We start from the raw sequence: 72089 nt of genomic DNA, 5'->3' as shown, positions 1-72089 counted from the left end.
GCCCACCCCTCGGCGCTTTCAATTTTTTTATAAGCCCAAGATCCAAGATTCTTGGTTCTCCTTCGTTCCTCGCAGTCAGAAGGTGAAGTGCTCCACTGTTTCATTCAAGAGCCTTCATGACTGGTCTGAGAGGTTCTTTTACATAAGGGCTGGTGTGATCCCCATCCGCATGACCATGCGCGCGATTTCTTCTGCGCCTGCGGATGTGGGTGTCCTCAAGAACCCAACTGGCGCCTGGGTTAATAAGCTGACCGCTGAACCATCCCCCGCCAAGAACATTTGTGAGGAGGCGCTGGTGGGGGTTGGTATGAGCAAGAGGTGGGCGGACAGCGCGCTTGAGCCCGTTATCCAAGTCGACGGGTTATGTAAGTTTTATCTCGTTGCTTTACTTCTGCGCGAATATAATTCTTTTTGCTGAACTCATTTGACTTGTTTTGTGCAGTCACCAAGGAGTATATCAATGCTGCCTATGATGAGCACATGGAGGGTGGCTCCGTCGCGCTTGGCGCTGGGGAGGTTGGTTTCCCTGGTCGCTTTGATGACATGTTCATCCCTGTTGATCTGGGATTTGTCTTCGATAGCGATGCGCCTGGTAAGCCTTTGTACGTATGCTTTTTCCTTTATAATACCAAATTTTGCTAACACTTTTGTTGCATGTATTGTAGATGCGCTCGAAAACTACGAGCTGGAGCTCGCGGAAGAGGAGGAGGAGGAGGAGCCGCCCCAACTAAAGCGTAAAGCTAAGGGGAAAACTGGCGCAGGGGCCAGTAAGAAGCAGAAGAAGGATGATGCCCCTGTTGTTCAGGATCCTCCTACTAAGGCGGGGGGATTTGGGAAAACCCAGGAGTTTACCACCAGGGTTTCCTTGGCTTCCCTGCCTCACAAAGTGGGCAGACCTCCTGTCCACTTGAGATATGGTGGCGCTACCTCCTCCCTTCTCGCGGCGGAAAAGGGAAGTGGTGTTGCGCCTTCAACAAGTATATTTTGGTTATCCTTTGCTTATCTTTTATGATTCTGTGAGCGCGATTCTGATAGAATTACTAATGAATCTTTGCTCACTCAAATGTTTGTAAAGCCGGCGACAGCGCAACAAGATGCCGAGGCTGCGCCAGAGGTCGCTTCGAAGTCCCCCGTTTTACCCTCAAAGAAGGGTAGAATGGACTTCATGGCGATGTTTGCTGCGCGAACGGAGTTGCGCCAAGGTACGTATTGCGCTCTTATTTTCTGACTTTCTTTTAGATCAAGTCATTAACCATTTCTTGTTGTTGATTTTTTCATAGAAGCCGTAGCTGGCGTACAAGCTTCTGGCGGCACTCCTGGCGCCGGCGCCAGCGCCGCTGGCTCTACTCCTGCTCCTGCAAGCGATGAATCTCCCCTCATCGGCATTACTAAGGAGCAGGAGGCCGTTTTGCGCGCCGACTTGGCGGCGTCGAGACCTCCCTCACATCCTCCTGCGCACAGCCCTCCCTGCGAGACCGATTTTGATTCTAGGTCTCAGGAGAAGAGGCCTATTTCAGAGGAGGGTGAGGAGTTTGAAGTTGAAGACTCCGCAGGCGCCCGCGCCAGCCCTGCAGCGCCACGAGGTTTCGCGGCGGAGCCTTCTCGTGGGGCTGGCGCTGACTTTTCTGCTTCATCCCCGCAGGTATAGGTTCTTTTTTGCTCCGCTGCGCGGACTTCCATCTTAATGTTTTGATGACTTAGATAATTTCTTTGTTTTTTGCAGGAATCCGATCACACTTACCGCCCGAGATGGAATATTACTGAAGACAGTACCTTTCAGTCCATGGGTGTGTGTGCGGAATTCTGGGCTCATGCTGTGCCTCCATCTGAAAGGAGGTTCCAGGAGGACCGCGCTCGCAACGACCTGCTCAACGATCATATGTTTGCTGGGTCGGCCTTCATTGCTGCCTCCCAAGAGCTTCGCTCTGATTACGTTAAAGTACGTGATGCTCTTGCGGAAGCCAAGCAAGAGGCTAAGGTGTCTGCTTGGCATCTTTCTGATGCTCGCGAAAGAGCTGAGAAGCTCCAAGCAGAGCTCAGTGAGAACCGAGCCAGTGCCAACAGCGCCTTCGTGAAGCGCGGGCATGAGCTTCAGGCGGCGCGGGAGAAGCTGCAGGCGGCGGAGGCGGACGCGGCCAAGTACGCGCGCAGAGCGCGCGACTTGGAGCTGGAGGCGGAGGCGCGTGACCAAGCTCTTGTCCAGTCTATCACTGAAAAATCATCACTGGAGAGTGAGGTTGCGCGCCTGAAGAGGGATCTGGCGGCCGCGCAGGCCGATAAAGATGAAGCCTTGGCGACGGCAGCGTCTAGCCAGGAAGCACTTGATGCTGCGCGGGCTGAAAAAGAAGAAATCTTGGCGGCAGCAGCGTCCGACAAAGAGGAGCTAAAAAAGACTAAAGAAACTGTTGAGTTATTAAACTCTCAGGTTCCTGCCCTCGAGACGTCTGTTGCTGGCCTCGCGCAGGATCGCCAATGGCTGATCTCACAGGGCATGACTCGTTGCGCTTACGCGATGAAATACTCAGGCGAGTTTCAGGCCCTGGTGATGGATTGCAACGCTGCCGCGCGCTTGGTGGGCCGAGCTGAAGGGTTCACGGATGGTTATGAGTATGGCATGTTGAAGAAGAACCCATCCGAGTACCCTTATCAGAGCGACGCGGCCTGCGCGGAAATGGCCACGATGGGGGAGAAATATATGAATACTCCCATTCCCATCCTTGCGCAGGTATTTTAATCTTAATGAGATTACCTTGACTTATTTTCTAAGTCTTTTTGTACTCATATTTTTGCTTATGATTTGCAGATATCCGCGCTTGCTGACCAGCCCGATCTCGTCGCGCTAAAGAAATTACTTGACGAGTGCGAAGGGGCTGGCGGCGGCGATGATGGCGCGGCGAATGCTGGCGTTGCTAGCGGCTCTGGCGTGGCCAAAGGATCCGCTCCTGACACTGTCGTGCTCGAAGACTCCATTCAAGATGAACAACTTGACTATGGTCAGTTTGTAGTTGATGAGGAGCAGGCTGCGCCAGATGCTGAGGGCGATGATGAGGATGATGAAGAGGCTGATGTCAATGTGGAGACTTGAGAAGCCCTTCATGTTTTTTTTTTTTTTTTAATTTTTATTTGTAGTTTGTATCTCATCTTGTAAACTTGTAAATTTCAATGCTTTTGAATGAAATTCTGTTTTTCCCTTCTTCGCATCTTGCGCATTCCCATCCATCTCTTTATATAAGATATGCTTGCACGTTGGAATAAGAACAAGGTTGTAATGAATTTATTATACTTAACCCTTGTCATATTGTAAGTGATTTTGCCATATCTTGATTATGTTGACACGTGTCTTGGCGCTTTCATTATTCCTCTTTTGCGCGACGTTATCGCGCGTTTATGGAATTATGAGTTTTTTAGCCTTTACGCGTCAATGCGTTACTCAGATATCCATTACAATTTCATGCGCGACCCCAACCTGAGACCTTAACAACTATGTTTTGGCGTTTGCTTTGCCTTAGTTGTGTTTAGGTGTTTTATGGTCAGGCTGCGCAGCATGTAAGATGGATGTTGTGAGTGATTTGAGCTAAGGCTCACATTATTGGGCTAAGGCCCTGGCGTTTTAGAGTTAAGACTCATTAACGCGTTTGAGCTTGAAGCTCGCGCATGTATGTTTTACTTCGTTTTATTTCGTTTTGATGTCAATACCATGTTGTCATATTGCTCAAAACTAATAAAGGGAAGTGTGAAACATGTATGCAAAATAGAATCCACATTAAGAGAAGATAGCGCGTATCATTATTCATAATGGCTTAAAAAGCCTTGATTACAAACTTGATATTTTTACATGAAACATTTTCTAAGCTGTGCCGCGTTCCATGCGCGCGGGATCTTCTTTCCATTCAAATCTTTTAAGGCGTATGCGCCTTTTCCCAATTCTTCCAAGACTTGATATGGTCCCTCCCAATTGGGGGACATTTTTCCCGGGGGTATCGCGCGGCTTGCTTCATTGTTTCGAAGGACAAAATCATTTTTCTTGAAGTGGCATTCTTTCACGCGCTGGTTGTAATATTTTTCCAGCTTTTTCTTGTACTTGGCTTCACTGATGATAGCCGCCTCTCTGCGCCCTTCAAGTAAGTTGAGATCCAACCTTCTTTCGCGCTCGTTATCAATCTTGCTCATCATGAGCACTCTATGGGATGGGCATCCAACTTCTGCTGGAATCATTGCCTCTGTTCCATAGGTTAGGCTGAACGGGGATTCGCCATTGCTGGTTTTGCTTAATGTCCTGTGTGCCCACAGGACATTAGGTAGCTCTTCGACCCAAGAATGGGATTCTCCCTCCAACCTTTTCTTCAGCCCATTTAACAAGCTTTGGTTCGCGCGTTCCACTTGTCCATTCCCCTGAGGGTGATAAACTGAAGTGAAAATTTGGTTGATGCGCAATTCCTTGAGCCAGCTGGATATCTTCTTGTCAGTGAATTGCTTGCCATTATCGCTCACAATTTCCATGGGCAAGCCAAAACGGCATATGATGTGGCTCCAGATAAACTGCTTCATCACTTCGGCTGTGATTTTTGCTAGTGGCTTGGTTTCAACCCATTTTGTGAAATAGTCTACTGCCACTACCAAAAATTTTACTCGCCCAGGCGCTTGCGGTAGGGGACCCACAATGTCGATTGCCCATTTGTGGAAAGGCCATGCGGAGGTCACTGGAATCAAATTGTTCTTTGGCCGCATGGTGTTTGGTGCATAGCTCTGACATGCTTTGCATTTTTGGATCTCTTTTAAAGCGTCCAAGTACATGCCTGGCCAATAGTAGCCTGCGCTCATTGCCTTGGCAACCACCATGCGCGGGCCAGCATGAATTCCACAGATTCCTTCGTGTATCTCTCTGATCACATAGCTTGCTTCCCCAGCATCTAGGCATTTCATGAGCGGCCCAAGATAAGAGCGTCGATATAATGTACCGTCAAGCAGTTCATAGTTCTGCGCCTTGTGTCTTATCTTCCTCGCTTGCGCGCGATCATCTGGTACCTTTCCCTCCTTCAAGAATTCCATTATTGGAGTTATCCATGATGAAGGGGTTGTGTGAGTTACCAGGACAGACTTCGCTACCACCGACGGGTTGCTCATTACTTCTACCCTGACATCTTTGCCAAAGTGATCAAAACTGGTTGATGCCATCTTCCTCAGCGCGTCTGCAGATTTGTTTTCACTGCGCGGAATATGAATGATTTTGAAGCAGTCAAATTACTCGATGAGCTTTTTCGCCTGCTCTAGATATAGAGGCATGGTGTTCTCCTTGGCATCATAAAGGCCATTGACCTGTGCTGCTACCAAGTATGAATCAACATGGGCCTCTAGCTTTTTAACCCCGAATTTGTGCGCGATGCGCAGGCCAGCCAGCAGGGCTTCATACTCAGCCTCATTGTTGGTGCTCTTGAAGTCCAACCTGATGGCGTAAGTATATTCATGATTCTCTGGATCCACCAGTTTCAGACCTGCGCCGGAACCTTCATTGTTTGAAGCTCCGTCAGTGAACAATCTCCAAACATTTTCCTCATCCTTGGCTCGCGGAGGGTCTACCTCGCGCTGAGCCTCTTCAATTTTTCCTTCGGGGACTTCTGCAATGAAATCAGCCAAGGCTTGTCCCTTTATTGCTGGACGGGGCTTATAGGAGATCGTGTGCTCTCCTAATTCCAGCGCCCACTTTGTCAGCCTTCCTGAGAGCGCGGGGCGCCGCAAGACTTGCTGGATGTTGTAACCAGTCAGAACTTCAATGGGATGACCATTGAAATATCTATGAAGCTTGCGCGACGCGTGTGTTAGTGATAAAACTAACTTTTCCATGATGGAGTAGCGCGTCTCAGGATCTGTCAGCACCCGACTCACATAGTATATTGGCGTTTGGATTCCCTTGTGATCCACCAATAATACTGCGCCGATGGCGCGCTCTCCTGCTGATAGGTATAATGTCAAAGTTTCACCAGGAAGAGGAGCTGTGAGCGCGGGCAGATTTATCAAACATTCTTTAATCTCACTGAAAGCCTGCTCGGCCTCAGGAGTCCATTTGAACTGACTTTTCTTTAAGCAGTTTCTCAATGTATTGACAAATGGGGTAGATTTGGTTGCATGGTTCGCTAGGAACCTGTTGATTGATACCAATCTACCATTCAGCTTCTGAACTTCTTTCATGGTGGATGGCGAGGGCATGTCAAGGATGGCCTCCACCTTCTCAGGGTTCACCTTGAAGCCATCCTTGGTGACCATTACACCTAGAAATTTTCCTTCTAGTACGCCGAAAGTACATTTGCTCGGATTGAGCTTCATGTTAACTTCCTTTAGGCGCCCAAGGGTTTCTTCGATGTCTTTGAGCATTTTCTTTTCCTCCCTGCTCTTGATCACCAAATCATCCACATAGACTTCTAGGTTTCTTCCGATTTGCTCGCTGAAAACGGCATCCATAAGTCTTTGGTAGGTGGCGCCCGCATTCTTCAAACCAAAGGGCATTTTTGTGTAGCAAAAAACACCCTTGTCGGTTCTAAATGCGGTCTTATCCTCATCTTGTGGTGCCATTTGAATCTGGTGATAGCCTTTGTAGGCATCCAGGAAACATTTTAGCTTGAATGGCGCCACGGAGTCCACCTTTGCATCGATGTTTGGTAGGGGGTAACAATCCTTTGGGCACGCTTTGTTGAGGTCCTTGAAGTCAATGCACATCCTCCATGACCCGTTACTTTTCTTTACCATCACAGGATTGGCTACCCATGTCTGGTATCGTATCGGGCGGATGATGTTTGCGCGCAATAGGTCCTCAACCTGTTCATTCATGGCCCTCGCCTTTTCATCCCCCATGATTCTCTTCTTTTGAGCAATTGGCTCTACAGACTTGAAGGTGTTTAGAGAATGCTGCGCCAGGTCTCGCGGAACCCCAGTCATATCAGAGTGTTGCCACGCGAAGACCGACATATATGCTGTGAGCAACCTTTTCATTCTCAACCTCGTGTCGTCTGATATCGTAGCGCCAATTGTGATTTTTTGCTCCGGGAATTTGGGGTTGAGAATCCATTCCTCTGGCGCGTTTTCAGCCATTGGAATTTTCATTCTCCCCTCCCGCGGAGTACTTGTCACTGCGCACAAATGATCTCGGTATACAAAAGTTACACCTGTTGGTGTTGGGAACCCCAACGCACCGTGCGCTGGCGACGGTATGGCGTTAAATTGGGCAATCGTTCCCCTACCCAAGATCATATTGTGGCAAGAAGTGGTGGGCAAGACCAAGAAGTTAACAACTTCGGCTCGCTTGTGTTTCTCATCCCCCATAGTTAGCTCAAATTGTATTTGACCTAGGGGATGAATGATTTCATTTGAAACACCAAAGATTGGTGCATTCACAATCTCAAGCCTTGCTTGGTCTGCCGGATCAAGTTTTCTGAAACATTGCTCATACATGATGTCTGATTCGCTGCCAGTGTCCACCAGGACTTTTGACACCTCGTAATGAGCAATGTGTGTAGTGATAACAAGAGGACTGCTGATGGAAGGGCCTCCCCTGATTCTTGGGAAGATTACTTGTTGCTCGCGCCAATCTCCTTGTATTTGCGCGCTTCTCTTTCTTGATGTTTGCCCTTGCCTTCCTCCCTCGGCTACACAGATTCGTTTGTACTTTTTGCTGGCAGAGGCTACTTCTGGTTGTTCATTTTCTGGTCTTGAGTTTTTTACCAGGTGAGCTAGCTTGCCTGATTTCACGTCCTTTTCAATTGCATCCTTCAAGTGGTGGCATGCATCAGTGTTGTGTCCTGTGGACTTGTGAAACTCACAGTACTTGCCACTGTCTGATGGTCCCTTGTAGTGTAGTGGCTTGGGGCTTTTGAATTGGACATTCTCAGTGTTTAACACCTGTGAAGGCGTTTTAGTGAGCGGAGTCCATATTCTTGGCAGAGGTCTGTTAGAATCTCTGCCGCCCTCCCTCCTGTCACCCTCCCCGCGATTACGAACATCTTTTTGGGGCTGGGGTGAGCTTGGTTGCGCCTGCTTTTCTGCGGAAGAAAAACTGGTTGGTTGCAACCTGGACCATACAGAGTTCTGCTTGCCCCTCTTTTCTTTGCTGCGCGGTGACTCAGCTTGATGCGCTCTTTCTCTTGCCCTATATTGGGCAATTTGTTTTTCGTTCCTAGCGAAAACTCGCGATGCTTCCATTAACTTGGCCCACGTGGTGGGCATGCCATCTCTGCTTACGAGAGCCCGGCGGAGTTGATCACTGCGCGCGCCTTGTATGAAGGCCACGCGCAGGAGTTGCTCAGTTATACCTCCGATTGCCAGAGACTCCTGATTGAAACGAGTGATGTAGTCTTCAATCGTTTCATCATTCCTGCGCACGCAGTGCATGATGTCATCAGGGTCGCGCGTGTGTCTGCGCTGCTGTACGAAGTGGGCTTGGAACTTTTCCAATAGTTCCTCGAACCCATCAATTTGCCCAGTCGGCAAGCTCTCGAATCAAACACGCGCCGCGCCCGTGAGGCAGCGAGCAAACATGTGACACCATGTTGGCATCGTCCAGCTCTCTAGGTTTCCCGTGTTGTAAAAACCTTGCAAGAAATCGTCTGGATCTGTTGTGCCGTTATATTTGCCCAAACCACTTGGCATCTTGGTTTTGTGCTGGATGGGAGCCTTAGCGATGCGCTCAGTGAACTTTGAATGTTTCACCAAGATGGCCGGTCTGTACGGTGTGGTTACGTCCACTTGCCCTCTAACTGGTGGGCTGTACGGCATGTGCAGATCCAGATCGGCTCTGGCTCCAGGCGCCATGTTCACAGGCGCGCGGAGCTGTGAGCCTCCTGCATGAGTATCTCGCGTCTTCCTCATGCTGTGCACTTCTTCATCACTGAACTCAGTGTGTGCAGTGTGAACAGAATGTCCTTCTTCCGGCGCGCGCGGCCTTTTTGTTCCATGAACAGTTTGCTTATCAAACGCTTGCCTTTGTGTTAAGTCGGCTAGCTTTTTCTGTTTGACCATCTCATTGTACTTGTCCATTAGACGCCGCTGCTCGTTTATGAGCCATTCTTTAGGATCATTTGTTTCGTCTTCTGGACCCATTTGTCCTTTTTGTTTCGCGCCGGCAAGATTTTGTAACGCAAGATCGTCTGGAGGAGTTTCAGTCTGGCCGTGAGGAGTTGTGATGAAGGGACGGTTACTGGTGGTGCGCGTAGAATCACGCGGCCCCCTCAGAAAATGCTGTCCCTCATTAACATCCTCACGTTCAATATCCTCCAGAACTTGATCAACGTTATGAACGCCAGAAACCATGGTGATTTTTTTTTATATATAGATCTGATGAGATCTGATTGCCGTTGTAACAGTGGTGGCGCCAATGAAGAAGCGTGGATCGACTCACTGGTAGACGATCTACTTTCCTCGGGTGTGATTATACTTTTTCACCGATGGTTTTCTTGGATCTGGGTTCTTCCACCTACAAAATGAACAGCACCGTTAACTTACCCCTCAGAAAGGGACAGATGGGTCCTCTTTGGGGTAACCCTCCGGTGTGAGAATAAGTATTTGTGGGAGAAGATAATAATATCGGAGTAAGGAAATCTGGTGAGTATTGCTTAATAGCTGAATACTCTGTAATTTGCTGTGATTGTGTGTTACTGACTGTAACTCCCTGTGAGTGAATGTGATTGAATATGATTAAATATGTTACTGGCTGTAACTGTGTGTTGTTGGATGATCTTTTCCTTGTGGAGTTGATGCTGTATTTATAGTGCTAGGGTTTCCACTGATTGGGCTCAGCCTTGTTGGCCTCCTCCAATTGCTCTGCGCCACGTGTCCTCTGGGACACCTGGTGCTTTCTCATTGGTTGTAATCACGTGGTAGCACATGTGTTATGCTGAGTTGTCCACCTTTCATTTGGCAGCTGTCAACATCAGCATATTCTTATTCCTTAAAAAGATACCTTCTGGAAGGTTGTCTGACGTGCACAATCAAGGTTGCCCTAATCCTGATTTGGATAAGGACGAGGTTGATTATGTGCATGTGTGATATGCGCCAATCCTGAGGATGCGCGAGGTCTTCTCTTTATTCTCACGCGCAGATGTTTCATGCGCAGATGTGATATGCACGAGCATGTGATATGCGCCGCGCGCTGATGCGCCGCGCGCATTGTGATATGCGTGAGCATATGTGATGCGCGAGCATATGTGTGCCTGGGCATATGATGCCTGAGTATGTGTGGTGCCTGGGCATATGATGCCTGAGCATGTGATGCATGAGCATATGTGATATGCGCCATGCGCATAGGTTTTGGCTTTGTGACTTCTTAATGTCTTGATTTCAAGCCTCTTGTCTATATCTTGTGGGTTGACCCGCCTTGCTCGGTGTTGAGGCGGGTACATACCTCTTCATATACATTATTATATAATATGTATGTATAATATGTAAAATAAAAATAAGACAATAACATAACAAAAGCACTTAAATAAAGATTAATTGAATTAGATCAATCAATCAATCATACCCAGTTAAGTCTCACCAACAACAAAGCTATAAGTAGGGTCTGAGGAGGGTGGGATGTAGGCACACCGTACCTCTATCCAACGGGATAAAGAGGTGGCTTCCAGAGAAACACTCAGCTCTGAAATACATATGTATGAGGCAATATAAAGTAAATGAAATAGCAATAATAATAATAATATTAATAATACAAATTAATAATAACAAGGTTTCGGACCCGCGCTTCGCCGCAGAGGCGTGTACTTGAGAGAAAACAACCAACACTGATGAAACATTAACTCCTTTGCGTTGAAAGGTTAAAGACGTCGAAAACTAACACAAGGATAAAAACGACGAAAATAAACGAATCCTTAAAGCTTTTGTTTAAACTTTTGTAATTTGTGAAATTAAACAACTTTATACCATATTTAATATCTTGTGAAAATAAAATTTTGTAATATGCGGATATGTAACATATTTAGCACATATTTAGCAATCATGCACGCAAATTTAAGATTATAACCAACACAATCTCAATGAAACTGTCCTATAGAATATATATATATAAAAAAAACTAATATTGCTACACTCAATAAAGCCACCACGGCTCACCCGCCATCACCGGTTCTAAACTGTAAAACCGGAAACGATAGGCAATAGGCTCAGATACATAATCATCATAGCCGCATTCAACTAAACCGACAAAGATCACGACTCGTAATCAGCAACCATAACTGGTCGTTGTCAACAATAATCCACCACCACCAAGAGTTTCGAATCTAAACCCGACAACATTGGACCGATTATCATTATCATGTACATGATCATCATAGTCGTAGTCAATCTAAACGACAAAAACACGGACTAACAATTGGCAGCCGATGAACTATAGACCACAATAGGCAACCACAAACATCCACTACCACTATGAATCGACCGCTACCAAGGGTTTCATATCAAAACCCGGCAACTATAGACGATGGCTTCCCTACGGGTGCACCGCCGCCGCTTAGAGTTTTGTAACAGAAACCCGCAACAGTAGATGAGGTCGTACCCCACCCATCCACGGATAAACGGCCGACAACAAAACCGGCATTAAAAGATCAGTAAGAGGCCACAAACACCGCTACCACACCAAGGTAGCATAATCAAACGACCACCGGCAACGGAACAACCCCGCTACCATAGGCGTCGTCGAACAACCAGTGAAGAGATCTGTAGTCTACGGCGGTGTCGTACCGGAGAAGGGCGGTGCACGAAGGGTTCTGAATCGGAACCCGGCAACGGAAACATGTGATTATTTATATAACAAAGACGAAGTCGGACACGGTGACGACCAGTTAGCCACCACACCACCGCCATAGACCGTTCACAACCACCACGTCGTTGCCACCAAGGGTTCCGAGTCGGACCCCGACAACAACCGACGATGTCGCAGACATATGAATATGATTATACCGGCGATATGGAAGTAAGAGTGTTGCATTCATGGAGGAAAGAAACTGAGGAGAGAAGCAGATGACATGAGAAGATGAAGATGAGTAAATGTGTCTGGTGAATGGTTAAAACAATTTTTTTTTGAATGTTTAAGCTTGCCTCCTACTATTTACAATAAACCGCCATTACCAGGGATCGAACCCTGGACCTCTCACCCAAAGGCCTAAGCCTTTACCATCCCACCAAAGTGGAGATGGCGGTTAAAACAATTGTGTGGTAGAAATGAAAGTTCATATACACGTGTATGGTCATAATCTGAAGTTTTTATAAATAGTTCTTTTAGTGAGAGGGTAAAAAGTTGGTTTTTGATATATATATATATAATATTAATAAAAACAATAATAGTAATAATAAAATAATAATAATACTGTACGATGTGTGATCAAAGTAAGGTAAATAGAAGCCTTAAGGTGCTTCTTTGTCCCTAAAAATCTTTAACTTTAATCCTACTTTTTCAAGAACTCCTATCTCCAACCATGTCCTCGGTGAGGTTTAGGTTTATCAAATCACGCCTAATCTTCTCTTCACAAGTCAATTTAGGTCGTCCTCTACCCCTCCTCCCCTTTATAGTCATGTTTTCTACGGATCTAACAGGATTCGTCGAATGTCTTCTCTTCACATGTCCAAACCATCTCAATCCGCACTCTCTTATCTTGTCTGATATGTTCGCTACCCCAAATCTCTCCCGAAACACAACGTTTCTTAATCGGTGTAACCTTGTGTGGCCACACATCCAACGTAGCATTCTCATTTCTGCTACCTCCATCTTCCGCACATGTGCCTTCTTGATTGCCCAGCAATCTGTTCCATAGAGCATTACAGGTCTAACTGCGACCCTATAAAATTTTCCCTTTAGTTTAGTTGGGAAACTCTTGTAACATAATATACCTGTGGCTGCTTTCCATCTACACCATCCTACCTGGACTCGATGGGTCACATCACTGTCTAATTCCCCATCGCTCTGAACAAAAGATCCTAGATACTTGAACTTCGTTACCTGCGGGACCACCTGCCCTTCAATGGTGATTTGTGCGTCCTCATTGTCATTTACCCCCCTAAAATCACAGTGGAGGTACTCCGCCTTAGAGCGACTAATCCTTAAACCTTTTGTCTCTAAGGTTGATCGCCACTCCTCTAACCTCGTGTTTAGATCTTGTTTTCTCTCAGCAAGTAACACAATATCGTATGCGAACATCATGCACCATGGTAGCGTCCTTTGAATCGATTTTGACAACTCATCCAAGAATACTGCAAAAAGAAACAGACTCAGCACTGACCCCTGATGGAGTCCTACCTCTACGGGGAAGGAATCAGTATCCCCCACGGGCGCACGGACACTCATTGTGGTCCTGGTATACATATCCATAATTATCTCTATATATTTCCTCGTTACTCCTTTACCCTCCAAGCACTCCCAAAGCACCTGCCTTGGCACACTATCGTAGGACTTTTAACCGTGGTTTAAAAAGTTTAGTAATAAAATACGAGTTGAATTGAAAAAGACATGGAAATTGTGTAGAGAAGAAGGACTATTGGTTTTAATAATCCAAACTTTGCACTGTTGGCCGACGCTGAGCCGAACTTCGAAAATATACCACAACAGTACCAACTTTCAAACTATTGGCCAGCAACAAGCTTTTCATTAACGGGATTAGATCTCATTAGTTTTTGCTGACGTGTACCCGCTTACATGAATTTTTTTATTTCTTATTTTTTTTTATTTAGTATTACTGGATTAACCATATTACAATTTTTATTTTAATTCTTAAATTACATTCTACTTTAACATCGATGTATATAACTAAGCCCTAATTCAATCTCTCACAAAAACGTCAATTCCAAACAAATGTTCGACGATTTCATCTAACAAGGATTTCAAGTTTTGATTTTTACTAGGGTTTCTTTAATCTTCTACTGAGTCAAATGGAAGAGTTCCATCATCATTAAGCTTTGGCATGGTGGAACAATTGAAGTTGTTACTCCTAGGGGTTCAATCAATAGTTCTAAGGTTAGACATTGAAAATCTTTCTTACCTTGAGCTCGTTGATTATGTAATGGAAACTTGTTTTACAAATCTAAAGATTTCCATATGTATTGCATGATTCCTGGTGATGGAGCGTTGAAATGCTTACTTAGTGACGTAGATCTCATAAAGATGGAACCAACTTTTGATACAAACTCTGGTGAAGTTCTTGATGTATACATTCATGGGCGGATCTAGTATGTATATTGTGGGTTCACAGGAACCCACCGAGTTTCAGGTTTTTAATAGAATGTCTATATAAAAAAATTGGAGTGAACCCACATATTAAACGTTGAGTGAACCCATAAGCAAAATGAACTTTGGTCTATTGGTTTAGAGTATGCATTCAAACTGGACAACCCCAGCTCGAATCCCATTCAAAGCGAGTTTTTTTTTTTTTTTTTTTTTTTTTTTTTTTTTTTTTTTGTAAAATACACAGCCACTTCACCTTTTTGATAGTGTTTTATTTTCTTTTACAAAATTTACACTTATTGAAATTAGTTGTTGAAACTTGATTCTCTGTTATGAGTAAGTAATCAAATTCATGGGTTCTCCCAATGGAAGACGCGATGAGGTTCCACACAAGTGGTTAGTGGTGAGGGAAGAGGTTTTCGTTCTAATTGGGTTGATCCATATAGAATAGGTTCGGGTATATCATAACTGTTAAGTCATTGGTCATTGTTCATATTTTTTGAGTCACTGATCAATGATCATACAATGTTGATTATGGAACAATATTACAATAACAGTAAACCTGCATTCTTGTAGTATCAATTGCGATATTGTGCTAGTCATCAAAAGAATTATTGATTTATAAATCTGCAAATTTAGTTGCCTGCCTTCAAACTTAATTATCAATTTTGAATATCTTTTAATGATTTAATCATTTTAATACTTTTTTTCTAAACTAACACGTGCTAAATTTAGTTAAAAACTCATTCTGACCCGAAACGAATGTACAATATTCTTAAACAACTGCGGACCTGACCCGTTCAAACCATTTAGCCACGTAAAATCACTTGTCTATACTACAACGAGCCCAATCTTTGAATCACCCGACCCGAAAAGTTTAACAGACATGGAAATTTTTATGCCCGGTCCATATGAAAATCGAGCATCTAAAACAGTGAACCCACTGAAAAAAATTCCTAGATCCGCCACTGTATAGATTCAACAGGAACCACTAATTACACCCAACTTCCATCGCACTATATCTCAAGCCCAACCCAATAAACCTCAAGGCCAACCCACTATACCTCAAGCCCAACCCAATATACCCCAGCCCAGCCCACTGAGAAGTATGCCAACCAACTCACTAGGGTACATTAAATCTACTGCTAGAAGACTTCCACTTGAAAGCCCTAGTGTAGTTGTTAAAGGAATTGGTAAGGTTACAGTGAAAATATTTCAACTTGAAACACACAATGATCATGTTGATAAGAATTGTTTTGGTTCAGAGGGTGATGTTATAGATTTTGAAGATGAATCTTTTAGTTGTGGATCTGATGAGGTCGGATATGCTCACCAACTTGATGATGAGGTAATTAGTTGTGATTCAGACAAGGATGATGAGTGGATAGATTTAATCGCTGCTATTCAAAAAGTTAAACAAAAAGATGATGAAATAAAAAAGAATTTGATTGAAGAGTGCTTAAAAAGATTTGCTGGTGAAGGAGGTTCCCATGGTGAAGGAGGTTATGATGTTGAGGAGGTTCTCACTTTGAAGCTTGTGAGGATTCTGATGGTGATGTTAAGACATCAAGGGAGAGTGAGGATGATGACATACTAGGGAAGAAGTACAAATAAAATGTTCCAATTGTAAATAACACAAATTGGAATAAGTTTACTTGGGTTGTTAGAACAAAGTTCACAACAAGGGTAACTTTTAAAGAGGCAGTAAGAAAATATGGTGTTACAAATTGTAGAAATGTTTGTGTTTCTATAAGTGACCAGAATAAACAAGGGCGTGTAGGTGTGAATCGTGTGGAAGATTGTTATTTCCATCTTTATTGTTCTTTCCATTCGGGCAAGGGTTGTTATATTGTTAAGAAAGCAATAAACAAACACACTTGCCAAAGGAACATGACCAAGAACAGACTGTTAACCGCTGAATTTGTAGATACTAATTTCTTATAAGCTTTTAAAGATAAACCACACCGGCCAGCTAAAGAAATCCAACAAGTAATTAAGAAGAAGTATAAGGTCATCATCACAAATTAGTTTGCTTATAAGGCCAAAAGTTTAGCACACAATAAGCTATATGGTTCAATGAAGGAAGACTACCGCAAACTTGGTTCATATGTGGCAGCTTTAAGAGTAGAAAATCCAAGCTCAACCTTTGAGCTCTTAACTGCCCCTCCAGGCTTCACCAATGCAGATCCAAGTTCAACTATGGAATGTGTTTCCAGAATTTTTGCGTGTTTTGATGGGGTGAAGAAAGGTTATTTGGTAGGATGTAGGAAGGTGTTATGCTTAGATGGATGTTTTCTCAAAACATTCCTAGGGGGTATGTTGTTGTGTGCCATAAGAAGGGACACAAATGATCAAATGTATCCCCTAGCATGGGCTGTAGTTGAAGGAGAAAACAATGACAGTTGGGAGTGGTTCATGGAAGAGTTAAAAAAGTGTTTACATAAATGATGGTGGCAAGGGATGGACTCAAATAAAATTTATTTATCTCAGTTACATCTTTAATTTGATACTAAAATATATGTTTTATATGAATATATGATGTGTTGCTAAATTTTGTATGCTTGGTGTGGCCACAAGCTGAATATAGGAATTGTGCAAGACATATTTAAGTAAACTGACATAAAACCCATAAGGGCGAGGAGTTGAAGGATGTGTTATGGAAGGCTGTTTGGGCTTACAATGAGCCTGACTACAAAGATGCAATCAATGATATGATGGAAATATCACCTGATGCAGTTAAAGCATTCTTGAAACAATATCCAAAGTGCTTTTCAATATGCTTTCTTAATAATCACACAAAATGTGATGTAGTTGTAAACAACATGAAAGAGACCTTTAATGGTTACATCATTCAGTCCAGATCTAAACACATTATCAACATGTTAGAGGACATCAGGAAAGAAATCATGACAAAGTAAAAAACAGGGATTTAATAGGTAGTGATTATCATTATGTCTATGTGGATTTAATCAAGAAAACATGCACCAGTAAAAAATGGGATTTAATAGGTATTTCTTGTAAGCATGTTTGTGCAGTTGCTGTTTTTTCATTTTAAAATTCAGAGGAGTTTGTTGATAAGTGTTATGACAAGGAATGTCACACCCCAATTAAAGGCGGCGGAACATGCCGGGGTGCAACAGATTGCCCAAAACACAAGACACTATTAAAGTGACAATATTTAATCAACTCATTTATTTCATAAATCAATAACAATTACATAACTTGTTCATACAAAACAAATTGAATACAAGTAAACAAATATATATTGTTTGTTTTGCTAATATCCTAATAGTCTTGATAATGTTTTTCGTCAAGTCCTCGAGTCAACAAAAGTCAAACCTGTAACATTGCATAAAATAGAATTTTGTCAACACAAAGGTTGGTGAGCAATTTCATAGTTTTGAACAAATATGTATATAATAAGAAATTCCACAACTTGTATACGAAACAATAAATAATAGCAATAATTTGGATAAATGAAATCGCTAATAAGAATACATCAGCGACACCGTCTATAAGAGAATGCCAAATAGATTCAGATTTCATATGAGATCGTTAATAAGAATACATTAACGACACCGTCTATAAGAGAATACCAAATAGATTTGGATTTTTATATGAGATCGTTAATAAGAATGCATTAACGACACCGTCATATAAGAGAATTGTGACACCCGGTAATTTCCCAATCCTATAAACTAAGTAATCAACCTAATAATTAGGTGATTGTAAATATTAAGCGCGCTATGTTAGAATCAGCGCGGGCATTTGTTATATGCGCCCTGCGCGAGCGCGCCATGTTAGAATCAGCGCGGGCATTTGTAATATGCGCCCTGCGCGAGCGCGCCATGTTAGTCAGCGCGGGCATGTTATGTGCGCCCTGCGCGAGCGCACCATATTAGGAACCTGCGTGGGCATATGTTATATGCGCCATGCGCGAGTGTATTGGTTTTATGTATCCATAACTTAATGTTGTCTATTGGGTTGACCGTCTCGCATGATGCTAAGGCGGGTGCATCCCAAATCGTTTATGCACGTGCGGAAGGGGAACTAACCTCCCCGCATGGCGGGAACATTGAGAGCTAGTTTGTCTGAAGCTCCAAGATGGAATTGACTTCAACATAACTGATCACTATGTTGAAATACCAAGACCACCTGGAGAATCTACAAATGAAACTCAATGTCCCTGACTGCGAGAAGGTTACGCACCTACCCGCAGCAAAGAAATGTCCTTCACGCAGAAAGCTATGCGCACAAAGTTATACGCGCAGAACACTTAGCCTAATCTCCAGATTTAAGGGGGATTATTCCCGCCCAAAAGGAAACAGTAGCGTGTTTCAGAGATTTCTACTTTTTACTGTACACTGACAAAAGTACCTGAAAAAGCACACTGTAACATGAAAAGTCAACTGTCAGCCACCCTACTCCCACCAACCACAGACCTGCATGTCCTGTCCAAATCAAATCAAAATCTTTTATCCACTACTCCACTTTTAAATAAATAATAATAATTTCCATACTTTATCATCATTACACCTAAATATGAAAAGATTTCAATCCCCTAAAGCAAGGGATTGTGTTCCCTTGAGTTTGCCTATAAATATGTAACCTAAATTATCACCCAAAACACACTTCAAACTTCTCTCTTAAGAACTGCAAACTTGCACTAATCATCTCCCAAGCATCCGTTGTTTTCATTTCCGATCCTGTTACTAGGTAAGCCGAGAATATAACCTTGAGATCTACTTTCCAACCCTTATATTCTCCTATTTCTTGATCTTAATATGTATACTTCTTGTTATTTAATCGTATTCTAGACCTTCAATTCCGAGGCCAACACCAAGAAAACCCGAATCTCGATTAATCCCTTAACAAGAACCACAGGTGAGTCTCACAGCCCCTATTTTCACTGTTTTCACTATTTTAAACTGTTTTCGGGGCGAGGGACACGTACTTAAACTATGTTTTATCATGATACTCTTACAAGCAATACAAGCAATTATGTGTTTAAATAATGTTCATTATGGTGTATTTACAAGCAATGCAAACGGTTATCTATGGTTTACTATGTATGTGCGCCAGAATTCGAGTAAGTGATCACTTTACCATTGGAACTCTAAGGGTAGGGACTGCTGGTTTGATCCACCCACTCGTAGGGGTCGCACCTCTTACACAGACGAGTGCCTAGCGTGTCACGGGGCAGTACTATGGGATTGAGCCCGCTCGTAGAGGTCGCTCCTCTTACGCAGACGAGCGCCTTGTTTTCCGGCACAACGTCTGCGCGTAACCCGCGGGACGGTATTATTCGCTCGTAGTGGCAGCGCCATTTACACAGACGAGCACGGTTTTTCAGATGTGTCCGCGCGTAACCCGCAGGACGGTATTACTTGTTTCGCTCGTAGTGGCAGCGCCACTTACACAGACGAGCACAGTTCCCAGAAATGTTCGCGCGTAACCCGCGGAACGATTTTATCAGATTATGTTAACAGAACTATGTTTTACTAAGCATGTGTTTCAATGATGCTATCAGAATTATGTTATAGAATGATTTTTATCAAGACTATGACGCGATACGATTTATCAAGTTACTAAAACTTGTGAACTCACTCAGTTTATACTGATTCAAATGTTTTTACGTGTCTTTCAGGAGATAACTAGGTAGCGCATGGAGTCACACTTAGAGCACCTCACGCTGAACATCTAAAACTAGCTTTTTGGAAGATTTTAGTTCTATCCCTTCGATGCGCGTGGTTGTTCCCGCCGCGCAAGGGGGGTATGGCGTGGAAATCTTCAACAGTTTTTATACTTGGATGTTTTTATGTAATTCTTAAACAATGTAATGTATTTGTATTAAACATTTCATGCGCAATGAAAATCTTACTTTGAATGTTTGCAATGGCCCGTGCTTAATTATCAATCCCCACTCGCGCGCGCCCGGCTGTTTCCGCCGCTCAGGGCCGGGTGTGACAGATTGGTATCCGAGCACTGGTTATAGCGAACTAGGAAAAGAAGTTTTAACCTAGACTATAACCGTTGGGGGAATCGCATGAAATATTTTTCAAAGAAAATATTTTCAAAAGAAACTATACACACACTTAGGAACACGGGTCACACAGTGTCTAGTAAATAAAGATAAAAACATTATGTGCTCTGAGTACATGCGCTAAGTTGATATATTTTCACTCTTTTAAAGCGAGAATGCCTCCAACTAGAGCCAAGGGAATTACCATGACACCCGAGGAACTCGCGGAAATAATCGCGCAAGCGATCGCAACACACGAGGCCAGCAAGGCCGAATCAAGTCAGGGTCGTCAGAATGAGACCCCAGAACCCGAATCAGGAGCCTTGGACAAAGGATGCTCCTACAAGACATTTATGGCCTGTAAGCCTTGGTCATTCAAGGGTACCGAAGGGGCCATTGGGCTCTACAACTGGATTGACAAGATGGAGACAGTTCTCTCCATTAGCGGATGTAGCGAGAACCAGAAGGTCCTTTACGCGACCTGCATGTTCCAAGAAGCAGCTTCGTCTTGGTGGAAGCTTCAAGTGAAGACATTGGGGCGAGAAGTTGCTCTCCACAGGACCTGGGAGGAGCTGAAAGAGATGATGATGAAAAAGTTCTGCTCTCGCGCAGAAATTCAGAGCCTGCAACAGGAATTCTGGAACCACACCATGGTAGGAACGGATATCGACACCTACAACAACCGGTTCAACGAGCTTTGCCAGTTGGTGCCAGACATGGCAAACACGGAGGAAAAGAATATCGAGAGGTATATCTTTGGGTTACCTCCTGTTGTTAGGGTTCCGCTCAACGCCGCAGCGCCTCCAACCTTTGATGAGGCGGGTAGCGCGGGCCATCACCCTTACAAGGGATACGGTCCGTGCGGGTATGTTGACTACGTGCGGAAACGAACAGCGAACCTCTGACTCCAAGAGGAAATGGAACTCTCACCACCGAGGGTCCGACTCCAAGCAGCCACCGTTCAAGAAGCAGGAGAGCGCAAGGGTTTACGCGATCCAAGCCGCGGAGCCAACAAGGAAAGGATACAGTGGGCCTTACCCATGGTGCAACAAATGCAAGTTTCACCACGAGGGTGAATGCGCGAGCGTCATGTGCGCCAAATGTGGCAGACCAGGGCACAAGACGATGAATTGTCGTATCAGAGAAGCTGGAGCGAGCGACAACTGCTACGCATGCGGGAAGCCAGGGCATTTTAGTCGGGATTGCCCGCAAAAGGAAACCAAGCTCGCGGGAGAGCTTTTGTGATCGGCGCGGGCGAAGCTAAAGAAGAGCCGAATGTGGTAACCGGTACGTTTTTGCTTAACGGCCATTTTGCATCTGTCTTATTTGATACTGGCGCTGACCTAAGTTTTATATCCGCCGAGTTTAAAGACTCCCTAGGCCTAGCAACCAGTAGGCTAGACACACCCTATACTATAGAACTAGCCAATGGTAGGCAGTTATGCGCGAACGAAAGAACTGAACAATGTGTAATAGTCATGGGAGGTCACGGGTTCAATATTAACTTGTTGCCAATAGACTTGGGAAGTTTTGACATTGTAATAGGTATGGATTGGTTAGTCGAGAACCACGCGGAAGTTATTTGTCATGAGAAGCAGGTTCGGGTCCCACTGTTGAACGGAGAAACCTTGGTGATTCAAGGGGAAAGAAGGGGAGTTGCGACGAAACTGATTTCGTGCCTAAAGGCGCGCAAGTGCCTAAGGAAAGGGTGCTACGCCTTCCTGGCGCATGTAGTAGAGAAGAAAGGAGATGAGCGAAGAATTGAAGACTTACCAGTAGTGCGCGAATTTCCAGAAGTTTTTCCTGAAGATTTGCCCGGATTACCGCCACCGCGACAAGTCTAATTTCGTATTGATTTAGTCCCAGGAGCTGCGCCAGTAGCTCGAGCGCCTTATCGACTAGCTCCATCTGAGATGCAAGAGCTATCCAATCAGTTACAGGAACTATTGGATAAGGGTTTCATACGCCCAAGCTTTTCACCTTGGGGAGCTCCAGTACTGTTTGTAAAGAAGAAGGATGGTTCCTTCCGGATGTGTATTGACTATAGGGAGCTGAACAAGCTGACAGTCAAGAATCGGTACCCCTTACCGAGGATTGACGACTTATTTGACCAGTTGCAGGGATCCAGTTATTATTCGAAGGTAGACCTACGGTCAGGATACCACCAACTTAGGGTCCATGAGGAAGATGTGCCGAAAACAGCCTTCCGAACTAGATACGGCCATTATGAGTTCTTAGTGATGCCTTTCGGGCTAACTAATGCGCCGGCTGTATTCATGGATCTGATGAACCGCGTGTGCAAACCATACTTGGACAAGTTTGTGATTGTATTTATAGATGATATTCTGATTTACTCTCGGACCAAGGCCGAGCATGAGCAACACCTGAGATTGATTTTGGAATTGTTGAGGAAAGAAAAGTTGTATGCGAAGTTTTCCAAGTGCGAGTTTTGGCTTAGAGAAGTTCACTTTCTCGGTCACGTTGTAAACGAGAAAGGAATACACGTTGATCTTTCCAAAGTCAAGGCCATCGAAAACTGGGAAGCGCCAAAAACCCCAACTGAGGTGAGGCAATTCCTAGGACTAGCTGGCTACTATCGACGCTTCATTGAGAACTTCTCCAAGATAGCTCTACCCCTGACCGCGCTAACTCAGAAAGACAAGAAGTTTGTTTGGGGCGAAAATCAGGAAGCAGCGTTTCAAATGTTGAAACAGAAGTTATGTAGTGCGCCAATTTTGTCTCTGCCCGAGGGGACGGATGACATCGTCGTTTACTGCGACGCATCACATCAGGGACTCGGATGTGTCCTTATGCAGCGAGACAAAGTCATAGCATATGCCTCGCGCCAACTCAAGACCAATGAAAAGAACTACACAACGCATGATCTGGAACTTGGAGCGGTTGTCTTCGCGCTAAAGATTTGGCGCCATTACCTCTATGGTACAAAGTGTATAATCTTCACGGATCACAAGAGCCTTCAACATATATTTGATCAAAAGGATTTAAACATGAGGCAACGAAGATGGGTTGAATTGTTGAATGATTATGATTGTGAAATAAAGTATCACCCTGGAAAGGCGAATGTGGTAGCAGACGCGCTAAGTAGGAAGGAGCGAATAAAAACTGTCGGACCGGTGCGGGACACGGTTTCCCAACGATTCACGGGGCAACGTGTTAGAGTGCGGAATCCTCTAACACGGCGATTCGGTGGTGATCAACAACGCACGGTTACGATTCCTAAGACGGTTTGACACCTAGGGACGGAGGAAAAGACCGACACGACGAAGATTGGCAGAGAGGTTTTTCGGCAGCAGCTGGTTCGTGACTGTGTGTAATGTATGCTATCTCTCGTGAAATTTCCTAAGTTTCGTTTATATATCGAATACTGATTCGATCGAATGAGTATCTCATTCGATCGAATGAGTCCTGGTTCGATCGAATCAGTCACTGATTCGATCGAATCAGTTTCTTTTGACATTTTCAGTCCGTTAACTTGGTTTCACGATCGTTATTTTCATACCGAACCATCCTGATAGAACTGGGGACATATACATGACATTTCATGTCCTAACAAACTCCCCCTTGGAGCCAGTTCTATTTACTTATAATCAATCGAGTTCTCTTGCTCGATCGTAACTCCCCCTTGGAGTTATCTCACTCTCTCTTTTCTCAAAGCTAGTGGTGCGCACGTTGCATCCACGAACTCCTTTCTTCATGAAGTTCTCTCAAGATCAAATGGTTCAGTCAGTCAGACTTACCATAGGTTCCGCATATCCTGAGAAGCTTCGTTCCTACAGAACATATAGATCATAATACATTAGTAACAAATGGAAAAATATCAGGCTCAAACATCTTTGGGTTTTCTTGTCACTTCATTCTTTCTTTCATGCACAGCCTGTTGCACAGATGAACATTTAGCAACCTGCATGAAGTTTTCTTTCATTCCTACACACTGGATAAACATTTAGTAGGAACAGACAGGGATCAGACTACCTGTCACGATGATTTCTCATCGATTCTCAAACAAACAGAAATAGATAAAATGAAAAATAAATAGAAATAAAATCTTTTTGGTTTTTATCAAAATATTTACAGGGAGAGACAGGGATCAGACTACCTGTCATGATGATTTCTCATAAAAATCTTTTTGTATGTTTTTTTTTTTTTTTTTTTTTTTTTTTATAATATTCAACCTGAAATAAACAACTGTACAAAAATTTAAAACACATTATTTTTGGTTGAAAAGGATCTATAATAAGAAATCATACAGACGTATATGACTATCTACTGAGACTTTTCAAGATTTTTCATTTTTTTTTTTTTTTTTTTTTTTTTTTTTAACAGAATATACGAAGTTAAACAAGACATAATGAATATTCTTTTTGTGAGAAAGATCCGAACAGGAATCATACTAATTACGTGACTGTCACACAGATCCGTGTTTAACTGTATTATGACATAAAGAAACAGGTTGTGAGCATGTAAATAACTTAAAATGGTTTTCATCGTTTCTGTGATACGAGTTAGGTTCAATTATGTCTCAAAATTTAAGTGGGTATCAACTCAGAGATTATGATGCCTCCTATCTATTCTCAAAGCGTATTTGGCTTTCCCCAAGTCACCCCGAATTGACCTTGACCCATAGTGTCTGATTAAAGTTGTAAGTGTCTTCATCTGCTTCCCGTTTTCTTTCTTACTCCATGATTGAGAAGTCTTGACATTGTTAACTCTAGAATGTTTCAATCACTCATAATGTAATTTTTTTTTTTTTTTTTTTTTTTTTTTTTTTTTTTACAAAGACTTCAGAGTAGTAAACAATTGCAAGTCCCGAATCTGGATCATTGCAGTTTCTTCACACACTATCTTTACGGGAATCAGAACACTTATGGGCTCGTGTATGACTGGGTAATCGCTTTTCTGCCTATCATTCGGAAAGATATATATGAAGACATACAAAACTCTTAAGGAGTTTCCACGTAAAATCGAGTAGATTTAGTTTGTATCACATCTACTTTTACGCACCATAAAAAGCTACCATGACACACAATGACCGTTCTAAAGCCTTTTAAGCCTAATAACTTCACTAGTTAAGCACACAGAATCAGTGTATCTATCATTTTCCAAGGTTGGATCAATTTCTCATTTTCTGAATATATATGAATGTCTTTTTAAAAAAATATAACGTTTAAATTATTTCGCCCCGATCAAGTCAAAGTCTTCAGGTAAACGGCTATCCTGAAGATCCAATGGATCAACTGGACCGACCACATACGAGTATGTGTCCTTCTAACTAAGTATAACCGACTTTTTTTTCAGCGAAAGAATAAAAACCCATCAAAACCCGCCCCGATCACTTTCAGTCATCTGGTTAATGGCTATCCTCATAATCTACTAGTAGAAGTAAGGACCAAAACACATCCGAAAATGTGTCCATCAAACTGAAGTAATCGACATAATTTTAAGCGATAGTGATGTATAAAAATTTAATATAAGAAAAATGAAAATAAGCTGTACAGAAATAGCAAATCTTTTTGATGTCTCAGTATGATAGCGTCTGTGTACTATCACCTTTCTTGTAACAAGATCAACTTCTCAAAATTTTGAAAATTTTTTTAATGTTTTTGGGTTTTTGTATTTTATATTGTTTTTGGTTTTTTTTTTTCTTGAAACCTTTCTCCCCCTAGAATTTATAAAAAACAAAATCTTTTTGGATTTTTCAAATTTTTAAGAAAAGAAAAAATGAAAACAATTTAAATGATATCTTCAGGAACATCATCTGATATACGTTTAACGCCGTTGATCTCTAGTAAATATAAAAACCGTGGTTTATCAAATGCTTTAGTGAATAGATCAGCGCGTTGTTCCTGAGTGGGGATTTTTATCACATCGATTAACTTCTTTTCGTAGCAGTCACGAAGGAAGTGAGATCGAATTTCGATGTGCTTCGTTTTGCTAAAATGGACCGGATTTTTGGTAATTGAAATTGCAGCAGAATTATCAATATATATGGGAGTAGTAGAACATTCAATACCGTAGTCACGCATTTGTTGCTGAATCCAAATAACTTGAGAACAGCAACTGGCAGCCGCAATATATTCCGCCTCAGCTGTTGAAGTGGAGACTGACGTCTGCTTTTTGCATTGCCACGTTACTAAACGACTTCCAAAGAACTGACATCCTGCTGTTGTTGATTTGTAATCGAGTTTACAACCACCATAATCCGAATCACTATACGCATGAAGATCGAAGTTGTCATCATAAGGATACCAAAGACCCCAATCTGGAGTACCCTTCAGATAACGCAAAATTCTTTTGACTGCAATCAGATGGGAGACCTTCGGCTTTGACTGGTAACGTGCACAGAGACACGTAGCAAACATTATGTCAGGCCGAGAAGCAGTCAGGTACATTAGAGATCCGATGATCCCTCTATAGTGAGTTGGATTGATCAATTCACCCTTCTCGTCAGGATTAATCCCGTGATTAACCTCTAAAGGAGTTCCCTGTGAAGAAGAACTCAACATCTCAAACCGTTTCAAGATGTCATTGACGTATTTTGTCTGGTGAATGAAGATACCGGAATCTTGTTGATCAACTTGAAGTCCTAAGAAGAACTTCATCTCACCCATGGAGCTCATTTCAAATTTTTCTTTCATCACTTGTTCGAACTCCTTACAAAGTGTTTTATTCGTGGACCCGAAGATGATGTCGTCCACGTACACTTGTACCATAATTAGATCTCCTTCTTTTTCTTTTGAGAATAGCGTGCAGTCAATGGTTCCCCTTCTAAACCCGTTGTTCAGAAGGTGTTTGGATAGTTCCTTATACCAAGCTCTCGGGGCTTGGTGAAGACCGTACAAAGCCTTGTTGAGCAGATAGGCTTTGTCCTTGTGATATGGGTCTTCAAAACCTGGAGGTTGTGCCACATATACGGTCTCTTCGATGTGACCGTACAAAAAGGCACTCTTGACGTCCATCTCATATACTTTGAAATTCTTGAAAGATGCATACGCCAAGAACATCCGGATTGCCTCCAAACGAGCAACCGGAGCATATACCTCATTGTAGTCTAGGCCTTCGATTTGCCTAAACCCTTGGACCACCAGGCGGGCTTTGTTGCGAACAATCACTCCACGATCGTCACGTTTACATTTTAGTACCCACTTAGTGCCAATTTTCTTCTGTCCTTTGGGGAGATCCACCAGCTTCCACACACCAAGTCTTTTAAACTGCAATAATTCCTCTTGCATGGCTGAGACCCAGTTGGAATCTTTCAGCGCATCTGTGGTGCTGTGTGGTTCTTCTTGTGCTAAGAAGCATTCATGGGCATTAAGAGCAACTGATCCTGACTCCATCATTTCTGTGTAGAGACCAAAATTCAGCTGTCGACGAGTTTTGACACCCTGTTGAATGTCCCCTATAATGTTGTCTTGTGGATGATCACGTTCAGTTCTAACAACCGGATTGTCAGGAACGACAACATTTTGTTCCAAGTTAGTTAAGTTCGGCTCAGGAACTGGAGCGGATTGTGGTGCCTCTGAAGTAGACGTTAGAGGCTGATCTGCATTCGGCACTTCTTGATTTGACGATGAAGGTTGTGAAGTAACCTGAGTTGGTGCCGATTGTACATCATCTGCTGGAGATTCATCTTCAGATTCAGATTCGGAAGATTCTTGAACTTGATCGCTAGACTCTGTGGAGGAAGATGATGACGGACCAGGATGAGTTGAAGATTGCAAAGATTCATCAGGAGGTGCATTTTGCGCCTCATACATCATTTGAATAGCAATCTCATACAGATTGAATGACTTGAACAATTTGTCATAATCAAACAACCAGTCTTCTCCTGTCCCCTTGGCTGGTTCTGTGTAGCGTTGAACATCGACATGGTACCATTCTTCAACTAATTTTGTTGATCTGTTGAAGACCCTTTTGAGAGGTATGCTGTAACCCAGAAAATAGCCATTGATGATCTTCTCCTCGAACTTATTATCGACTTGCCTTTTAAGTAACGTGCAAAGAGCTCCAAATGGTTCCAGGTGCTCTAAATTAGGCCTTCGTCGTTGAAGAAGCTCGAAACTTGTCTTGCCGTGGCGCTTGACGATGCCTACCCGATTTAATGTGAAACAGGCGTTGGCAATTGCCTCACTCCAAAACGTAACAGGTAACACTGAGTCGGCTAACATTGTTCTTGCTGTCTCGATTAACGTACGATTTTTCCTTTCAGCAACCCCGTTCATTTGTGGAACATATGGGGCACTGAACTCCTGAACGATCCCTTTTTCTTTGCAGAAATTTTCAACATTCGCATTTTTAAATTCTGTACCGTTATCTGACCGCATTCTTCGAACCTTCAGATTGTATTGAGACTCAATAGTTGTAACCAGCAGTTGTATACACCCAAACGTTTCTGATTTTACTTTCAAGAAAAACACCCAAGAGAATCTAGAATATTCATCAGTAACCACTAGACAGTATGAGTGCCCAGAGATACTTTTGACGCTTATTGGGCCAAAAAGATCCATATGAAGGAGTTCCAACGGAATATCAATTGAGTGGAAACTCTTAGACTTGTGGGACCTTTTTATTTGCTTTCCGGCTTTGCACTGCACACACGAATCAGGGAGACGAAAACTTCTCAGATTAACTCCCTCAACTAGTCTGCGGTGCACAAGCTTGTTCATGTTCCTGACATTTATGTGTCCCATCCGTCTATGCCATAAGACAGTATCACGTTCGGATGCCTTGGACACAAAACATGTCGCCGTTGGAGACGATGACCCTGCCTTAGCCATATCCAGAATGTAGAGATCACTCTGGCGAGCAGCTGACATTAAAACCTTGTCTTCAGGAAAGTTGAAATCCTTAGCCAAGATGTGGCAATCTCGGTCGTCAAACATAACTTTGAAACCTTTGTCGCAGATTTGACTTATCGACAACAGGTTGTTCTCCAACTCTTTGATGAAATTAACTTTCTCAAACGAAATTCGCCCATTAGACACAATTCCTTGGGCCGTGATATATCCTCCTTGATTTCCTGCAAAGGAAACTGCACCTCCTTTTATTTGTCTGACACTTGAAAGGAGATTCATGTTTCCAGTCATGTGCCTGGAAGCTCCTGAGTCTATGATCCACATGTTGAATCTTGGATCATATAGAGCAACCTGCACACAAAAACAAAAGGTTTAAATATCATTGGAAACCCAAGCCCTTATGGTCTTGGGTTTTCCATCTTCATCACGAATGAACAATTCAATCCATTTACCCTCATTAACACTGTTTTCTGGTTTGACATTGTTGTCAACAGTGTTAGTTTTCTTTGGTTTCCAAAAGTCAGTCTTCTTCTCAACATGTTTGAGATAGATGGTTGAAGACTGAGTTTCACTTGTCGAAGTGGAAACATTTGGATCTGAGGGGTTTGGGGATTGGTGTGGTGAGGTTGGCTGAGGTTTCCGAGGAGAAACCGACCTCGGTGTGTGAAACCGTTCTTGACCTTGAACGTCAATGGTCGGTCGCCTTCTAGGAGGTGACTTGACATACCTCGGATCCGGAGTCGATATGTACTGCTTAGGATCCGTGTACTTATAGCAAAATCTTGCTATATGCCCTACCTCTCCACACGAAAAACAGTAGTTTCTCCCCCTTTGACTTGGTGGAGAGAAATAACTCTGGTTTTGTCTGTTATCATAGTACCCCCTGGATTTGACATTTTGGGGTGGAGTTTGTCTAGGAGGGTGTTTTGGGAAATTATGTTTTTCATTAACGTTACCCTCCTTTACAAACTGAGTACTATGTTCCACATAGACTTTCTCAGATTTAGGATTAAACTTTTTCTTCTGAGAATTTCTTGTTGTTGTTGCCTTTGACTTAGATGGTGGTGGGCCCGATTTAGTTGTGGAACCTAAGTCTGTGGCATCAACATTTTGTTTGGACTCAGGAGCCGGGTCAATGACTTCTTTACCCTTAGACTTAGAAATTTGGTTTGTGTCCTCGGGTATATAATCATTTGATTCATCATCCGGCACAGCTCCTGGTGTGCTTGAAAATTGATTCAGGATCGGGGGTGGGACATTGTTATATCCCACGCCTCTTTCCTTTTTGCCTCGGAACTCGGGAATGATGTGTTCTAATAAATAAGATGAATTTGAGTAACTTTTTAATTTGAAATTCAATGATTCAAAATCAGCTTTCAAGTTTTCCAATTCTTTTTTCAAAACATTATTTTTATTTATGTGAAAATTGATAGAGTCTTGTTGATTCAGAACACATACTTCAAGTTCCTTGTTCTGACGCTTAAGGCTATCAATCTTTTCTTTAAAAACAGACTCTTTCTGCTTCCAAGCCTTATTCTGTGCAAGCGCGTCAGTCAGTTCCATTAAAGATCTTGAGGCTGCTTGTTTGTAAGCCTCGAGATCTTCAATTCTCTCTTTTAGAGATTGAATTTCTTGTTCATACAATTCACATTTTAAACATTTAACATTTTCTGGTTTGGGAGTTGATGGGTTAGAACTTACCTTGGCATTTGATGTCTCTGCCATGAATGCAAAGCAAAGATTCCCAGCTTTTTCCAGAAACGATGCAGAAGTTGCTTTAGACTCTACTTCGTTGACTTCTTCAACTTTAGCAGCCTCTGCGGGAATTGTCGAACATGGAGATGTTTGAGGAACATTTGACTCTTTTTCGTGATCCTCCTTAAACTCCAAAGATACCACTTCAACCTCAGGTTCTCCTTCATGGACTTCAGCAGCTGGTTCATCGACAATATATTCTTCATTGGTCGAGGAAACAACAGACTCTGTTTCAGAGTTTTCATCTACTACTGTGACATCAGCCATGTTGATGCTCAAGTTCCATGTCTCGCCTTCATCCCCTTGAACTGCAAGAGCAGTTTCGTTGTTGATGTCGACGTTGTTTGCTGCGGTTTGATTTTGAGGGACCAGTTGTCTCTCAAGGTTGACAGTTGCAGCAGCTGCAGCAGGAGTGGATGATGATGAAGTGGTTCGGAAGGGATATTGGTGACCTTCCCTTCTTGGCTTCGAACACTCCTTGGCAAAGTGACCAAGTTCGCCACAGTTGTAGCATTTTACTTTGTTTTTATCAAAGCCGAACTTGGATTTGTTGTTTATAGAGAGGGCCTGACCTGTTTTCTTCGTCCACTTTCTGGCCCTTCGGAACGCACTGCCAAGAGCCCACATAATGTCTATGCGTTCCATATCATCTTCGTCAAGCTGTTCATAGTCATCGCTGTCCAGATGACTATTTCCTAGCTTACCCGCCACCATTAAACTGTAGGACTCAATTATCGTGCCTAGAGTTGCCATGTGTTCTTTGGCAACCTCCACTGTTACTGTTCCCAAGCCTTCAGTATTCAACGTTGCTTTCTCCGTTGACTTGGGTCCGGAGTTAGTACTTGAGTTTCCAGAAGTTAATGGTGGGACGGAAGATCTCGTTTCAGTCCCCTTTGATTGATTTGACGTTGAGGAGACAAAAGCGGTCTTCATCGGAGCATGATCAGTTGAATCTGACATAGGAGGTTTTGACATGTAAAGTGATTTGTCAGAAGTTGATCTCGGTTTTCTGGAGGAGGCTCTTAGTTCAGCCTCTTCGTGTCTGATTTCTTTAATAAAATCAGACAGGAGAATAGTCTCCAGCTGATGACTTCTTCTCATTACTGTCAGGAAGGTGCTCCAGCTAGGTGGAAGTCCTTGTGCAAGACATCTAACTTTCTCAGTCCCTGTAGTTTTGACGTTATAGGACTTGAGTTCTGACATTAGATGGTAAAATCTCGACAGTAACGACTCAATATCTTCTCCCGACTCTGGACTAAACAGATCAAATTCACGCTTGAGCTCCCGTGCGTGAATTTCTCTAAGGGAATCAGATCCTTCACATCGGTCAACCAGTGCGTTCCAAAGAGTTGACGCTGTAGAAAACTGGTTAAACTGATGAAAAAGATCAATGGAGAGTGCTTGTGATAGTAAGGAGAAGGCTTTCTTCTCAGCATCGAAGGCTATCTTTTGTTCTTCAGATAGCCTAAAGTAGCTCAACGACTCACCATCATCATTCGTTGGATGCACCCAACTTGTCTGGACAGCTTCCCAAAGTCCAGGATTTACACCTGTTATATGAATTTGAAATCTTGTCTTCCAGGTTGTAAATTCGTTTAAAGTCATTAGCTTTGGTGGCTTGTTATAGCTTCCCGATTCAGAATCACTTTCGAGAATCGATTGAATCCTCTTGTTGGTACTCGAACTTGTAGCCATCTTTGTTTCTTTGCTTTAACGTTGAACTGTTGATCGAATGAGTTTGATTCGATCGGATGAGTGGCCTATTCGATCGAATGTGTTATGGTTCGATCGAATGTCTCTCTGAACTACAGATCTGATCTTCCGAAAGTTATTCGATCGAATGTGAATCTGGTTCGATCGAATGGGTTGAGAGGTTCGATCGAAAGAATTTTTGGTTCAATCGAACGGGTTCTGACAGTCGAATAAGACAAAGATCGAATCGGCGGATCGAATAAAAGACTTATTCGATCGAATGGTGACTAATTCGATCGAATGAACAAATCCGGTTCGATCGAATGAACTAGGAGTAATTCTCGGCGGGAAAAACTGATTCGGTCAAAGTTCAAACTTGTTCGATCGAATAGGAAGGCTATTCGATCGAATGAGTTCCAAAAATAGACTGGTTCGATCGGAAAATCTGGAAATTCCAAAATTAGAAGATTTTGACGGATTTTCGAATTTTGAATCAAAAACACGAATTTTGAAAGATCAAGAGGCAACTGAAGATCGAAATATGACTTTTAACACAAAAACAACTTAAGACCAACCAAAAAACGGATCAAAACCACCAAAAATACGAAGAACACGAAGAACGCGAAGAACGTTCTTGACGAAACTCGAACTTTTAACACACAATTCTAAGATCAAAACACCAAAATATGACAATTTTAACAGTTTTTGACAAGAACACGACGAACACCAAGATCAAAAACACCAAAAATTCGGAATTTTCCGGCAAAAATTACGATTTTCGCGAGAAAAACACGAATTTCACCACGAATCTAACGTGAATCAAGAACCAAAGGCTCTGATACCACTTTGTCGGACCGGTGCGGGACACGGTTTCCCAACGATTCACGGGGCAACGTGTTAGAGTGCGGAATCCTCTAACACGGCGATTCGGTGGTGATCAACAACGCACGGTTACGATTCCTAAGACGGTTTGACACCTAGGGACGGAGGAAAAGACCGACACGACGAAGATTGGCAGAGAGGTTTTTCGGCAGCAGCTGGTTCGTGACTGTGTGTAATGTATGCTATCTCTCGTGAAATTTCCTAAGTTTCGTTTATATATCGAATACTGATTCGATCGAATGAGTATCTCATTCGATCGAATGAGTCCTGGTTCGATCGAATCAGTCACTGATTCGATCGAATCAGTTTCTTTTGACATTTTCAGTCCGTTAACTTGGTTTCACGATCGTTATTTTCATACCGAACCATCCTGATAGAACTGGGGACATATACATGACATTTCATGTCCTAACAAAAACGCTACGAGTCAAGGCTCTAAAACTGACCATTCGCGCAGAGCTCTCTACCCGCATCCGAGACGCTCAGCAAGAAGCCTTGAAACCAGAGTTTGCTAAAAACGAATCCCTTGGGGGTATGATTAAGAGTTTGGAACTTAAAGAGAACGGCAATCTATATTTCGCTAACCGCATATGGGTCCCTCTCAAGGGAGGATTGCGCGAGCAAGTATTAAACGAAGCTCACAAGACGCGGTATTCCGTACATCCTGGCGCAGACAAGATGTACCAAGATGTTAAAGCGCTGTATTGGTGGCCCAATCTGAAGGGCGCCATCGCGATGTATGTCAGTAAGTGCCTGACGTGTTCGAAGGTAAAGGCTGAATACCAGAAACCATCAGGGTTGCTTCAGCAGCCAGAAATTCCCATGTGGAAGTGGGAACAAATCTCTATGGACTTCATCACCAAACTGCCAAGGACACCTGGGGGTTACGACACGATCTGGGTTATTGTAGATCGGCTAACTAAGTCAGCGCACTTCCTGCCGATCAAGGAAACCGATAAGATGGAAAAGTTAGCCCGATTGTATATTCGAGAAGTAGTTTCAAAACATGGAGTCCCAGTGTCCATCATTTCTGATAGAGATAGTCGGTTCACATCAAGGTTTTGGAGATCGTTACAAGGGGCTTTAGGTACTCGTCTTGACATGAGTACGGCATATCATCCCCAAACGGATGGACAAAGCGAGCGAACAATCCAGACATTGGAAGATATGCTGCGCGCGTGCGCAATCGATTTCGGTGGTAGCTGGGATACTCATCTCCCATTGGTTGAATTTTCTTACAACAACAGTTATCACACAAGCATCAAGGCTGCGCCGTTTGAAGCTTTGTATGGGCGCAAGTGTAGATCCCCACTATGCTGGGCTGAAGTGGGTGACAAGCAAATGACTGGTCCAGAATTGATCCAAGAAACAACAGACAAGATTTTTCAGATAAAGGATCGCCTTAAGACAGCGCGCGACAGACAGAAGAGCTACGCAGATGTGCGAAGGAAACCATTGGAGTTTCAAGTAGGGGATAGAGTACTTTTGAAAGTCTCTCCATGGAAAGGAGTCCCCCGTTTCGGCAAGCGAGGAAAGTTAAATCCGCGCTATATTGGACCATTTGAGATCCTGGAAAGGATCGGTCCGGTTGCTTATAAACTCCGTTTACCCGCCGAACTCAGTGGAGTTCATGATACGTTTCATGTGTCCAACCTCAAAAAGTGTGTATCTGACGAAACGTCGATTTTACCGTTGGAAGAGATTCACATCGACAAACAACTGCACTTCGTAGAAGAACCTATAGCAGTGACCGATTGGAAAGAACAAAAGTTACGCAGAAGCAAAATCAAGTTAGTAAAGGTTCAATGGAACTCAAGGCGTGGGCCTGAATTCACTTGGGAAAGAGAAGATCAAATGCGCCAGAAATACCCACACCTCTTTCAGAGCATGGCTTCTGCCAGCGACGTCTCCTAAATTTCGGGACAAAATTCTCTTAACAGGGGGAGAATGTGACACCCGGTAATTTCCCAATCCTATAAACTAAGTAATCAACCTAATAATTAGGTGATTGTAAATATTAAGCGCGCTATGTTAGAATCAGCGCGGGCATTTGTTATATGCGCCCTGCGGCTCGCGCCATGTTAGAATCAGCGCGGGCATTTGTTATATGCGCCCTGCGCGAGCGCGCCATGTTAGTCAGCGCGGGCATGTTATGTGCACCCTGCGCGAGCGCACCATATTAGGAACCTGCGTGGGCATATGTTATATGCGCCATACGCGAGTGTATTGGTTTTATGTATCCATAACTTAATGTTGTCTATTGGGTTGACCGTCTCGCATGATGCTAAGGCGGTGCATCCCAAATCGTTTATGCACGTGCGGAAGGGGAACTAACCTCCCCGCATGGCGGGAACATTGAGAGCTAGTTTGTCTGAAGCTCCAAGATGGAATTGACTTCAACATAACTGATCACTATGTTGAAATACCAAGACCACCTGGAGAATCTACAAATGAAACTCAATGTCCCTGACTGCGAGAAGGTTACGCACCTACCCGCAGCAAAGAAATGTCCTTCACGCAGAAAGCTATGCGCACAAAGTTATACGCGCAGAACACTTAGCCTAATCTCCAGATTTAAGGGGGATTATTCCCGCCCAAAAGGAAACAGTAGCGTGTTTCAGAGATTTCTACTTTTTACTGTACACTGACAAAAGTACCTGAAAAAGCACACTGTAACATGAAAAGTCAACTGTCAGCCACCCTACTCCCACCAACCACAGACCTGCATGTCCTGTCCAAATCAAATCAAAATCTTTTATCCACTACTCCACTTTTAAATAAATAATAATAATTTCCATACTTTATCATCATTACACCTAAATATGAAAAGATTTCAATCCCCTAAAGCAAGGGATTGTGTTCCCTTGAGTTTGCCTATAAATATGTAACCTAAATTATCACCCAAAACACACTTCAAACTTCTCTCTTAAGAACTGCAAACTTGCACTAATCATCTCCCAAGCATCCGTTGTTTTCATTTCCGATCCTGTTACTAGGTAAGCCGAGAATATAACCTTGAGATCTACTTTCCAACCCTTATATTCTCCTATTTCTTGATCTTAATATGTATACTTCTTGTTATTTAATCGTATTCTAGACCTTCAATTCCGAGGCCAACACCAAGAAAACCCGAATCTCGATTAATCCCTTAACAAGAACCACATGTGAGTCTCACAGCCCCTATTTTCACTGTTTTCACTATTTTAAACTGTTTTCGGGGCGAAGGACACGTACTTAAACTATGTTTTATCATGATACTCTTACAAGCAATACAAGCAATTATGTGTTTAAATAATGTTCATTATGGTGTATTTACAAGCAATGCAAACGGTTATCTATGGTTTACTATGTATGTGCGCCAGAATTCGAGTAAGTGATCACTTTACCATTGGAACTCTAAGGGTAGGGACTGCTGGTTTGATCCACCCACTCGTAGGGGTCGCACCTCTTACACAGACGAGTGCCTAGCGTGTCACGGGGCAGTACTATGGGATTGAGCCCGCTCGTAGAGGTCGCTCCTCTTACGCAGACGAGCGCCTTGTTTTGCGGCACAACGTCTGCGCGTAACCCGCGGGACGGTATTATTCGCTCGTAGTGGCAGCGCCATTTACACAGACGAGCACGGTTTTTCAGATGTGTCCGCGCGTAACCCGCGGGACGGTATTACTTGTTTCGCTCGTAGTGGCAGCGCCACTTACACAGACGAGCACAGTTCCCAGAAATGTTCGCGCGTAACCCGCGGAACGATTTTATCAGATTATGTTAACAGAACTATGTTTTACTAAGCATGTGTTTCAATGATGCTATCAGAATTATGTTATAGAATGATTTTTATCAAGACTATGACGCGATACGATTTATCAAGTTACTAAAACTTGTGAACTCACTCAGTTTATACTGATTCAAATGTTTTTACGTGTCTTTCAGGAGATAACTAGGTAGCGCATGGAGTCACACTTAGAGCAACTCACGCTGAACATCTAAAACTAGCTTTTTGGAAGATTTTAGTTCTATCCCTTCGATGCGCGTGGTTGTTCCCGCCGCGCAAGGGGGGTATGGCGTGGAAATCTTCAACAGTTTTTATACTTGGATGTTTTTATGTAATTCTTAAACAATGTAATGTATTTGTATTAAACATTTCATGCGCAATGAAAATCTTACTTTGAATGTTTGCAATGGCCCGTGCTTAATTATCAATCCCCACTCGCGCGCGCCCGGCTGTTTCCGCCGCTCAGGGCCGGGTGTGACAAGAATACCAAATAGATTCGGATTTTTAAATGAGATCGTTAATAAGAATACATTAATGACACATTGCTATAAGAGAATACAAAATAGCCAAGGATTTATGAATCAACCAACCAAAAGCGGTAAATACATTAGCATATAAGCTTGTAAGCATATAAAACCAAATCGAGCATTTATTTAAGTAAAATATACAATAAAGTTTGTGGTTTAAGACTCACGTATAAAACATTTAGTTTGAATAAATATGTAATATCACCCCCAAAACGAAGGATGGAAAACGGGGTATGAAAAGTACTCACGTTCAAGTAACAAACTTGATCAGTAAAATGACAAGCAACCGGAAGGATGAGGTTTAACGAGCAAGGTCTATATAAAAGGAAGTCTTGTATTAGTAAGGTTGTCTAGTAACTCTTTAAATAAAATAAATGATAAGAAATGCAAACAATTACAGTTTAAGGTTTAAAATGTAAATATTTAAAAATTATAATAATAGTCTTTAAAAATATAAGTTTGCTAGAAACCGGGTTAAAGTATCTAGCCCTTAATCTTACTCAACCAATGTTAAGTAATAAGGTGGGTAAAAATGCAAGAATGCAAGTCCCTTTATAATGTAGATACTAAAACGGGTTTTAACGAGTGTTTCGGGTCTTGATAATTGGTCAATCCCAAAGTCAACTTTCCAAAATAATGAATGTCATGAGATAACTCAATTAAATTTAAGAAGACTTAACTAAGTATGTAGTTCTATTGTTTTAGAACTAACAACGTCCGTTAAGCGAGTGTTCGGTTTTGTCGGTCCAAACTTTGTTATGAGATCAAGTTGAATCCAAAATTTCCAAGTACTTACGAAAATAATTAAAATCAGTTTATAAAGTATTTTTATAGATTTATACAACTCTTGATAGCTAAAAACACACTTGTGTGTCTTAAGCGAGTGAAAATCGGTTTAGTTCGGTTTGGTTCGGTTTCCATCTCACAATAAGTTCATGGATGGTTGACACATGCCCAAATATCAAAGAACTTGTATAATAATTTATAAATAATGATACTTAAGTTTTACAACCAAAAAGTTAATAATTAAGTCTTTAAACGAAAGTTCGGTTTTCGGTTCGGATCTTGTTTCGGGTTAAGACCGAGGTAAGATTATACAAACCCATAACCATAGAACTTATAAAAATTATTTTAGAAACTTAAATCTAACAATAACCACGTTTAAACAATTATTTAACAAAATTAGTAAATAAAGTTCGGTTTACGGTTTAGAGCTATTTACGGTTAAACCGAGGCTAGTCTCTACAAACCCATAACCATGGAACTTCATAAATATGATATAAAAACTAAAATGAGCAGAAGTTAAGCATGGTTAATATGTATAAACAAGTTATATAAGTATATATATATCAAGGACTACGAAAGTCCTCTATGAAGTCTTGCCTTACGAAGCCCGACACTCCACCGACCGAGATCGGGGAAGTGACCACCAAGATAACAAGGGGTGTATATTATATATATGGTGTGCCATAAGCTTCAAGTATTAATTAAGACTAAGTAAACTAATTAAAATGCAAAACTTGATCAGTTTGCCTTTTGAAAGTCAAACCTTCAAGAACAATGAAAAACAACCTTAAAGAACAATGAATTTGGGTGAGAAAATGAAATAATAGCAGGGATGGATGTAGGAGAAGGTCTTATATTTATAGGGTAATCTTAAATGTGTTAAACAAGTGATTTAGGGGGTAACAACCGGATTTTGGATAAAAGAACAAACAACAAAACACAAAATGCAGACCTGTCTGCTGTAGTCTTTGCGCCACGCGATGCCAAGGGAGCTCCCCCATCGCGTAGGGCGATGGGGTGAGTGGCCAGCATGATCAAAATTTGATAAAATGGCAGAAATGGTCCCTGGAGTTCGTTTTAAGTGTTTATAAGGCGTTTTAAGGACCGAAAAAGATGTTTTCGAGACCCAACAAGTGTAAAACAATATTATAACATAAAAAACATCATTTTGATTATATTATAAGTTTCGGTTTACAATACGGGTTGGTTTACATAATAAACGATTATAAAACGAATACAAATCGGACCCGAAATTGACGAATGTCACAAGAAACAATACATGAAGTCCTATGAGTTCAACATTCCTCCTTTGACTGGTGAAAGATATTGGCAATCTTTTGATTACCCTTTTAACCCACGTCCAATCAAGAAAGCTGCCGGTAGATCAAAGAAGAACAAAAAGAGGGATCCACATGAAGATCCTAAAAGACCTGGTAAACTGACAACGTGTAATCTAGTCAACTAACCCTGGAGGTAGTCAACAAACTCAAATTGGAACTCAAAAGTCAAGGGCAATGTCAAAAGTGAAAGGAAAAGGGAAGGCTACGTGATTCAGTAACACTTTATGGATGTTTTGGTTTAAGTATTGATGTACATATAAATATACATCTTTTCGGCATCAAATAATCTCTAAAAACTGCAATTTCTATCCAATAACATAGCATAAAAGACTACTTATCATAATAAAACATAATTTCAGGTGAAACCAAGCATCAAACGAAGAAACAAGCAAAAAGACGAAGAAAAACACAAGAAAACAAAGAAACACGCCCCCATGCCTCAAGAAACACGCCCCCATGCTTCTGACACAAGAAAAGATAAAATCTGGAAGCAAAAGCACGAGGCCGTGCACATCATGCACGGGGCCGTGGATGAGAACACAGAAAAGACAAAGAAGAATTGAGCACATGTCACTAAAAATCATGGGGCCGTGCCTACCAACCACGGGGCCGTGGCCACATCACAGAAAAGACAAAACAAATCTGGCACATGTCATAAAAATGCACGGGGTCGTGCTCATTAAGCACGGGGTCGTGCCTCACCATCCAGAATGCCTATAAATAGTGCCTCATGTTGCACTCATTTGGTGTGCCTTGAAAAGACTTCTATCCGATTCTCTCTTATAAAAACACACACTAACACTCACATAGAAGGTTTAGTGAAGAGTTTGAAGGCTTGGAGGTCATCACCATCAACCATCATCATCATCCATCATCATCATCATTATGAAGGAAGATTCATCTACATTTGGTTAGATTGTTCAAAGTTTAATCATGTATTTGTTATTATCATTCATCTTAATGTTTATCATCATGCTCATTATGAGCTAAACTCCTTTTACCATCTAAAATCTATGAAGAAGCTTTGTTTTACTTGATAATTATATAAAATATGTGGTGTAGTTTAGTAAAGTACATGGTTATATTACAATTATCTTTTGATGAGAAATGTTTCTCCATCTTAAATAACTAATTCAAAGTTGGTGGTTGTCAATTCCATTGGCAATCGTTCATGATCGATTCATGTTCTTGAAAGATAGAAATACTTTGATACATTATCGAAACATGGATCCTTATAATGTACTTAGAAATGATGAGATATAAGTTATGATGTATTTTTCTAAACCTTGGTAATCTGAAAATGGCTTTGCTTAGGATATCAAATTAGTTAAAGAAATCATATGTTAATGGAATGTGTAATTATAACCTACATAAATCAACCAAGGGGAGGTTGTGTGACTAAACTACAACCACCCGAAGTTGTTTGAATTGGTATTTGATAAATCGAAGTCAATCCTAATCTTTCTACTTTATGAAACTACTTGCCAACTTAAATTGACATCATTGAGATGGCATGACATTAGGAAATGGTGGACTTTAAAATGCGCATGCTATCTCCTTAGTGCCAAAGATGCTCACTTAAGGTTTAAGGAGCTATCTATCATATATTATTATGGCAAGTTTACCACATGTTCAAATATTATTTATCAATGCTAAAATGAAGTGGACTCTTGATCTTAGATGGTAACCTTCGCATAATTGAACATCTCGTTTAGAATCTCTTTTCTTGGTCACCTATATATTATATATATAAGTATTTATATTTTATAAGAAGTTTGAAGAAAATTAACCCCAAAATGATTAAAACCTCCGATTAAAGTAAAACAACAATTCATTATTAGAAACATTTATGTCCACGGATCGATACTTGGTTCTTACCAATACTATTCTACATATACGATAGGTACACTTGCCTATTTTGTGTGTGTTTAGTCTTTGTAGAAATCACTTTTATAAATTTAAAACACGATCTTGTGCAAAAGCAAATCATTCCATCCTTCTATAATTTAACCGCACATGCACAAGCACATCAAGTTTTTGGCGCCGTTGCCGGGGACACGGTACGTTTCTAAGAACGATCCAAGTTTTAATTTAATCATTGTCTATAATTGTACAAATTTTTAACTTCTATTTTATTTTATCTTTAATTTTTACTAAATATTAAACTATATAATTTTACGGCCAGCCTAATTTTTAATCTTTATTTACCTTACTTTTGAAATAGTTTAACTAACTTAGACATTAGTTTAGTTTAAAATAGTTTACTTATAGTTCAACTTAGACTAACTTATAACTAACTTTTACTTTAGTGTAATTTTGATTTAGCCTCATGTATGTCCTCTACTTTTGAGCGTGAGCTTGTTTCTCCAATTTATGAACCGGAACAACTCTTTCGTTGACGAAATCGTAAACGGACTACAGAAACCGCCAAAGCAATCAAGGACGAATCAGTAGACGCCACCACATCAGGAGAATATCAAACCGAAGAAATGATGGCGGCCCAGAACAATGAGCCGAACATGAGCCAGTATGCCAAGCCATCTCTCGAAGGCTACGGCAATGGAGTGGCTCCACCCGAAATCACCGAAAATTTCAAAATCAAATCAAGCACCATTCCTATTATGGAAAATTCAGTTCAATTTCATGGTCTCCTCGACGAAGACCCTCTTTCTCACATATCTCGATTCCTATGAATCTACGGAACTTTTAAAATCCAAAACTGTTCAGACGATCAAATCAAACTCAAACTCTTTCCTTTCTCTCTAAGGGGCCAAGCCCTAGAATGGATAGAATCTATTTCCTCTGGTTCCATCACCACTTGGGACCAGATGGTTGAACAGTTTCTCCTCAAATATTTTCCGCCCGATAAAACTGCAAAATACCGAGCCAACATTACCGGATTCCGGACCGATGATGATGAGTCGTTACACGCAGCATAGGAAAGATACAAAAGTCTTCTAAGAAGATGCCCACACCATGGACCGAGCGTATGGTTACAAGTACAAACTTTCTTTGACGCACAATCCAGTCAAAACAAACAGGCCATCGACCAAATCGCTGGTGGAGACCTGGGATCCAAATCACCTAACGAAGCATTTGAAGTCCTGGAGAAAGCTGCAAAGAAGAGTTTCTCTTACAACCCACCAAGATCTACACCTACCCATAAAAGAATACATCACGTCGATTCCAATACTCTTGTCACAGCACAGCTTGAAGCCCTTTCTAAAAAATTCAAACAACTTCAAGCCGAGCTATCAAAAACCAGACTCACCTGCGACACTTGTGGAGGAAGTCATAAAGCAAGTGAATGTAAACAAGTCATTATGGCCATGGAAGAATTCGATTTCATCGCTCGACAAAACAACACTTTCAGCAACAACTACAATCCAGGATGGAGAAACCACCTGAATTTCAGCTGGAAAGACGGAGGTAACACTCAAACCCTACCCGGATTCGAAAAGAGACTGATGAATCATTCATTCCAGCCTGAACCACAATTCCAAGATCAAAGTTCCAGTAGCCATCAACATCCGAGCTACTCAAATATCGAAGAGATGTTAATCCAACTCATAACCAAAACAAATGAAGTAGAGAAGAAGGCCGACTCAAAAGCTGTTGATATCAATGGAGTATTGTTAAAACATGAAGCCGACCTCAAAAGTCAACAAGCATCATTGCGGTATCTAGAAACTCAAATCGGACAAATTGCCCGACAATTGTCAAAAAGACTACCCGACACTCTTCCAGGCAACACTATAACAAACCCAAATGCAGCAGCCAACGCTGTTACATTAAGAAGTGGCACAACCACTGTTGCCTCACCAACTTCAGAACCAGTTATGGAAAAGGAATCCCCTGATAAAACGCAGGAAAGACTGATCCCAACGGGCACCGTACAACCCAAGGAGTCAGTCCGAACTTATATTCCACCTATTCCATACCCTGGACGGCTGAAGCAGGAACGATTAGAAGCTCAGTACGGGAAGTTTTTAGAACTCTTCAAACAACTCCACATCAACATTCCTTTCGTCGAAGCCATTGCTCAAATGCCGAACTATGCAAAGTTTCTCAAAGAAGTGCTGACCAACAAAAGGAAGCTGGAGGAGCTCTCGCATGTCACCTTGAGTAAAGAATGTTCAGCTGTCCTTCAAAGCAAGATGCCGCCAAAAATGACCGATCCAGGAAGTTTTAGTATCCCTTGTCTCATAGGAAATTTGTCTGTTAGAAATGCCCTGGCTGACCTAGGAGCTAGTATTAATTTAATGCCTTATGCGGTTTTTGCAAAACTAGGGATAGGAGAACCAAAGCCCACATGCATGAGCATTCAGTTAGCTGACCGATCCGTTAAATATCCTCGGGGCATTGTTGAAAACATGCTTGTCAAAATTGACAAGTTTGTTTCTCAGTAGATTTTGTGATTCTAGACATGGAGGAAGACAAAAGTGTACCTCTGATTTTAGGAAGACCCTTTTAGCCACTGCAAAGGCTATTATTGATGTTTGCATCGACAAACTCACTCTCAGGGTGAATGACGAGGCAATCACTTTTGACATAGGAAAATCTATGCAATATCCGCAACATCACGATGACACATTATATTGTGTCGACATCATCGATTCTATCGTGAGTTGCTATGTGCGAGATTCCTCCATCACTAACCAACTCGAAACGCAAATCTTAGACAAAACCATCATCAAACCTATATTAGATAACGAAAATCTCAATGCTATTAACAACAATCAAGAAACATTAGAAATAGTATGTGAGATCACCGAGAACAATGAAAAATCAAAACCATCAATCGAAGAACCACCAGCCTTAGAGTTAAAAGAACTACCAAAACATCTCGAATACGCCTTCCTAGAAAAAGATTCTCAACTCCCATTAATTATTTCATCTCACCTTTCCAAAGAAGAGAAAGACGAACTTCTTAAGGATCTCAAAAACCATAAGAAGGCCATCGCATGGAAGATCATGGATATCAAGGGAATTAGTCCCTCCTTTTGTACTCACAAAATCCTCATGGAAGAAGAATACAAACCCGTGGTCCAACATCAAAGACGTCTCAATCCCAACATGCAAGATGTGGTGACGAAGGAAGTAATCAAACTGCTTGAAGCCGGATTAATCTACCCGATCTCGGATTCACCTTGGGTTAGTCCCTTTAAAGTAGTACCCAAGAAGGGAGGAATGACAGTTGTAATGAATGAGAAGGACGAGCTGATACTGATGAGAACCATCACAGGCTGGCGAGTTTGCATTGACTACCGGAAGCTTAATGATGTCACAAGAAAAGATCATTTACCACTTCCTTTTATCGATCAAATGCTTGAGCGATTATCGGGAAAAATGTTCTACTGTTTTCTTGATGGATTCTCCGGATACTTTCAAATTCCCATCGCTCCTGAAGATCAGGAGAAAACCACTTTCACTTGTCCATACGGAACCTTCGCCTACCGAAGAATGCCATTTGGATTATGTAATGCTCCGGCCACCTTCCAACGTTGTATGGTGGCCATCTTTCATGAAATGATCAAACACTCTATGGAAGTTTTCATGGACGACTTCTCAGTCTTTGGAGACTCCTTCGATCACTGTCTGAAAAACCTAGACAAGATGTTGGCTAGGTGTGAAGAAGTAAACTTAGTACTCAACTGGGAAAAATGCCATTTTATGGTCAAATAAGGCATCGTTCTAGGTCACAAGATATCCCAAGACGGACTAGAAGTTGATAGGTCCAAAATAGAAACAATATCCAAACTTCCACCACCAACTTCAGTCAGAGCCATTAGAAGTTTTCTAGGTCACGCAGGATTCTACCGCCGTTTCATAAAAGACTTTTCCAAAATTTCTCGACCTATGACCAAACTTCTGGAGAAAGACGCACCCTTCGTCTTCTCCAAATAATGTGTTGAATCATTCAACATATTAAAAGACAAACTCGTCAATGCACCAATCATGACTACACCCGATTGGACCCTTCCATTCGAAATCATGTGCGATGCGAGTGACTTTGCAGTTGGAGCCGTACTCGGACAACGCAAAGAAAAACATTTTCACCCAATTTACTATGCAAGTAAAACTCTTAATGATGCACAAGAAAACTACACCACAACAGAAAAAGAGTTATTAGTAGTAGTTTTCGCCTTTGAAAAAGTTTAGATCCTACCTAGTTCTTTCCAAAACCATAGTTTACACCGATCATGCCGCAATACGATACCTATTCAACAAAAAAGATGCCAAACCTAGACTCATCCGATGGATCCTATTACTCCAAATTTTGACATCGAAGTTAAAGACAAAAAGGGAGCAGAAAATGTAGCCGCAGACCATCTTTCACGATTAGAATGTCCAACTCCCGAAGAGCTTCAAGAAGAAATTATCAACGATAATTTCCCACATGAGGTTCTCATGCACATTCAAGGAGCGATAGAAGAAAAGGACGAAAGTCCTTGGTATGCCGACTTCGCCAATTACTTAGCATGTAGGATCCTCAGAAAAGGACTTACTCATCAACAACGGAAGAAATTCTTCTCCGATCTTAAGTTTTACTTCTGGGAAGATCCATACGTGTTTAGGATAGGTGCGGATCAAATCATTCGTAGGTGCGTAGCAGGAAAAGAGGCCTTAGACATTCTCAAACATTGCCATGAAGGACCAACAGGCGGACACCACGGTACCGCCACCACGGTCAGGAAAGTGTTTGATGCAGGATTTTTCTGGCCCACTATATACAAAGATACACATACTTTGATCCAAGCATGCGATGCTTGTCAAAAAGCAGGGAGCATCTCATCAAAAAATGAGATGGCTCAAAAAGGCATTCAAATTTGTGAAATCTTTGATGTATGGGGGATAGATTTCATGGGGCCATTTCTTAACTCATTCGGAAATAAATACATCCTTGTAGCAGTCGACTACGTGTCTAAATGGGTAGAAGCACAAGCTCTTCCTACCAACGATGCTCGAGTAGTTGTACGATTTCTGAAAAAGTTATTCTCAAGATTAGGCACTCCAAAAGCCCTCATCAGCGACAGAGGTACTCACTTCTGTAACACCCTAATGAACAAGGTCTTGGCACGGTATGGGGTTCACCACTGACTAGCAACACCATATCACCCGCAGACCAGTGGGCAGGTGGAGGTCTCAAACCGAGGAATTAAGAGGATTTTAGAAAGAAGTGTGGGGATGAATCGCAAAAATTGGGCAGAAAAGTTAGATGACGCATTGTGGGTCCTCAGGACGGCCTACTAAACTCCCATAGGAACGACACCCTTCAAGCTTGTTTACGGGAAGGCATGTCATCTACCAGTGGAATTAAAACACAAAGCTTATTGGGCTCTCAGAGCAGTGAATTTAGATCTAACGTCCGCCGGAGCAAACCGGGAAGATCAAATTTGTGAGCTCGAGGAACTGAGAACAATGGCATACGAAAATTCCTGGTCCAACAAGGAAAAGACTAAACGAATACACGACGCTTATTTAAAAGGAAACAAGAAATTTCAAGCCGGCGATCGTGTACTATTATACAACGCTCGTTTACGTCTTTTCCCAGGAAAACTGAAATCCCGATTGACAGGTCCATACGTAGTTGAAAGAGTTTTTGACTATGGAACCATCGAAATTTCAAGTTCAAACGGCCAAAAGTTCAAAGTCAATGGACATCGATTAAAACCATACATCGACGGTCCACTTCGAGAAGTTTTGGAGGTACTAACCCTCCAAACTTTTTAAATAAGACATTAAGGAAACAAGGTCTGGCCAAGACCTTCACAAAAGTAGGCCTTGTAAATATTGTTTTACTAAAAAAAAATATTTCAGAAAACCACGGGGGCGTGCTCCTTAAAGCACGGTCCCGTACCTAAAAATGCGGGCCGACATCTACGCTGAAAAAATCTCAGTCAGACTGGTTTGTAACAGAATTGTCAGAGTAAAAACACGGGGGCGTGCTTCCAAAAGCACGATACCGTGCTCGGTATCCTGTTTGGTTATAAAAGGCACCTTGTGTCATTGCATTCCTTGCACAAACGAAAACCAAAACCAAAAACCTCTGATAATTCAGCATGCCAACTGAGATGAATGAAGCAATTCCCGTTTCCCGACATCCGAGAAACGATGCCCGCCATGTTTCCAAAACCGAGATTCTCTTGAAACTTCTAGAACTCGTGAGAGAACTCACCGAAATGAATGTCCTTGCGGAGATGCGTCTCGTGCAACTCACCGAATCGGTGGAAAACATGAAAATGGAACTCCGAGCATGTTTTGCGCTGACTCCGTACAATTCTCTGACTTAGAAACATTTATTCTTCTAGCAGCACGGGGCCGTGCTCCAATAAACACGGTGCCGTGTTCAACTTTCCAGTCTCTATATAATGCATGCATAAATTCACTATTCCATTCACACCAAACAAAAACTACCTAAATGGAAGGAAAATGGGTTGAATGGAAGCCAGTGAAGAAGGGGAAACAACATGAATCTTCCTTCCTTGAGGAACAAATAATGAGACTCCAATGCATCGTAAGAGACCAAGTTGAGAGCAACATGTAAACCGAGGCTCGAGTAGTCGAGTTGATTAACAAAGTCGACCTGCTTAGGTTCGAGAACTTCCATGTTGTGGATGGCCATCACAAAGATGTGACTTCCAAACTTAACTTTCTCAACCGAGAACTCGTCACACTCAACAAAAAGCTTGACGAACTTTTGGAAGCCAAATGAGCACCACCACACATCTAGGGCTTGTTCAGGGGTGGTGGTCGTTGAAGTTCTGACTTTGTTTCGTGTTGAAGTTGTTCCCGCTAGTACTATGTGTTAGGATCCGAGAGTTGTTGTTGTACTTTTCATTTTATCTATCTTTAAATCATGTCTTTAATTTTATGTTTTAATGAAATTTAAGATTTTTAATTACCATATCAAAATAACTAGAAAATAAAAACCAGTTAAAAGCAAACCAGCTCGACAAAATAAACAAAACAGTACTGTCTGCATTAAGCAACACGGTACCGTGCTCCAAAAGCACGGGGCCGTGTTTTTGGTGTCAGGGCAGTTACGAGTTTTAACTTTGATAAAATAACTTTCTAACACATCCAACCCTAATTTCACTGCATTCTAAACCGAGAACCGCCGACTTTCACCCATTTTGCAAATTTCTTCATCTAATCTTCAATCCTAAACCTAAGGTATGTTAATTTAACAATTGCATTACTCAGATTCGTCATTCTAGGGTTAGATTAACCCTAAAATTGTTCAAATCGACCAAATCGGGTCAAAACCCAAAAAGGGTATGGGTTATTATGCTTGATTATGATGAATAGATTGTTGAATGTTTGATGGTTAGGGATTAACTGAAAGAAACAATTCGGGTTTTGGGTGTTAGAATAAATACCCGACAAACCATTAAACCCAATTGATATAACCGATTAGAAACGAGGGTTCGATTCTAAGTAAGTTAGAAATCGGTATTAAAAACACGAGCCATGCACAAAACAACACGAGCCGTGGTCAACCAAAAGTCAAACATCAAAGGAATTGAACCAGAAGCTGCAGCACGGTAGCGTGCTCCTGAAAGCACGCCGCCGTGCTTTTCCTTCTGTTTCAGCAAATTGAAAATTTTTCATAAGTTCTGACTAATTTAGGTTTAAATTGCAGATGGCCGAGTATAGGGAAGAAGTTCATGCATTTTTAGTCTTCACCGGACATGATGCAAGAGATAGGCAAGCCAATGCAAGACTAAGCCACTTGAACAGGCGAATCCCTAAACCAAATTTCTATGCTTGCCAAGACACCCTACGCCAAGTTAATCAATGGAACCGATACAACATGTTTGTGACGGGGCCGTGGAAGAGGGTTTTTGAGCAAACAGGAGAGGCCGTAACGGAACTAACAAAGGAATTCTTAGCATCCTTTAACATAAAGAAGAAATTAGATATGTGGGATAAAGATGCAATTGAGTTCAGGTGTGGAGGTGTGTGGCGCAGAACGTCTTTCACCAAACTCGGGATTGATATGGGAATTTACACAAAAGAAGAAACAGAACAAGTAATCTGGACCCACGCAAGGGTAGCATTTGAAAAGGAAGACAATAACTGGTTTGGAGATACACAGACACGAGCATGGGAATTGTTGGGCTTCGAGGATGAAACAAACCACATCAATGAGTCGAAAAGCACAGCCACGAGATCCATTGATGAAATATATTCACCAGCTACTAAGCAAGACGCTAACAACACGTAGAAAAAATAAAGGAGTGGTGAATTTACGGGATTTGTGGGCACTTTACTGCATAAGAAATGAAATTGATTGCAACATTACTTATCTCTTTTGTCAACTTTTCAAAACTAATGCAACAGCTGAATGTCCAAGAACTCCACTCTTCGGTGGCGCATGGATCTATAAGCTTTACGAAGCTTATAATGTAGACGTGGAAGGGACCGAAAATCCGAAACCTATTGCTCTTGACCTCAACCTCTGTTACAAGTTGCAGATAGCTCAAATCCTTAGTGTAAGACCAGAAATTTGGAGGTTCGTGAATAGCCGCGGCCACATATGGGACCCGAAAAGCCAGTTGGAAATGATGATGGAAGACGAACGGAGAAACATAATAGAAGCTGAGTACAAACGAACAAGGATCCGTTTGACCTGGACACAGGTAACTGACGATTGACGGCACAGGTAGGTTGGGCATGGGCACAGGCACGGGTTGGCATTATTTTATTAACTTATTATTATGTGTGTTTTGAACAATTTACTTTTCATCGTACTTGCTTATTTGTGTTTATGTTGGTTTGGATACCGTTATGGCCATGAGTGCCAAAGACATTATGCTAGGTACTAATTTAGCCCGAAAGGGCAAAGGGATGGATGATTCCATACCCAATTTTCAGCATTTTATGCTTGGTTGTTTGCGAATGTTTGCAGTTTTATTTTGCACAGGTACAAAAACAGGAAAACGGACGAAAAACAGGGGACGCTCTGTCAAAATTTTGTTAACCCGTAGGGAAGTAACTCTCCATTTCTACCCATAAATTAGAATTTTTTTATTTTCATGAATCTTGTCACATTGAGGACAATGTGAGATTCAAGTATGGGAAGGGGAATTACTTGACCAACTGTTTGTCCAACTAATTATAAAAATTCTCTAAAACAAATATTTTTGCAACAGACAAAGATTATTATAAACCTAAAAAGAAATTCAAGAAATTTTTTTGCAAATAACCAATCATTTAAAAGTGAAAAAGTAAGAAAAAGTTTTGTAATATTGAGAATAAATTTATGCAAAATATGGCGTTAATACCCAATTCCTCCGTTACTGTGAGATAAACCTCATGCCGTATAAATATTTTTTTCGGAAGCTTTGAGTGAGTCATATGTTTCATGTGATTTAGAACTTGTCGCAATTATTCATTTCAAGACCGAACGAAGAGTTGTATAAGGAAGAAGGTAATATTTACACAATTCCATCAAACCCATTACCAAAATTACAAAACCCAAAAAAAAACGATCACTTTATCCATTTTCACCGGTAAAATACAACACTGGTCTTTTACCGGCAGACCCTAAAGAACTGGAAATGCATTCTTTCGATTTCAATTTCCTTTGCTGCATACACTTCACAAAACCTAGGTTGCCTCCAGAACTTAGGGAGAGAATCTTTCTCTTTAGCAATGAGGTGAGGAAAAAGTGGCGCCAAAACGAACAAAGGCCACCATTCTGTGGAATTTCCAAAAACGCAACGAAGAGAAGAGCAAAAAGATATGAACGATGTTTAGGTTGCGGAAACTGGTCCCACGAAGGAAGATGTAGAAAAAGTCAAACTCAGTCTCAGCATGAATATACCGAACTAATGAGGGTGGAGGCTATTAGGCTCAAAGCCGAACGATCCATTAGAGTTGTAAGTTATATTCAGAACATGATTGAGGAAGAATTGATCCACATCCTCGATAAAACTGGTCTTGACGATCTGACCTTAAAAGAGTCATTAGGTACTTAAAAAAAACTCTCGGATAAAAAGGAGCTAACCATCGAAGACATCTCAAAACTCCCAACAAACATTGAAAGTTGTATTTACCATTAACCCTTGAACCACCATAAAATACCAATTCCGACTCACACTAAACCAAAACCCCTTTTTACCTTATGATCTATGCAACCCTTCAAAAAGGTAGATATTTGAACTTGTTGCAAGCTTATTTATCACAGGTTGCATTTTGGCTAAGAGTGTTCACATATTTACATCACAGGTATGATCAGATATAAAACCGAGTGTGAGTGAACATTGTGAGAACGTGACATTTTGCATAAACGGAAACTCATAAAAACAAAAGTTCTCTCTTTTATCACTAACATAAAGATTGGTTATTTTGTTTCATCTTCTTGAAGCTCACTTAAGGGGTAGCTATGATCTAAATTTGCTGTTTTTAGAGGATATTTATTAGAGGATTGCTTGAGGACAAGCAATGTTCAAGTGTGGGGATGTTTGATGTAATATAAATATACATCTTTTCGGCATCAAATAATCTCTAAAAACTGCAATTTCTATCCAATAACATAGCATAAAAGACTACTTATCATAATAAAACATAATTTCAGGTGAAACCATGCCTCAAACGAAGAAACAAGCAAAAAGACGAAGAAAAACACAAGAAAACAAAGAAACACGCCCCCATGCCTCAAGAAACACGCCCCCATGCTTCTGACACAAGAAAAGACAAAATCTGGAAGCAAAAGCACGGGGCCGTGCTCATCATGCACGGGGCCGTGGACGAGAACACAGAAAAGACAAAGAAGAATTGAGCAAATGTCACTAAAAATCACGGGGTCTTGGCCACGTCACAGAAAAGACAAAACAAATCTGGCACATGTCATAAAAATGCACGGGGTCGTGCTCATCAAGCACGTGGTCGTGCCTCACCATCCAGAATGCCTATAAATAGTGCCTCATGTTGCACTCATTTGGTGTGCCTTGAAAAGACTTCTATCCGATTCTCTCTTATAAAAACACACACTAACACTCACATAGAAGGTTTAGTGAAGAGTTTGAAGGCTTGGAGGTCATCACCATCAACCATCATCATCATCCATCATCATCATCATTAAGAAGGAAGATTCATCTACATTTGGTTAGATTGTTCCAAGTTTAATCATGTATTTGTTATTATCATTCATCTTAATGTTTATCATCATGCTCATTATGAGCTAAACTCTTTTTACCATCTAAAATCTATGAAGAAGCTTTGTTTTACTTGATAATTATATAAAATATGTGGTGTAGTCTAGTAAAGTACATGGTTATATTACAATTATCTTTTGATGAGAAATGTTTCACCATCTTAAATCACTAATTCAAAGTTGATGGTTGTCAATTCCATTGGCAATCGTTCATGATCGATTCATGTTCTTGAAAGATAGAAATACTTTGATACATTATCGAAATATGGATCCTTATATTGTACTTAGAAATGATGAGATATAAGTTATGATGTATTTTTCTAAACCTTGGTAATCTGAAAATGGCTTTGCTTAGGATATCAAATTAGTTAAAGAAATCATATGTTAATGGAATGTGTAATTATAACCTACATAAATCAACCAAGGGGAGGTTGTGTGACTAAACTACAACCACCCGAAGTTATTAGAATTGGTATTTGATAAATCGAAGTCAATCCTAATCTTTCTACTTTACGAAACTACTTGCCAACTTAAATTGACATCATTGAGATGGCATGACATTAGGAAAGTGTGGACTTTAAAATGCGCATGCTATCTCCTTAGTGCCAAAGATGCTCACTTAAGGTTTAAGGAGCTATCTATCATATATTATTATGGCAAGTTTACCACATGTTCAAATATTATTTATCAATGCTAAAATGAAGTGGATTCTTGATCTTAGATGGTAACCTTCGCATAATTGAACAACTCGTTTAGAATCTCTTTTCTTGGTCACCTATATATTATATATATAAGTATTTATATTTTATAAGAAGTTTGAAGAAAATTAACCCCAAAATGATTAAAACCTCCGATTAAAGTAAACAACGATTCATTATTAGAAACATTTGTGTCCACGGATCGATACTTGGTTCTTATCAATACTATTCTACATATACGATAGGTACACTTGCCTATTTTGTGTGTGTTTAGTATTTGTAGAAATCACTTTTATAAATTTAAAACACGATCTTGTGCAAAAGCAAATCATTCCATCCTTCTATAATTTAACCGCACACGCACAAGCACAAGCACATCAAGTATGTTAGTATGTATAATTCAAAGATATATCAGTAAAACTATGCATCTTTTTATGTATTTTGGTTAATGTGTGTTTCTAAACTTAATTATGTTGCAGACTTTGGCATTTTGATTTTCATAATGTAATGGTCATGGAGACTTGTGTATTTAGCAATCTTTAAAGCATCAATGAATGCAATTTTTATATATAGGTATTTGCTGTTGTATTGCTGTAGTTTTTATGCATATCAAGGGGTCAAAATAGTGCAAACTTGTGTAGTGTATTGCTATCAAAATATTGCAGTTATATGCGTATTGAATTGTCAAAACATTGTCCATAATTATGCTGTTTTTTTTGTTGTTAAAAAGTGCAGTTTTTCTTCACATCGACTTGTCAAATACTGCTGAATTATGCGGTTTATTGTTGTTAAAATAGCGCAATTTGATGTCAAAATAGTGCAAAATTGTGCGATTTATTGTTGTCAAAAATATTGCAGCTTTTACGTATATCGAATTGTTAAAATAGCGCAATTAAGTGAAAATTTATGCGGTTTATTTGTTGTTAAATAATGCGTTTTTTCTTATGCTAAGCAGATTGATTTATCCAACAAACTTTTGAGTTTTGACTACCATTTATAGATGCATACTTTCTATTCTCTTTAAATAATTTGCATAAAAAGATGCAAGATTAGAAAGTATCAACTTCAAGACAAATGAAGCAACCTTACCAACTTCATCATTGTTACTACAACTTAAATATTAATACATACAAACAAAAATAACAATAATGGGTTGTTTGGCATTAACAATAATAGCTTGACATTAAGAACTATATATTAACATTAGAAGCCATAGTTTTACAACTAAACACTAACACTCAAACAACTAAAAACCACCATATAGCCAAGACAACAATTAGTTAACTTAAAACATATTGTTTGTTCCAATTGGACCTTGACAATGAGAGTTGCTCCTTCAATTTTTTTTTCTCCTCCATCAGTAGTTTGTTCAACTCCAAATTTTCAATCTTCAAATCTTGATATCTACTTGAACTTTCTCTAATGTCATTGTACTTTGAATTGCCTTTCTCTCTTAGCACCTTGTCAACATCCTCTTTCCACATAAAGAATTAACGGTCCATTCCCTACTAAGAATAATCATTAGATATATCACATTAAAAATTGACATCTGATTAGTAGAATGAAAAGGGACTTACCGGCCAAAGAGAGCACCCATAAACTTCCTTCCCAGCTCGAGAACTTCTACTTCCAGCAACTCGAAGGATTGCAAGCTTTTCGTGATTGCAGACTTGAAAGATTTTAGGGTTCTTGTGAGCTACGTACAGAAGATGAAGATGAACTCATAGTGATTCAATGATTTTAGGGTTCCAGCTGGATGCATTAAAAGAAATTGTTTACTAACTGATCAAATATGTTGTGTTTGCTAAATTGATATTAGGGCTCACATTTATAAAGTGTTCTTTGTGCCTCGTTAATCCACATAATACTAAATAAAAAATAAAAATAAAAATATATCCATGTAAGCGGGTCCACGTAAGCAAAAGCTAACGAGATCTAACCTCATTAGTGAAAAGCTTCTTACCGGCCAATAGTTTGAAAGTTGAGACTGTTGTGGTATATTTTCAAAGTTTGGCTCTGCGCCGGCCAACAGTGCAAAGTTTGGGTTATTAAAATCCAAAAAACCAGAGAAGTAATATGACACCTAATAAAACACTAGTTCTTATTTTGAACATATAATAAATCACTTCATCCTCAATATTTTCTTGTCGTTGCAAATCCAGATTTACCCTCGTCGGAAAGTTTTCAGGCAACAATCTCCTTTTCTCCTTTCTTATCTTTTTTACTTCTCATTATTTCACAGGGGTCGATGTCAAAATTTTACAAAGGTCGATCGAGATTTGAACATATATATCACGAATAAAATTAAAATTTCACAGGGTCGGCCGACCCCCGTGCCATAGCATTGGGTCCGCCCCAGAGCACAATATCATTAGCGATCATCATGCGCCATGTGATTACCTCATGAACGACATTTTTTTGAAAAGCTAACTTAAAATAACACATCTTTGGGTTAGAAAAGCCTACCCAAAAAACACAAAGAATTACATGTAGAGAAGAGGGTTTTAAGCCACTCTACCCAGTTTAAATGAAACTTATAATTACGAGATGAAACCCATAAAAAGAAACCGAAACAATCGAATAGAAAATATGATCTTTATAATCTTCACGAGAGCCAAAAATAACCTCGTTTCAAGTTCTCCAAATGAACCACCAAGTAGTAAAGACAATTGCCTCGACCATATCGTTTTTCTTTTTCAACCATCTAGAGGAATCTAACTAATTAACCATACTTTCCGGACCTTTATTGGAAGGATACACCACATCCAACCACCAGTCGCGTCCCAAATCCTCCCAGCTTGAAGACAACCTCCGAACACATGATCCAAAGTCTTCACCGAATTCGGGAAAACCGGACAAATGATAAAAGGAATATCCATACCTTTGAATTTGAGATTTTGTCTAGTAGGGATACTATTCGAAAGCAAACGCCAAACCAATATATTTACCCTTTTAGGCACAAACTTGTTCCATCTCGTCGGACGCGAAGCATCGGGGAGCTCCATTCGATCAAGGTACAAACGAACACCTTTAACCAAAAACTTTGACAACTCATCCATGACTACAACAAAAACAAACGAGTTTGCGCGGACCCTTGTGTACCCCCACAGGTGCTCGAACACTTCTCAGTTCTAACGTACATATATTCGATTATCTCTAAATATTTCTTGGGTACCTCTCTATCCTCAAGACTATTCCAAATTACTTGACGCGACACACTGTCGTATGCTTTCCAAGGTCAATGAACACTATATGTAGATTTCGCTTCTCCTCGCTTCAATCTCCTTAGATTGTGTTTAGCCTCCGCAATAGACTTCCTTGGCATGAGTCTAAACCCGTTAATTGTAACTTGAGTTTCTAGTCTTAATTACTCTTTCCCATAATCTCATAGTGTGACTTAGCAACTTAATCCCCATGTAAATCCCACAACATTAGGGTCTCCTTTTGTTATTGCATAAAGGAACTGCTACACTAGTCCTCCACTGATTTTTGGCATATTTTAGGTTCAAAAGATAATAGTTAACCAATGGACCATGCTCTCCTAGACACTTTTACACCTCGATATGTATATTGTACAGACCGACTGCCTTTGCCCTTCTCATATTTTTAAGTGGTTTCCCACCTCCTCATGTGTGAGTAGTGGGTTTGTCGTTTTCTTCTCGGTAAGCCCTCCCTTATTTAAAAAGATTATGGAAGTAGGTTTGCTCTTGTGTTGGTAAGTCCTCAAGTGATAAACGTATTAATCAAGTTAGTAGTTGTAACAATATAGGTTAAACGAGTTGTAGACGGGTTCATGGGTCAACATATTTAATTAAGCAGGTTGATGGTTGACATGTTTTACTAAATGGGTTAAATAGATAGAACCCACCCGAACACAACTCGTTTAATCAAACATGACCCGTATTCTCAACGGGTTATATGCGTGTGTCCAAAACTGGTTATTGTCAGGTCTTCTAGGTGTTTCGGGTCGATTTTGAAATCCTAGAAAAATCTCATATTCACCCAAATAAAGTAATAAACCTTGACGACTCTGTTTGTTTACTCTATCGGAGGAAACCCTAAAGTAATCAATGGAGCTATTATCATCACCATCTCTCAGTTCATTCACATATTCACAGTCTTCCAAACAATATTATTATTCTTCCTCCTCTTTCATTCAAATCTCTAACCCAAAAACTACTCATTTCTCCGCCGGTAAGTTCAATTGTCAGTTATATTTCACTTAGTAATACTTGTTATTCAGCTAATTATTATTATTATTATTAGGGTTTATTAGTTTATCACCCTGTAGTGTAGGCTAGGGCTGTGCATGGTTCGGTTTGGGTCGGTTTTGGGCTATAACCAAACCAAATACCAAAACTTTATTTTGAAAACTGTTCGGTTTTGCTATTTAAGCTTGAAAATTTTAGGGAAATAAATTGGCCCTAAGTAATGATATTAGGCTTATATCGTTTTGTTAATTAATAACTAATTGATAATAGTATGCTTGTGCTAAAATATTTGAGTTACATATTTATTATATTTTTATTAATTACTTAAAATAAAAATGAAAAAGGAAAACCTAGAAATTCTGTTCGGTTTTCACAAAAAACATGAACCTAAACAGTCGGTTTTTGTTTCTGTTTGGTTTGGTTTGTTTTTTTTTTGGTTTCATGCATACCGGTGTAGGTCTAAATTAAGTTTCTTTTGTTGAATCAAGCTAAGTTTGCATATGCTGTATTTCGTGTTATTTTACGTTTGAATATGTATATGCTACGTCTACTACAGTTTCCCAAAGATATAAAGAGAGTATCTCTATTACTTTTATTAATATATATATATATATATATATTAATAATATTGTGACCCACTTCTTACATCTTTAACTTATCTCTTTCCTATATATGCAATCCTAAACACCTCCTTGATAATTAATTTTGTTTAAAAGTGATTATGTTTTTCAATATATTTACAGGTCTTAAGTTGAATTCAGAAAGATTTAAACCATCAAACTTTACAGTTAAAGCAGTTGTTGGTGACGCAACAGCTGTGCCGAACGATGCTACTGCAAATTCTGAGAATAGTGATGATGTGGTTGATCCTAAAATGGATAAAATATGTGACAAATTGATTGATGTTTTCATGGTTGATAAACCGAACCCTATTGATTGGAGAAGATTAATAGCTTTTAGCAGAGAATGGGATACCCTTCGACCTCATTTCTTTAAAAGATGTCAAAACCGAGCCGATAATGAAAATGACCCTGGAATGAAACACAAGTTACTAAGACTTGGAAGAAAGTTGAAAGAGGTAGTTAAAGTTAGTTAATTTTTATTGCTTGTTAATGGTTTTAAACTTTTAATTCAATAGTTTCACTAAATAAACCTATTTTGTGCAGGTAGATGAAGATGTTCAAAGACATAACGAACTTCTTCAAACTGTCAAAAATGCTCCTTCGGAAATTGGCGATATTGTTGCTAGACGACGTAAAGATTTCACAAAAGAATTCTTTATGCATCTTCATGCGGTTGCAGAGTCTTATTATGATAATGAGGTTGAACAAAATGGTACGACTCGATTTAATATGATATTTAATTAATCTATTTATGCTAATTCTTATATGTGTTTGTTTTATATGATTAGCGATTGCAAAAATTGGGAACGTGTGTTTGGCTGCTGTACAATCTTATGATACTGCAACCGAAAGCATTGAAGCAATTAATGCTGCAGAATTAAAGTTTCAAGATATTATCAATTCTCCTTCAGTTGATGCTGCTTGCAAGAAAATTGATAACTTAGCTGAAAAGAATCAGTTAGATTCTGCTTTAGTTTTGATGATTACTAAAGCTTGGTCAGCTGCAAAGGAGACAAATATGATGAAAGACGAGGTAATTATGATTTAAACGTTGATACTTTTAGTTTTTGGAATAATATGATCGATTGTTTGATGTTATGTGGCTAATGATAGGTGAAAGATATATTATATCATTTGTACATGACAGCAAGAGGTAATCTTCAAAGGCTTATGCCGAAAGAGGTTCGGATTGTTAAGTATCTTCTAACTATAGAAGATCCTGAGCGGTTGTTATCTGCGTTAAATGACGCTTTTACCCCTGGTGACGAGCTTGAAGGAAAGGATTTCGATAATTTGTATACGTATGTGGTGCATCACATTTCTATATCAAATATGATTATAAGTTTATATTGTTTAAATAATATTAATAATGGTGATTTGAATATGTTATATGGGTTTGTAGGACACCGGAGAAGTTGCATACATGGATCAAAGCGGTGGTGAATGCTTACCATTTTAGCAGAGAGGGAACGCTGATAAAGGAAGCTCGGGATCTTATGAACCCTAAAATAATTCAAAAAATGGAAGAGATCGAGAAGCTGATCCAAGATAAGTTCATGTGAATGTTCATTGAAGTTGAAGTGCCTTTTTTTATTATTTATTACCAAAAAATGTAATTTTGTAGAAGTATTCGTTATTAGTAGTTTATACTATGAGAATAGATGAAAGACGGGGTTATATATAAGCGAGTGTGGTGTAACCACGATTGAAGTCATTTGACTCTTTCACGATGTCGAGTCTAGGATGGACCATAGTTGATCATGCTCAGCATGATGTGAAATGGTTTTCAAAAGTTAATTTTAGGTAATGTGATATATGTATCCCTAAGCTTTTAGTGTGATCTATGTTGTGATTGTATTTTCGTCATACTTCAAAATATAAAGGGTTTTGTGGAAACAAGTTAAGGGGTTTGACACCTCTATTTTTTTTTCCTTTTAATTATTAAATTAATCCTCTCTTTATATCACATCAGTTATCCCATCTTTTCAAATCACTCGTACTGTTACGTCTGTATACACATGCTATGTGCCCGTAAACATTTGCATAACATGTGTTATATGGCCTATACAGACAGTTGTATGCATGTTGAATATGTGATATGCGTCCGTATGCATGTGCTATAAGGTCGTATAATACGGGTACAATTGGCAATATTCTTTTTGGTGCGATTTGTATAATGTGAAATTAACTATTTGATCAACTTTTGTAATGGTTAAGATTGAGGCATCCTTAAGAACCTTGATTATTTCAAGAACACACGCAAATGCGTGGTGTGTGTTGAAATTGAAAAACGAATAATGAAAACTTTGTGGTGTGTGTTGAAATTGAAAAACGAATAATGAAAAATTCATGTTCGAAATTATTTTTATGGCTTTGATTTGAATTGATGTTCATTTATAACACAAGCTTTTTAGACCAGAATTTGATATCACCTGATAATCAAACATTACCTGACCTGCCCGTTTTACCAAGCTTACTCCCATTGTAAGTAGAGGTGTACAAAAAAACCGGTTAACCGAAAACCGAACTGAACCGAACTGAACCGGTTCGTTCTCAAACCGCCGGTTCGTATAGCGGTTTGAGTTTTTTTTTCAATAAACCGGTCTGAACCGGTCTTGATCTTGGGTAGTTTTATGCTTAAACCGGTTTCTAAACCGAACCAGTTTGACCCAAACCGGTTTGGAATATGCAAAAACCAAACTGGTTCACTTTGTTAAAAAAAACTGGTTTTGTACACTTCTAATTGTAAGTATAGACTCCAAGAAATTGCATTTTTGTTAAAATTTGCTTAAAGCTGTTACTTTATAAATTAATAATAGATCTCTAAACATTATGTAGACCATATGGTTAACAGATACTACCAATAAACCTAAATAACTTTTGTGTTCTAGTTATCGTCTCTGGCAACCTTAAGAAAAGAAAAAAAGCGACAATTCTGTGGCGATAAAAACATACACCCATCATGTTGACTTAAAGGCGCTGAAACAAACACAATAACGATGATTGTGTTGTTGCAATAAAATCCAAACCGACACACTGTAAGAGCATTGTCGCCTTCAACATACAACCAAAAAAAACATCATTTTAGATATTAGTCTTTACCTCGTACATGCATCAATACAGCAATTGTAGAAAACAAAATGCACATGCATCAGATAAATAACAAACATAAACGAGGCCCGCCCATACAGGTACATATACGACACATTGACAAAACGGAAGTCCCAGGAAATTTAAAAGTGAACCCGGGGTTTGATGTCCACCTTAGCCTAAACAGTTTAACGATTAAATATGCATTTCGCGTTTTGTAAATAATCACATTGTCATGTTATGTTGCAAGCCATTTTTTTGATTCTGCCGCATCGCCATGGGTAATCCCCTAGCATTCCTCAATGGAGGACTTTTATCGTTTTTGTTTTTTTATTTATTATTATTACTTTTGAATTTTCTATATTATGGTGCAAAGTAAAATCAGCTTCATTTAAGAATTTTTCTAACTCAAAAAGTTGTTAAAAAGAAAACCAAACTATAAAAAAATAATGATTAATCAAGTTTATGTGTTACTATTTAGTTTTCTTAATATATGTTTGAATATATACATTGGGTTTTCTATTCCAAGCAGTTTTTAGTTATACTAATAGTTGTTGAGAAAACACTCGGTATCTATACCATCCACCAATTATCTATGCATTACACAAGATAAATATGGAATCGACTATATATGTAATAAATAACAAACGTGTAGCACTATCCACGTATATAATCAGTGGTGGATCATGAATTTTTTCCAATAGGCTCATTGTTCGGGTCAGTTTGACGGTTTAAATCATTCCGACGGTTCGGATCGTTTTGATGATTCTGGTCAGTTCACTGGACCAAGATTAAAATTTTACTAAAGATCATCTTTGCTTCCTCGAAATAATGACCAAAACTTTCTGTTAGAAAGGCTAGTCTATCTTTCTTTATTATCTTATAACATGTAATACATAGCAATCGCACGATTCATATAATTGCATGCTAGCTAGGTTGCTACATATAGCAATTATTCAAATTGTGTTGATTTTAAAGTCACATAATTTTGTGCAATGTAAACACACTTTAGCTAATCAAGTGAATATCACAACTTTTAAACTTGGGCCAAGCAGAATATAGCAAGTAACCAATAGTAAAAAATAAAATAAAATTAAATAAAAGGAAAAGCTAAAAGTGGGATTTGAACCCGGTTTATCACTGTGGCAAAGCAAGGTGTTTACCACTAAACCATGGTTAAACTTTGTTTATGGGTTCACTCTCGTATATTTTATAAAAAAACGTTTTATATAAATTTCGAAACTCAGTGAATCGGTGAACCCGCACTAGCACCACCCAATATTTTACATTACTAACAACAAGATTTAGTATGATGTTAAATTGGTACTTTGATACCTAGGAAAAAAACATTATTGATTAGTTATACTCTCTCATTCTAAACCTTACTAAGAATTCTAGTGTGAGAAAACTTAATCAAGGAAAAAACATACAATGTGGATAATGCTTCTCTCAACCTCTCATCTCCACCTAAACTTAATTGTCTCTTGTCCCTCCGCTTACGTGTTGTGAATGCTCTAACTAGGACGACACATTCGGTCATGTCACATATTATGTATTTAAGGATGAATCCAAGTATGACAGTCATTATTATGTGATTTTGATCCGCCTACCCACCCGAAGTAAATATCACACGTATGAACTCATACATTGTGTTTAAACCAATATTAAGTAAAATTTATATCTTTACTTAAAAACTGCTTTCGTATTGAACGAAGCTACAACGAAACTAGTTTGATCGAGCTAGCTAGATAACTGAAATATTACAACAATGAGCAAAACTAAAGTTACAATAACTCTAAAAAAATTATCAAATTACAAGAAACTAAAATAGCTAGCTTAGTGACAAAAGTTACAATCTCAAAGATCCTATCCACAAAACTTAGTTCCAATAAAATGTTCAAATTTAACACCTACATTAACTAATACAAGAAAAGAAAATTCCCATCAAAGTCCAATTAATTGGCCAAGTTTGTATCCATGAAGAATGATCAGTTGGATGGAACATGATAGTATCTGCCTCTGCAAGTACATCTATACACCACTGGACATGACTCAGTCATGGAACACTTGAAACTTATCATCACTCTCCTACAAGGAAAACATGGACCGCACGCGTGTGAACAGTCCGGTATGCTTGATCCTGTTGGATATAGTTCCATCCCAAGCTCTACACGTTCTCCTTCCTACAAAATCATGATTTCAACTTATTCACAATCTTTAATCAATGGAAATTAAAGCCTGAAAACCCGAACGCTGGTTTTTATTATCATAGTTTTACTGGGTACGTTTGTTTGTTATACGCAAAAAGAATTTGTAACTAATTTTGGAGGGAAACAAACAAACCTTAGGATGTTTTTGACTTGGGGATCCACTATGACCACCTTGTGCTTAATAACTAGTAACTAAAATACAAGTAGAAAAGTGTACTAATGAGTAATGCAATTTCAAATAAAACAACATAACATAAGTATAATAATAATATTTTTAATTATATATTATGTTAGTATTTTGCTCTTACAATGATGGGGATGGAGACTTTCACCAAGGTTAAGTACTAAGAAAACAATAGTCACAACAAGCAAGATATGGGAATATATGTTCTTCATGTTGTAAAGTTTGTGGCTCTCTTTTAGGGTTTTACAAGACAGTATATGTGTGTGTTTGTGTGAGAGAGATGTGAAGAGTAATGTGGGAAATAATTTATTGTGAAATTAACCAAGAGATTGAGGAGTTAAAGATTCAGAGGGGTTGGAGAATAAGCAGGCATGCACATCAATATATATGCACACATGCTACAAGTGAAATAGTGTGCTTATAATTAATGCAAGGGTTACATTTGATTCACTTCACATGATTCTTGGCCACACCCTCTTAAATTTGTTTTCAGTTAATTTCAAGCTGTCAAAAGTTGCCAAAAATTTGAACCAAAAAACATGACCAAGATTTTGGATTCTAGGAACGTATAGTCTCATTCTGGTAGATATTAATGCTACTTTGGATGTCGTTCAATAAAAATTAATGCTAGTTTGCTCTTACAAGCTCATTGGGTGTGCTCTTCTTTTTCTTTTATTCCCCCCCCCCCCTTTAACAGTCATCGTTAACAAGAAACTCACGATCCTTAAATTTATAATAGCTTAAGTTCGTCTCGTTTCAAGTCCTACAATTATAACTCTAGCTCAATTGTGAGTAATTTTACAAACTTGTCGCATTCGGTTTGTGTACATGTATATAATCTTAACAATAGTGCCTCAGTGGTAAGGAGGTGAGAATCTATTATGGAGGTCAAACCCCGGCATCACCCAATTTTCTTTGGGACTCGTGCTTTACATACATCATGTTAGTTGTGAGACCGGTTTGTGGGAATGACCAGTGGTGCGTGCACCATAACATATTTATATATACACAGTGTATGTATGTATGTATTATTTAGTCATTTTATCGTTAATTAGTATATATAAAATTATGAATATTTTGTACTTTTATATTATAACTTATAGATTTATTTTTTTATATTTAAGTAAATCACTCGTTTAGACTTGCTAACCTAATCATAAAACTTAGGCTCAACCTTATTTATTAGGCTATACGGTATATACGACATTTTACCATGGAGCGCCTGATATCGAAAGAGAGGCACCGGGGAACACCCCCTCCCCCCCCCTAGAGGGGTCGCTGATATGGAGTTGAGCGTGAGATTCTCCACACAAATCACACCATCCCTTATCCCTTTTCAATATGATTTTTTTTAGATCCAACTATTTTCATTTTAAAATTAATTATTATTTTATTTAAAGTTGAAGGAAAACAAGAAGTTGGGTACTTTCTTATGAAGTGAAGTGGAATAGAGTGTGATATGACGTTGACGTGTCACGGTTTGGATAGACGCAAAAAGATGAGTATATCTAATAGCTTTAGTTGAGACACAATTTAGATTTGAACTTGACTCAAGCTCAATCAAACAAGTCGATTTAGAGTAGCTCACGTACGAATCGGCATGTTTACACTAGACATATTAAATGAGTTTCTAATAGTGTACCGATCACTCTTCTACAAGCATAAATTAGTCATGCTATAAGTATTTTTCTTATGTATAATATATATGCAAGGTTTATGTAATGTCTTACAATAAATATAAATGATAGAGTTTTACAAGATTAAACAAATAAGTACATCTTAATATTCTTTAGACAATCCTCTATGTGGGGGCATCGAAGCTCTCCCCAGTGACACGTCAGTGCCACATAAGCACCGAGATCATCGAAGCCCCAACCAATAATGTCCCGTTATGGTATAATACTCATTGTTGCCTCTATATATACATATATATATATGTATGTGTGTGTGAGAGGTTGAGAGAGCAAAGGCGCCCAACATTATGAAGATCCTACCCACCGCGCCTCACCTTCCGCACCCCCCCCCCCCCTCCCGGCGGTGTTTCACCTCCACCGAGCCCATAGTGGAGGGTCTTATAGTCCAAACGTTGCAAATACTCAAATAACAACTCAAGTGTTACAATCAACGACATTAGCCACGAGGAAGAAATGACATCTGTCATTCTGTTGTAACATCAATTAATAAATAAAAAAATAACCGACAATTTGGGACATGAGTGTACAATAAAATTGCCAATAACTATTACAGCATCAATAATGCCACGTCCTTTTACACTCTGTGTACCTTTTTTTTTTTTACTTATTTGGTACAGATGTACAACCCAATTTGTCTATATATAGTAACTTATAGGGACATATATGTCACAAACTTTATATGTATAAGTGTATAATCATTAAAAAATGTTCAATTTTCTTTTATGAATTAAAAAAGCAGCTGTTTGTAAGCCTTTGTAACATTTAACAGACTTGCAAAGTTTAATAGTAGCATGAAATCGAAGATTCGGTTTAGAATTATATATGGAGCATTTACTGATTTTAGGACATAAATATTAGATTAGATTCACTCACGGGGACTGACACAAGATAAAAATAAATCGTGGAAAAGGGGGCAAAGGGTAAATTTAAGGAGCTAGCTGACATAAACGTGAAGCTTGTCAGTGTCTTTACTTCTCAATTTTTCATTCTTTCCCATGGGGTAAATCGGTAATTTAATTTTTTTTAAACCAACAAAGCTAGGACACCATGATATATTATTGGCAAAAGATCATCCTCGCCGTGATCATAGATAGCGCCGGTTAGTCGGTGACCCAACCCTTAACCAATTTCGTGGGAAACTCAATGTCCGAAGACTTACTGTGGTAAAACCCCTGACTTACTCAAGACATTTTGTCACAAACAAGGCTCGAACCTATGACCTCCTATAAAAAAGCTATGATGGTATCGTTGGACCAATTGACCTCTGGCCGGTAAATTTCTTTTGAGATATAATATTGTAATCGACTTGTATCTTATCTTTCCAATGTTAAAACTACGAAAATATGAATATTCTTTTTTTATTGTTTTTTGAGCGGGAAAAAGGATTATCATTTCATTAAAAAACACTAGTAAGAAGCTAAATACATTATTGAATACGTATACAGAACTACAAAAACACGTAAAAAAACCAGTACTAAAAAGGTCTAAAATGAACTTCACCACACCAAACCTGAAACAACCAAGAAAATAATGACTAACGGAGGATAAGTAGGAGGAAACGCAAACCTCGAGCGAGAACTGGATCCGTAACCATACCAACCTCTAACCTCGAAGGGTTAATAGTCATTTTTTTCTGTTTTCGAAGAGGACACGCATTATGGTTGCTTGATGATGTTTAGAAAGCCTAACCTTATTAGAAAACTACTAACTTGATGATTTTTAATTAAGGGTTCCGACTTTCGATCATTATAGGTAGGGATGGTAGTGAAACCCGACCCCGATGAGAAAACTCTAAACCTGACATAATTGGGACGAGTACAACTTGTCCCATTAGGGTTTCAGATTAGTTTTGAAATTTTGTAGGTTTGGGACTGGTTTGGGGTTTCTAAAATACCCGATAATATTTACTCGTTTACCCGATTATACACCTAACATAACCTTTAGACTTTATGATTGTGGCATAAATGTGTTCGTAAAATTTTAATTGAGTTATTAGATTTTCTCTTAGAACAGCGACTTTCTTGTGTGTTATGCTACCGCAATCTTTAATTTTGAGAGGCCTGTTGCCCCACTCTGGCGAGACTATGTTGTTTTAATCGGGCCTACGTTGGCTTTAGAGTTTGGCTTGGGCGTTCCCCAGGAAACCATACAATCGGCTGCCATTTGACAGCCGATATGTTAACATAAGATAGGAATATGACATAACACACGGTGGGACTAAAACCCGGATGGGCTCCACCTAGCAAGACCTAGTTTAAACCCTTCATTTCTAATATCCACCCAAAATGACAGAAGTGAGAATCAAACTTGAGTCTCAATTAAAGAACTCAAACCACTTACCACTTAGCCACAAGTGATGAATAATTAAGTTATTAGATATAACAATTATTATCATTACCATTAGATATTATTAGTTATTCCAATATCAAATTCAAATAACATGATAGTTGACGTTCATCCATATCGAGGTGAGTCTTTGTGAATAAATATGCAAATATCTTATAGTTATATTCTAATTTTCAAAAATATTTTGGACGGGTTTATCCAACAGGTTCTTTTAGTCAAAACTCGATAGATAACCCGAAACCTAATGGGTATCCCAAAACCCGACGGGTAGTTACCCGATGGGGAGTAGAACGGGCTATGATAATCGGGTATGAGTTTGAGAATACTTATACCTGGTCCAAACCGACCCATTATCATCCCTAATTATAGATTTATAAGCATAATTTTATAATAAAATGTAAGTTTGAAGATTTATTCTTTTTGAATAATTGAAAATTCGAACCGACCAGTTTTTTAGACTATGTGTAGTGAGTGCTACAAAATGGGGGGATTTTAAATACGTGGCGCCTCGTCAAAAAATGAGAAATTTTCATTTTAGGGGTGTAATGGTCGTGCTATTATTATATTATTATTTTCGTTCATCACTAGATGACAAGTTCATCCCCCCCCTTTCTCTTATCACCCCACTTATTGTGTGTGTGTGTGTGGGGGGGGGGGGGGGGGGGTTGGTTTACCACCGGAAATTGCCCAACATCGCCTCATTACGTATAGCTAGAGGCGTACAAAAAGCTGGTTTGGGACCGGTTTTAGGCAAAAAGAACCGAACCGGTTTGGGTCAAACCGGTTCCTAAACCGACCCAAACCGTCAGTTACAGGACCGGTTCCCTTTAAGATCCACTAAACCAGTTTTTAAAACCTAACCGGTTTGAGGAAAACATGTTTATAAACCAAACCAAACCGACGTGATCATGCCGGCCTATCTTGCTTCTAAACCGGTTTATAAACCGTACCGGTTTTAGTCAAACCGGTTTTGACCAGCTGTTAACCAACCTGGCTTTGTACACCTCTACGGCTCTACGTATAGCCTTGAGTATCCTTTATGTGGGCTGGGCTGGGCTGGGCTGCCGTTTTGAGAATTTTCAAATTTTGGTCCGGGCTGATCCAACCAAACCCAACAGCACACTTTAAACCCGATAATACATGGCATGACAAACCTAAATTTATGAAAAACTTTTCCTAAAATTATTTGGGTTACTTATAACCCAATTAAACCTAAGTATATTTTGGGTAGTTCTATAGTTAATCCAAACAAACCTAATTGATTCATTTCGATTTTGATATACGGTGCAACGTTTTGCTATATACTAAGTCTGTGATATTTAGACTCAACCCTCATGTCCAAAACGGTGGCTTATCTGCTGTTGTTTAGCTTGCAAATTATGATGTATTGTTGTAGCAGTAAAATGCTTTGATAAGAGTAATGTCAGCCCGATCTGCATATTTTCCGGCAACACTAGCAAATGAATCGAAAAAGGGGGCACGTGAAAGTAACCATACTAAAAAACCTATAATTAATTGACACGAAACTGACATAACCAATAACCTGAACTTTCAGATGCTAAGGAGTAGTCACATTTCACAAAGCTCATGTGCCAGTTTAGACCCATTTACTTATGAACAGATTGATTAGAGTCGTGTGCTATTTCTAACGTCTCAAATGCTAAACTGAAAAAAACAATTTCTTCGAAGGTATACAAGTCAAACTATTCAAAGCTTTTACACAAAACATTTCAAATGCAAATATTAATGTGGTATAAGACATCTATATATGACTTTAAAATACATGTGATATGATGTTAATATGTATACTCCAATTCTGCAAACTCACTGAATGAGATCCACAAACAACCTCACTGTTGAACAAATTTCTAATATATATATATATATATATATATATATATATATATTCATGTGGTGAAAAATAGTCAAAAAGTGATGAACCATTTAGACTAGAAACATAATTACGTACCCTTTCATGGTGAAGTGATGCTAGAATCAAAATCTTGTAACTATATTTAATATTTGCTGCAAATACCATAAATATTAAATATAGTTAGCATCACTTCACCATGAAATCATTCGTTTATTTTCATCAAGTGCACATACATCATAAGACATCGAACGATTGAACCCCTAACTACACGATATTCATAAACCATTTTAAAAAACCTTATTATTAGATATTGTATTAGGGCTTAACTTAGAGAAAACCTAACGAATTTAACCCTAATACAATATCTACTACTTAGATACTACCGACAGTGTCCATGTCACCAACAACACTTGATATAAACATGTCTTTTGTGTTCCGCTTAAAGCAATTGTTGCGTATCTCGCCTTGCTTGCCGGTCAACACATTCATTTGGCCCATCTTCACCATCACATCAACAAACTTCTCGAAAAACAACGTTTGATTACCTGCAAAGCTGGTTACAATGGCTCGGGTTCGTATGTTAGTGTACAAATCTTGGTCTGTTCCAAGAACTCCTTGTTTGTTCACGAGATTGACAAAGTACTTGTTATCAAACACTTTTGGAGACTTAACGTCCAAGACCGTGGGGGCATTGGTGGTGGCGGTTGGGCAAGCGTCTTTAAGGGTGCTAGCGAAGGTTTTGTCCATGGTTGTGTCTTGTGTAGGGTAAAGACGTTGTGTGAAGGATGTGCAATGGGTGTCACCGATGGTGTGGGCCCCAGACATGGCACAACATCGGTGGTGTCAAAGTTTTTGGCGGCAAGGTTAGTTAATAGGGTATTGACCGGGACAAATGGTGATGGAAGATCGGAAAGGGTTACATTTCTTGTGGCAAATGTAAATCCATCTCTTCGACCTAGAGGAACGTTATACTTCGGACCGCCAGTCTAATATGTAAAAAAAAAAAGATGTTAAATTATGTAAATCATTTGTTAAAATATAAATGTATATGCTCGTATGTCCACGTATTCACGGCATTTTATATTATTGTTTATCGAGTAAATTACAAGGATGGTCCTTGTGGTTTGTAACAAATTAAGGATTTGGTCTTTAGCTACAAATTCTTTTAATGGTTCCTTAGACTCTACCCTTAACTTGCCAATTTTAACAATGAATGAAAAGGTTTACCAACACGATAGAGTCACGTGCAACAATGGTAGTGATATCTGAACACGATACACTACCCGCACCACATTCTTTGTGAACCCTACGACGAAGATCCTCAATGACATCAAATCCCCTCAAACGTAGGTTTGGTGGTGCTGTTTTCTCGCTATCAAGAGGTCCGCCTGCTGATCCATCCAATTGTACCAAGCCATCACAACCCTGATAGCATCATTATCATTATATAAGTGGAAATAAAACTATAAATTCCAATAAAGGCATAAAAATATAACTCATTTAACTCGTTACTATTGCGGTTTTAAAGTGATTATATGATTAATGTAACTAAAATTGTATAATCAAAAGATATTAACATTTAGATAATATATATGCTTTTATATATTTTTTAAAACTAACATATAAATATACCTGAACAAAGCAATCATGAAAATGAACTCTCAACAAAGAAGCAGCAAGACCAACATCCTTCTTGATCACCTTCTCCATTTGCTTTCTAATAATTGATTCCAACTTTGGACACTTACTTTCATAGAATTTCCAAGAAAACCCCTTCACCAATGGATGTTTTTGTGCTTCTAAACCATGCAAATGCATTACCATCACTACCAACACACCCACACCCAATGCAAATGTGTGAAAGGGCACTAATGTCATTTTAGAACCACCCATTGATGAATACTATGGTTTTCCTTTTTTGGTGTTCAAACCTACAAACTCCATGGACTACTTATAGCTGAGAAAGTTTCCTAAAAGCCCCTAACGGTTGAACTATTAACTTTTTAGTCCTTAAAGTTTAAACTGTGCATTGAATGTTGAATGATGTAGTCCATGTGCACATACATCATGAGGTCTTGGTCATCTTTGACGTTTGTGTTTGACATACTACATAAAATATTATATGATGAATTTTTATGTCTTTTATTTATAAAATAACAAAAAATATATATAGTTAGCTAGTATAATATAATACCAATAGTCTATCCTCTTCAAT

The 72089-nt window shown here is 39.8% G+C and overlaps 1 protein-coding gene, 1 long non-coding RNA gene and 1 pseudogene across 2 annotated transcripts; 1 reads left to right on the top strand and 2 right to left on the bottom strand.

Annotated features, from left to right (window-relative positions):
* Positions 1-57697: 57697 nt before the first annotated feature.
* On the top strand, positions 57698-60195 carry LOC143534280 (uncharacterized protein At4g37920-like). Its single transcript, XM_077028796.1, has 6 exons — positions 57698-57837; positions 58598-58932; positions 59021-59189; positions 59266-59510; positions 59591-59778; positions 59880-60195. The coding sequence occupies exons 1-6, from the start codon at positions 57714-57716 to the stop codon at positions 60037-60039; spliced, it is 1221 nt and encodes a 406-aa protein (XP_076884911.1). The 5' UTR covers positions 57698-57713; the 3' UTR covers positions 60040-60195.
* Positions 60196-63731: 3536 nt separating this feature from the next.
* Positions 63732-64367, bottom strand: LOC143534279 (uncharacterized). The gene is made up of 3 exons (XR_013135520.1): positions 64086-64367; positions 63911-63969; positions 63732-63750 (listed from the first exon to the last, which is right to left on the bottom strand). It is a non-coding gene; the product is annotated as an uncharacterized LOC143534279 (long non-coding RNA).
* A 5708-nt stretch (positions 64368-70075) lies between these two features.
* Positions 70076-71833, bottom strand: LOC143534278 (peroxidase 12-like; annotated as a pseudogene).
* Positions 71834-72089: the final 256 nt, after the last annotated feature.

The sequence above is a fragment of the Bidens hawaiensis genome, unplaced genomic scaffold (genome assembly GCF_021521415.1).
Source record: "Bidens hawaiensis isolate Kalapana, Puna unplaced genomic scaffold, B.hawaiensis_p1.1 tig00010126_1, whole genome shotgun sequence".
Classification (NCBI taxonomy): Eukaryota; Viridiplantae; Streptophyta; class Magnoliopsida; order Asterales; family Asteraceae; genus Bidens; species Bidens hawaiensis.
This window is presented reverse-complemented; position numbering and strand designations above follow the sequence as displayed.

What these genes read in the sequence shown, in the direction of transcription:
- LOC143534280 (XM_077028796.1), top strand. Translation starts at nt 57,714, where the DNA reads ATGGAGCTATTATCATCACCATCTCTCAGTTCATTCACATATTCACAG. An exon ending in AACTACTCATTTCTCCGCCG is followed by an intron (nt 57,838 to 58,597) that starts GTAAGTTCAATT and finishes ATATATTTACAG; the next exon opens with GTCTTAAGTTGAATTCAGAA. An exon ending in GATTTCGATAATTTGTATAC is followed by an intron (nt 59,779 to 59,879) that starts GTATGTGGTGCA and finishes ATGGGTTTGTAG; the next exon opens with GACACCGGAGAAGTTGCATA.